This window comes from Vigna umbellata, chromosome 11 (assembly GCF_029865625.1).
Source record: "Vigna umbellata cultivar VRB3 chromosome 11, Vumbellata_1.0, whole genome shotgun sequence".
NCBI lineage: Eukaryota > Viridiplantae > Streptophyta > Magnoliopsida > Fabales > Fabaceae > Vigna > Vigna umbellata.
Genome location: NC_142175.1, coordinates 33,353,596 through 33,414,543, shown reverse-complemented (window position 1 = coordinate 33,414,543; position 60,948 = coordinate 33,353,596). Strand labels below are relative to the sequence as shown.

The 60,948-nt window shown below is 32.7% G+C and overlaps 9 protein-coding genes across 9 annotated transcripts; 5 read left to right on the top strand and 4 right to left on the bottom strand.

Annotated features, from left to right (window-relative positions):
• The first annotated feature begins 831 nt into the window (after positions 1–831).
• LOC124835896 (PPPDE putative thiol peptidase family protein) lies at positions 832–2,685 on the top strand. The gene is made up of 3 exons (XM_047310927.2): positions 832–1,445; positions 1,618–1,905; positions 2,312–2,685. The coding sequence occupies exons 1-3, from the start codon at positions 1,310–1,312 to the stop codon at positions 2,530–2,532; spliced, it is 645 nt and encodes a 214-aa protein (XP_047166883.1). The 5' UTR covers positions 832–1,309; the 3' UTR covers positions 2,533–2,685.
• Positions 2,686–5,387: 2,702 nt separating this feature from the next.
• LOC124835937 (defective in cullin neddylation protein (DUF298)) lies at positions 5,388–9,856 on the bottom strand. Its single transcript, XM_047310972.2, has 10 exons — positions 9,592–9,856; positions 8,820–8,904; positions 7,333–7,407; positions 7,218–7,254; positions 6,931–7,014; positions 6,743–6,803; positions 6,315–6,421; positions 6,144–6,209; positions 5,690–5,825; positions 5,388–5,605 (listed from the first exon to the last, which is right to left on the bottom strand). The coding sequence occupies exons 1-9, from the start codon at positions 9,665–9,667 to the stop codon at positions 5,724–5,726; spliced, it is 693 nt and encodes a 230-aa protein (XP_047166928.1). The 5' UTR covers positions 9,668–9,856; the 3' UTR covers positions 5,388–5,605; positions 5,690–5,723.
• Positions 9,857–18,910: 9,054 nt separating this feature from the next.
• LOC124835889 (plasma membrane ATPase-like) lies at positions 18,911–24,665 on the top strand. The gene is made up of 15 exons (XM_047310918.2): positions 18,911–19,025; positions 20,226–20,345; positions 20,467–20,565; positions 20,779–20,916; positions 21,107–21,421; positions 21,578–21,904; positions 21,985–22,104; positions 22,201–22,323; positions 22,392–22,496; positions 22,591–22,900; positions 23,002–23,516; positions 23,597–23,770; positions 23,858–24,040; positions 24,118–24,299; positions 24,395–24,665. Exons 1-15 carry the CDS (start codon positions 18,984–18,986, stop codon positions 24,489–24,491), a joined length of 2,850 nt encoding a protein of 949 aa, XP_047166874.1. The 5' UTR covers positions 18,911–18,983; the 3' UTR covers positions 24,492–24,665.
• A 3,053-nt stretch (positions 24,666–27,718) lies between these two features.
• LOC124835942 (F-box/LRR-repeat protein 16-like) lies at positions 27,719–30,043 on the top strand. Its single transcript, XM_047310981.2, has one exon. It carries the CDS (start codon positions 27,994–27,996, stop codon positions 29,725–29,727), a length of 1,734 nt encoding a protein of 577 aa, XP_047166937.1. The 5' UTR covers positions 27,719–27,993; the 3' UTR covers positions 29,728–30,043.
• A 1,553-nt stretch (positions 30,044–31,596) lies between these two features.
• Positions 31,597–34,080, top strand: LOC124835926 (F-box protein At-B-like). The gene has a single exon (XM_047310960.2). The coding sequence runs from the start codon at positions 32,057–32,059 to the stop codon at positions 33,725–33,727; it is 1,671 nt and encodes a 556-aa protein (XP_047166916.2). The 5' UTR covers positions 31,597–32,056; the 3' UTR covers positions 33,728–34,080.
• A 3,510-nt stretch (positions 34,081–37,590) lies between these two features.
• On the bottom strand, positions 37,591–41,229 carry LOC124835883 (cinnamoyl-CoA reductase 1-like). Its single transcript, XM_047310912.2, has 6 exons — positions 41,056–41,229; positions 40,817–40,986; positions 39,421–39,606; positions 39,064–39,229; positions 38,697–38,883; positions 37,591–37,903 (listed from the first exon to the last, which is right to left on the bottom strand). Exons 1-6 carry the CDS (start codon positions 41,165–41,167, stop codon positions 37,765–37,767), a joined length of 960 nt encoding a protein of 319 aa, XP_047166868.1. The 5' UTR covers positions 41,168–41,229; the 3' UTR covers positions 37,591–37,764.
• A 1,772-nt stretch (positions 41,230–43,001) lies between these two features.
• On the bottom strand, positions 43,002–45,521 carry LOC124835884 (uncharacterized). Its single transcript, XM_088101409.1, has 3 exons — positions 44,453–45,521; positions 44,341–44,356; positions 43,002–43,690 (listed from the first exon to the last, which is right to left on the bottom strand). Exons 1-3 carry the CDS (start codon positions 44,899–44,901, stop codon positions 43,523–43,525), a joined length of 633 nt encoding a protein of 210 aa, XP_087957535.1. The 5' UTR covers positions 44,902–45,521; the 3' UTR covers positions 43,002–43,522.
• Positions 45,522–50,398: 4,877 nt separating this feature from the next.
• On the top strand, positions 50,399–52,794 carry LOC124835862 (uncharacterized). Its single transcript, XM_088101408.1, has 5 exons — positions 50,399–50,686; positions 51,856–51,918; positions 52,098–52,160; positions 52,252–52,284; positions 52,402–52,794. The coding sequence occupies exons 1-5, from the start codon at positions 50,426–50,428 to the stop codon at positions 52,558–52,560; spliced, it is 579 nt and encodes a 192-aa protein (XP_087957534.1). The 5' UTR covers positions 50,399–50,425; the 3' UTR covers positions 52,561–52,794.
• Positions 52,795–57,587: 4,793 nt separating this feature from the next.
• LOC124835863 (ethylene-responsive transcription factor ERF084-like) lies at positions 57,588–58,416 on the bottom strand. Its single transcript, XM_047310873.2, has one exon. The coding sequence runs from the start codon at positions 58,355–58,357 to the stop codon at positions 57,767–57,769; it is 591 nt and encodes a 196-aa protein (XP_047166829.1). The 5' UTR covers positions 58,358–58,416; the 3' UTR covers positions 57,588–57,766.
• Between the last annotated feature and the right edge of the window lie 2,532 nt (positions 58,417–60,948).

Genomic DNA, 60,948 nt, shown 5'->3' with positions numbered 1-60,948 from the left:
AACTTAAAACGTACAATTATGTGATGTGTTACATATTCTTTTGTGTTGTAATTGTAAAAGGTGTGGATTTGGATCATTGTTTATGCAAAGATATCTTCACTTTAGTTTTTGCTTAAATATACTATAATTATGAAAGGACATCAACATTGTTTCTTTATCCTATCTTTTCATAAAGTTTTTGCGCAACTTATATAAAGATAATAATATTTTTAAAATATTTTTTTTGACAATATTTTAACACTATCTATGTGTCATTATGTGATTGGTCTAAGTATTTATGGTTATTATTATTGACTGTAAAGTAATTTTGGACAAATTACATAATAACACGTAGATGATACTAAAATGTTATCAAAAAATATTGTGAAAGTATCATTATTCTAATACTATATAAAAAAAATAAAAATTTACTTTTTATAATCATTTTATCTTTATATTATTTATCAAATGAACACGTAAAATCGTATCTATTTACTATTTACCACACCCACGTGATAACCCGTTAGACCATGATTGTTATCACCCATAAACAAAAAACAACCTAATTAACAACCAATTCTACCACTTTCTTAGGTCAAACTCACTTGATTTTTTCTATGTTGTTTTGACTGACTTAGGATAGAAGATAATTAGTGTGTGCCAAATACCTAATTAAATTCTTTAATGAAAAAAAAGTTGTTAATTAAATCCATTATCATATGTTGATACCCCACTCTCCTTTCCCGGAAATTCATCATCACGCTCTTCTTTTCTTTACTTTAAGATCAAAACTCCATAAAACACTAAAAACGAAGCACTCTTCGTAATACATTAATATATATACATGGAACCCCTCACCCATACGCCATAATTATGACCAAACGTTACTTTCTTTCTCTTTACAAATTCTTTTCAACACGATCAGATCCTACACCCAATCCCACACCAGCTCATGCTTCAGGCACAAACGTAATTTCACTCCAATTCCAAAACCTTCATTTATAAATACATTTTCATGCGTATGTAACACACTATATATTCTCCCAATTCACACACACACGCGCGCGCGCACCGCCACCGCCACCACCCACCGCCGTGGAACCCACTAGCTAACACAACCAGGCTTTTCTTCTTTCTCCTCATTCTCGACAACCCATTTTCCATTTCCTAGAAATTCGGATACCCAATTGGGAAAAGCAAACAGCTTTGCAGATACCATACTCTGTGGTGAGAAAAAGCCTCCACCTTCATTTCGTATTGGACTCTGCTTTTTCTTCCGCGTGGAACGGCGATGAAGTAGTTGGCGTTTTGAGCAAAACGCCGCCGCAGAATGCTGTGCAGGAAGAGCTCCAAAAACGGTGTCGCTTCGGGATCGGTCCCGGTGTACCTCAACGTCTACGATCTGACACCGATGAACGGTTACGCTTACTGGTTCGGCCTCGGAGTTTACCATTCCGGCGTGCAAGGTTCGTTTTTTTTTTCTCTCTCTCACTCACTCTCCACCCCTTTTGAATTTCCGCAAGAACCCACCTCAGATCTACGATCCGCAACGAAAAAAAGGTTTATGGGTCGCTCTCTCTCCTCTTTATTCTACCAAAAATTAATTTTTTTTTTTATTTGGTTGTTGCTGTGGTGCAGTTCACGGCGTTGAATTCGCCTTCGGGGCTCACGAGTATCCGTCGACGGGGATATTCGAGGGGGAACCAAGGAGGTGCGAAGGTTTCACTTTCAGAAAAACGATTCTTATCGGAAAAACCGACATGGGGCCCGGCGAGGTGAAGACGGTTATGGAAGAACTCGCCTCTGAATACAGAGGAAACGCTTACAATCTCATCACCAAAAATTGCAACCATTTCTGCAACGCTGCGTGTCTAAGACTCACCGGAAATCCGATTCCAAGTTGGGTCAATCGTCTTGCCAGAATCGGTAAGTGGTAACTCACTATTCACTGTTCACTGCTATTGTCACAACAGCAGCAACAACAACAACGTTAACCCAACAGAACCTGTTTGTTCTTTCTTTTTTTATCAATAAAAAACTTTTAAGTGCTGTCTATTAATCTATTAATCCATTAATCCGTCACCGGTCGTTTTCATCCCAGGTGTTATTGTTTGCTTGCATAAATTTGAAATTTGAAAATCGTTACAGTGTGGTTGTGCTGTTGTTTTTTTGGTGAAATTGTTGTATCTGCAATAAAAATATTCAATGATGTTGGAATTGATTACAAACACGACACCATTCCTAGAAAATTTTAAATATAGTTCTTGTTGACTTTGAAAAACCAAAAGTAGTTGAATTTACGTTGACATGGATGAATTGACGTGTTTTGCAGGTTTTTTGTGCAACTGTGTTCTTCCTGTGACACTGAACTCAACAAAAGTTAGGCATCACAGAATGGAAGAGAAGCCATGCGAGGGAGAGAAGGAAGCTTTGGCGAGTGAGGGAAAGAAACCAACTTCCACACCATCCCCTGCGAGAGGGCGCAGGGGAAGGAGTAGAACCCGACGCCCACTCCCTCCTCCTTCACCGTTGATTGTTGGGTCTTCTTCGTGATCTTCATCAACGCCCAAAATCTTTTCTTTTTCATTTTGATTTGGCCAATCACAGAGAAGTTGCTCGATCGAAGAAAAGCAACAGATTGGATTCTGAGTTTAAAATTGTTTTTCTTCATTCTTTACATCCAATAACATATAAAAATACCAGCCAGGAATCCCGCGTTCAAAATCTGCTTTTTTTTCTTTTATGCTTCTTTTTCTTTTAAAATTAAAGAAAGGTCCCACTTTATAGGAAAAATAAATAAATTTTGAAAGTAAAAATATAAACAAAAATAAAATACAAATATGATTTTTTAATATTAAATACCAAACATATTTAGCTTGTTTTTTTAGTAATTTTTTATTAGTGAAGTTAAATTCTCGTTTCTCTGTTGAAAGACTTGATAGAAAAAGTCGATGTGAGAAAACAATAATAAACAAAACCTAGTATTACTAAATCAATTTAATAAAAATAAAGTTTTGTAAGATGTAATATAGGTCACAATTTTTTTTATAAAGTGAAAGAACTTCCATTTAGTTTACTTTACTAACATGTGTTATTCACATCTATATCATCAACTATTTATTTTATTTTATAACAAAGAATAAAAAATCATATGCGTCAAAACTAACAAATTAATTTTATAATGAAAAATTGAATTGAAACACATTTTTCACTTTTAAACTTGAATTATTAAATTGAGAAATACGAATTTAATCATTTACCCTTTTCTACTGTTATACATGCATTATAATATGCAGTGGAAGCAACAGAGTGGAAGCAACAGACATTATGTTTCTCTTTTCTTTGTGTCGAACTCGTAAATGATAATGAACTAATGACAAATTAGAAGCTCCATGATTTATGTTATGTTACAGACATGGTGAGATATGCATAAATCACATAATGTAATTCTCATTGGTACGTGAGACATAAACTACACAAGAATTTGGTGCTGTCATTTTCTGTCAATCTCTGTCCCTATTCTTCATTTTCTTTTTTTAGGGTAATGACTTTTGCTATTTGGACTTTCCACTTTTTCTTCTAAAGGAGCTATTCGAGTCAACAAAGCTGCATCTTAGAACACCAACTTTTGACCACCAAACCAATAATGCTTTTCTTTTCTTTTTTTCCTTTTTTTTTCTCTCCAAACATTTTTTTTTCTTAGCTAAGAACAATAACACAACATGATTTCTCTTGAAATTTATTATTATTGGATTAAATATTTGGTTTAATCATCTCTACTTAGAGTAATAATCTCAAATTGGTTCTTTTTTATGTTTCATATCAATGAGATTTTTATTTTGTAAAAATTGTAACAATTACTATGCAATGGGTATGTTATTTTTCTATGATTCATAATTACACGACTGAGTATATCTTAGCTTCGTGTTTAAAATCTTGATACGGTTTTATTATTAAATTTTAGATATTAATAAATATTTTTGGACTTGTAAATGTTTAAATTATTTACTCTTTTTTATTCTTTTTAATTTAAATGTTAATTTGAATCATCATTTTGTACCAAAAAATATTTAACATGTTAGATTAAAGAAATATATCTATTTATTTTTAAAATTTAAAAATTAAAATATTAGATAAAAACAAGTTTAAATTTTGCATACTCACACACATATTTAAACTTTTGTTATTTTAACAGAACTTGGTGAACAAATCAGATCAAGTAACCACACGCTTTATATTGTTGTAACGTAAAATTTATAAGCGCTTTTTTATAGGGGATTTGGTAACCATAACATAACATGTTTAAATCCTTAATTGGTTAATCTATATTTTTTTAATTTTAATGATGTTACTAAATTTAAATTTAAATATGAAATGAACAATGTAGTAAAAGAAATAACCATCCTACCTGAGCTTGTAAGTTACCAAAATGCATGTTAATTGTTATTTTCAGTTAAAAAATATACATTAATTACTTTTTCATTTAAATTAGTTACCATTTTCAAGAAATTAATCTCCACAAAGCGGTTGAAGTTGGAGATAGAATGTCCGTTATACTTTTCATGGTTATTATAATATTATGATTTACTGTTTTGAATCATACTATCTGATGGTAATTTATGTCAGAAAATTAATTTCAAATTAATTTAAATGTCAGAAAAAATAATTATAAGGTTAAATTTTTGTAAAATAATTTCAAATTACACAATGTTCGTTATATTTGCTTCTCCTACTCTTTTTCACCAACTCTTAAAAAAAGATAGTGATGCATAACCAAATGTGAGCTTAATTTTACTCATCAATCATCAATTTCTATTATTATATGATATAATATAGTAGTTAAAGCATTGTATTAATTGTCAAAGTATCGTTTCCTAGTAAAAACTTAAGAAGTCATAAATTTAAATTATAAAATAAAAAGGAATTTTTTACAGAAAAACTAAAAGAATTAAAATATAACTTAGCCAACAAATTTGGTTATTAACTTGTTTCATTCCATTCTTTCATATAAATTTCATAAACTCAAGTGTAACTTACATTTTTGTTTACGAACTTATGGATAAGTTAAGTTGCTTAATGCATTCTTTCACTCTTTTTCGAATATTTTGATTGAAAAAGAAGAAAAAATATATTTTAATACAATATTTTTATAACATTTTAACATAATACGCATGGCATTTTTTTTATGGATTCATTATTTATTTATTACCATATTAACATATTCGATAAAATGATAAGTCTGATGTCAAAATATTAAAAAAAAATCTGTATTAACGTATTATTGTCTGAAAAGAAATTATTATGCTTTTTAGCTCAAAAACTAACCTTGATTAGTGTACATAGAACTAGGAGCAATAATATAAAAGAAAATAAAAATGGTGAATAAGGAGGAGAAAATGAGAGTAGTGTAGTGAATGAAGTCATATTACTATTACTATGAGAAAGGGTGTAAAGCTTGTATATAGCCTCAACTGCTCCTATATAGCATATAATGGAAAATTTAAAAAGTAACAATGGTTTGTGTTTAAAATGCCAAAAATAAGAAACAATAATTTAATAAGTACAATAAACCAGCCACAAAACGCATCACTATATATTGTCTGTCTGATTTAGCTGTCGCCAAGCGCTGTCAAGTGTTCACAAACCAATTTGCATCAGTTAGAATATAAACTTCAAAAATCACAAACACCACATTGATGAACACACATACCTATGATTGCAGATAGAGAGAATCAAATGGCTTATCAGATTATTTTTTCCTTTTCTCGCACCCATTCAACGAAATTGTCCAGGATCAAGGGCCAGGCAAGCTCAGGATCATAGTCATCAAGGGCTGGATAACTTATCTGTGAATATATTAGATTATGCAGATGAGTTATAATTTAACTGCTAGATATATTATCTTTATTTTATATTTATCTTTTATCTTTAGTTAGTTTGTTATTATTTCTTATTTGTATTTTGAACTTAGTCCATATTTCTTTCTATTATAAAGAGACGATCTTGTTCGTATATTCAATACAAGAGAGATTAATCCCATACATAGTTTTTCACCGTAGAAAAGGATCCAGAGAAAACACATGAAGCAAACAATCATGAATACTTTGGAGTCAAAAAGGCTAACAAATATCTTCTCCTCTAATTAACTAACATGCAAGTGCTACCTCATTGCAAAAGCGGAAAAATCCCATCCATTGATCCATGTTTATGACCTTGTAATCATTTTGAGTCTGCCATAAATAGTAAACAATTAAAAGTCATACCATAACCAAATATTCCACAAATAGTAAACAGTTAAAAGTCATGCCATAACCTTTGTAAAAGCCATTACTCACCTTCAAATATTCCACAAATGAGTTGACTTGGGGCGGAAATGTTGAACCCAAAACAAGAGTAAGTAACTCACAAATACTCTCTATATCAATGCTTTTCTGTTTCTCCTCTGGAAAAATTTGACAGATTAGATACAGGACGTATAATTAATAATAGTTTAGAGGAACAAATATGATAACTCTTTATTGAGTAATCTAAGTTACAAAAGATTGTATGAATAAGAAGAGTTTGTTAGAGATTTTCTAACCAATTCAAACTAGCAGATAAGGGGAAAATAAAATAAAAGGTTGAGATCAGATGAATGTAAGCTTACACTATCTCAACTTTCTAGAACAATCACTTGAAATGTGAAAAATAAACTCAAACAACTTCGACGTAAATGGACAAAAAGAAGTTAATATTAATAAACAGAAAATACATTAAAGCTTACCTGTTAAACAATATTGGAAAGCATATGAATAGAAATCTGCAAAGTTTGATGGCCTGCTGACCTTTACAGGAGATGTCAAATTAAAATTGTTAGCAACTGAAAATAATTCCATCATAAATAAAATACGATGGCCAGAAACTAATTTCTACATGAATAATCAAAAAAGTGTATCACTTCAATAATTGTACCTCCTTTTCTAGGTCTGAAAGTGCCTTCCTCAATTTACTAATTGTATCGGCCCTCAATGCTTTTAAGCCTCTCCTCCACTCGTCCTACGAAATTTTGGAATATGTACGTGATTTCAGTATAAAGATGGTTAAGAAAGATACTGCCAAAACTACATGATTATGCACCAACCATCAAAGAAACTTACATTATATTAGTGGTTTCAAATATCTATACGTGAGTTTGTATTTAAAAATTGACATAATTCCAAAATAAGTTTTATGAACAATGAACATGATAATATACATACCAATGTAAAATATCCTTGCTCCTCAGCTTTCATTTTCCTGTAAAATTTTAAGATAATGATATAAGAAATTAATACTATGGTGTCGATTGGCAATTAAGTGTAGCAAATAACTTACCATGCAAGCATCAAAACCCTCACATCTGTATGATTAACCTCCATAGCAGCACAAAGTGTTTCGATTCCCTCTGGGCTGTAAACAAATTTATTAAAATATAATAAACCTGCTTTTAAAATGCAAACACCAGAGTGCATAAAAAATAGCACTTATACACCAAAAATCACTCTCACAGTTTAAACACGTTATTTCTTCATTTGATGTTTTTGTTTCTTTCGTTTTCCCTTAATATGAAGGATTGATGTCGACATGTTATGATCCACGTGATCCAACCCAAGGCACCGTTGAAGAAGGACCTCGTAGTACTTAAGTTGATATTACCTTTGGTGCAACTATCTGCTAGTACAGTCAAATTGGATCAAACTTTTTAATCCTATTACAACCTGATAACCATATCCTCTACCTCACAAGTCACCATATGACTCATGCATTTCCCTGTGCCAAGACAACTGCGGATTGCAATCACTCAAACAAACTGGTATACTAAATTTCAAGCTTACGTACTGAAAGCTGAAACCTAAACAAACCATTTCTACTCGTTAAATGAAGCAACATAATCAACAAGAAATTTCCTTGAACAGAGCCAACAGAATTCCAAACCAAAATAAATATCAAATCACTACTAAATGTCCCCATCCAATTGAAGAAACCATCCATGAAATTAGAAGGAAAAAAAGGGAGCTGCCATCACTAAATTATGTGTGAAAAAACCAGAGAGCCAGCATTACTTGAGCTTCTGACTTCCACTGCCACACTTACATCACAAGCTAACCCGTACCACCACTGTTGAGGGCTTCATGACATCTAGTTAAATATTCATTGCCCAAATTGGGAAACAAGATGTACCTGACAAGAAGCACAATAAGGAGACCTTTTGTAGCTGGAAACAAATGTGGCAAGCAGTCCATCACTAACCCTACACAACATATTCATAACGGCAGGACAGGTAGTGGGTAGGAAGAAATGATGGGAATAAATTGCCAGAAGTGAGGGGCAAGTTTTTGTGAGGAATTAGGTGAGATACGAAAGAAAGATAACCAAAGCAGCTGAAGGGTTGTATAGTCAAAGCAGATAATCATATATGCAATTCCGTCACTTACTACCAAATGTCTGATAATACAAGAATTTATCGAATTCTTTATACTTTCAAGTCTTACCCTGTTACCTTACAATCATATTTGTACTTGGAAACAGAATGAGTACTTCGGTATAATAGGAATAGGGCATTACTGTCATTTGTCCATACATATACCCCCTAAGCTCATATCTACTTGTGTAAATTCTCCTAGCTATATTAAATGAGATATACGCCTATAGCAGTTCGTTCAATAAAGGCAACTAATCATTGATTAAATGCTATCTACCTCCAGCCGATCAACGTCCAAGGTGTGAATCTTGAATTAAGAAAATGACAAAAGGATAATGCAATTCGATATACACACATTGAATGGAAGAAAAAAAAACATTTTTAGATGAAGCACACTTACTCAATCATCCCGGTTGACCCATTAGCAAATGAATAGAATAAACTATCAATTCGTTCAGATTCCTTCGAGCTTGCTTTACTTGAAGCTGAAAAATCATGTTTGTATGATTAGAATACCGAACAATAAACTGCTCTATACAAAAACTCTTGCTAAATGCCAGTCCAATTATGTTTGACCAAAGGCATAAACATGATAAAATAACACAAACATACACATGGAAGACATCAATGACCAGGCACTAAAGAGTTTGATTCTTGGGCCTCGTTCGCTAAATTAAAGAGGACTGATTGAGGTGTACCGTCCATGCTCAAAGTACTTAACAGCTTCTATCAGTCTTTGCTTGAAAAAGTACTAAATTGACTTGATAAATACAGGGGAAATACCTTTTCCTTCTTAAGATCTAAACTCTCAAGTAAGAATTCTATTCCACTAGTCCATACCCAACTACCAAAATCCCCGAACCCCACTGAATTATAATAAAAAAAAGAAAATACTCAAAATGTGTTCGTACAGAAAAGACGAAGACAAGTTCGTGGTCACGAACAGACAAGCAGAGCGGACCACGAAATAGGAAAAAGAACAAACTTTAAAAAGACCACAAGATATGCACATAAATTTCAATTAAAAGAAACACCAAGAACTCATAACCCGAGCTTTAAGAAGTGGTGATTCGAATTATTACTATGAAAAGAGGGAAAATGTTATAGAAGAATCAAAGAAAGGGTTAATTATGAAATAAAGGGGTAAAATTGAGAAATTGGGAATGGCGTACCGGAGCGGAAGAGATCGGTGGCGGTGGGAGTGGAATAGGATTGACCCGTCTTTTTGGATGCAGAAGAGCGTCGCATCTTCAACCAAAAATCCAGAAATGAAGACTTTTGAAAGGATTGAACGCGCCAAATTCAAGAGAGAGAGATAACCCAAACACGCGTTTTTCTTCCTTTTGCGTTCTCAGTTTCTGGTTCTCTCTCGGAGAGGTTGAGGATGATGACATGGACAACCAGAAGTTGGCTTTTATAATTGTCGTGGTTTTGCTGTTTCACATTGCAATTGACTTGTCAAGTTTTTATAATAGTAACTATAAAGACTAAAAATATAATTTATTAAGTTTAAGGACTAAAAACAAAATAAAAAATTATCTTGTTAAACTGTAAGGGCCGAATGAGTAATATTTTACGTTATATAATCTCGTAAAATTTTCAATTTCTTGCCTCATTTACATTTTCATACCTCATTAAAATGCACTCCAAAATCCTTTTTAGTAGAAGCCAAGTGTCGAGACGAGAGTTAGAATTTCGGAGAATGAAAAACAGGTGGCTGCAAGGAATTGGACGTTCGGTTTTGGTTGATAGAAGAAAAATCTAAGTTTCAAAAGTTTACACCATTCTCTGCATGCAACCATTTTCCTCTCTGATTTCCGAAACTCCATTTTCTCCTCCTTCTCACTACATCTCCGTCATCTTCTCCCTAAAGAAACACTTACCTTTTCTTCTCCAATCTCCGTTCAGACACCGTAGAAGCACTTTCGGCGTCAAGAGCTTCAGTTTGAACCGATCGGTTTCGGGTTATGAACTGGTAAGTTCTTTTTCTCGTTAGTCGTTCGTTATCTGGTACATGCAAACCAAGTTCTGGTTGCACGAGTTCATAGTCTCATTCTGAACCATTTTGGTCTATTCTTTGATTTTGGTTTGAAGAATTGTTGAGCGTTAAGGGTAGAAGGAAATTGTAGTTCAATATTCCTAACAACGTAATCGTCGAACGTTAGCTCTGTGGTAGAGGAAGTTTATTCTGATTCGTTTGAGCGTTCGTCTACGTGTCGAGGTAAGGGAAGCTTATTTAATTTAATTTGTATGTTTGTTGTGCTGCATGAACGTTCGTGGAGTTGCTAAATTAAAGTGAAGCATGATTGTTGAGATGTTTGGCTATATGAAATATGATGGTTGTTATATTCTGATGTATGAAGTATATGAAATTTACTATGATATGAATGTATGAAATTATGAAGATATGTGATGAGAATTGAATTGAGATAAATGATTTCTAAGTATGAAATTTCCCCTATGAAAGTGTACGTTCGTCATTGAACGGTCCTTGACCGTTCGGTTTTCTAGTGAACTTGGTTAGAATTAGATTCTTTCATTTGGGAATGATCCTAGTTGAGAACGAGCGTCTTCACTTTGAAATACTGTGCATGAGCGTTCGGCCAAGCACAATTGGTTATTGACGTTCGGTTATAAACTTAAGTGTGTGTGTATATATATATATATATATATATATATATATATATATATATATATATATATATATATATATATATATATATATATATATATATATATATATATATGTATTTGTATATTTTACTTATTCTTAAACACTACTCAAATAGTATCTAATTATATTTATCAAGCCTATTCTCTATAGGTTTAGTAGCACTTAGTCTTATACCAAGTGTTCGTTCTAAGCAAGTGTTTGGTCTTACATCATGCACTCGTTCTAGTTCCTTAAGCCAACTTCATAATAAAAGCGTTCGTTCAAGCCCAATAGGGTTCGCTCACTATAGTGTTCAGTCTTTGACTGATATTCAGATGGTTATTAGTGTTTAGCTACTTCAAAGGCTAAGTATATTCATTAACGTTCAGTTTCATCATGTAAATTCTTATAAGTATTATTCTTTGAACAGTCTGTATTGATTGATTTCGGCCTAGAGTTTTAGCAATTGACATCATCTTTGAAGTGTTCATTTTGATCTTCTAAGAGTCAGTTCATTTAATTGACTTACCTCGTAAGTAACACTCGTTCTAGTAGTTCTTGTCATATATGATCTTACTCGGTTTCTTTCTCAACCCGAGGGTAACCCACTTTGATCTTAATCCGTTCTGGAACTAGAGACTCTCGGTCTCGCTCCAAGTGTTGGTCTCGTTCTGAGTTTAGCGGTTGAACTTTCGGTATTTCGTACCCTTAGTGATCCTTGTACAACTGGTCAACTTGAGATGAATGATAATGAAACATGAAGAGAATGTGATATGGATAAAATGTGTTGATTTATGGACGAGCGTTCCGGGGAGGAACGACTCATGGTTGAATATTGGAATTGGTAAAGTATGAATGTGGTCATGCTAAGCTGGCGGTTCATCTTGATGTTCCGTGAGCATTCATCCTCACATAGAGGAGGGTAGGTCATGTGTGGGAACGGCAGGAGGTCCTAGTCCTTAGGGTTACTTTGGACAGATAGGACTAACATCGGGTGGCAGCTGTTGAGGGTATCCCAGTTACTACATCACCCAGGAGCATGAACGTCGTAGCTACACAGATTTCATAAAGTCCGGACAGTCAGTCTAGTATTAGGCTTTGTATTAACTTATGATGATTTATCTTGTTTCTTTTATTGTGTGAAATGTATGTTTGGACATGAATTAAATTACATAAGCTTACCCTGTGTTTCTTGTCTTGTCTTGTTTTGTACGTTCGTCTTGTCATTGCAATGATCATCCGTGTGGATGTGAGCAGAAGGAGACGAGCTGTTGGAAGATGCGCTGGAAGAAGAGAACCTGATCAAGGTAGAAGTGAAGACCGAACAGTAGGATGTTCGGTCAGTAGTCTAGTTATAGTAAGGTGGTCATTCGATCACCTTCCCTTTTGTTAAGTATGACCGTTCGGTATTTTCTTTTGTAAACTGTTCGGTCATGTTTGTTTATCCTGTACGGTTTAAATTTGTAACTCTTTCTGTAAGGCCGCTCGGTCATGAGCTTACGCTCGACTCTAGTATAAGACTAATATGGATTATTATTTAATGTGATTATTCTATTATATAGTTTTAGCTGTATTTTTGGGATGTTACACTTATAAATTCATGTATTTATTTTGAAAATTTATTTTTAGGGTAGTGTCTATTTTTTCACGAGAGCGAAAATAGTAATTAAATACAAATTAATTTTAGTTGTTTTCAATAAAGAAATTTTTAATTATCCAAAATGAACGAAGTATACGCGTGTATAAGATTATTAATTAAATACCATAAAACTCTTCTATAATAATATATTTCAATTTTCTATCAAATTTCAAGTTAACTGAAAAAAGAAACGTGGGGAGAATCTTGCTAGTGTTATTTATTTAACTGAAAGCAATATATTTATTTTTATGTACTCTAAATTGGACCTTAGCCCAATTTGTTATAACATTACGACGGGTGCTTCTACTTGCACCTCCATATTTTCTTTATGCACCTTTATAAATTAAGTAAAATAATCATTTTATCTTTTTTTTTTCTTCCACCATAGATACTGAGGGGATAGAAGTTTGACCAAATCTTGCATGAAAAAAAAAAACCTTTGATTGCATAGGCCAAATCATTGAGTGTCAAATGGTCATATTGTTTTGTATTTTAGATTCTAAAAAAAATCCCAAGAGCTCTTATTTTGGATATATGTGAAGTATAAAAATTATTTGGAAAATCAATTGCGATGTCTTTAAATGACCATAAATTTTACTCTAGTTGACAGTTTTGACATTATTATACATCTTGGGTAGAACAAAAATTTTCTAAATCAGTGACAGCCTGCGTATCTGATAGTTCCTTCTAGATTTAAAAAAAATGTCGTTTTCTATTTTTTGTCAATTTTTTTTTCCAAACTTTGTAAACATATTTCACATACATATACTTTGAATTTTGGTCTAAACTTTTTTGTGGGAGCTTCTGTCAGAACCCATTAAAAACCCCAAGTAGTGGAAGTCAGGTGTCAATAAAAGGGTTCAGATTTTCAGAAAGTGGAAGACAAGTGGCTGCAGGAGAGTGGACCGATAGGTTTTAGTAGGAGGTATATAAGTTGAAATTTTGAAATTTGGTCCCACTTTCTGCATGCACCTTCTTCTCCAAGCTGCTGGATCCCATTTTCTCCTCCTTATCTCTAGATTTCCTCCACATTCTCTCTAAGAATCATCATCTTTTTCTTATTCTGATCACCAATCAGGCACCGTTTGAACTTTGCCGACGTCAAGGGCTTTCATTTAAATCGATCAAGTTGTGGTTTAAATGGGTGAGTTCTTCTCTTCTTATATCGTTCGTTTTTCTGTCACATGCAAATCCAAATTCTGGTTGCATGAGTTTATCATCTCATTCTGAGTATTTCTGGTCTTTTGTTGGTTAGTTTCATAAAGCGTGACTGTAGAATTCTAAGATTTTTGGTAGTGGTGAGCCACAACTGCATAGTTGAGCGTTCGACTACGTTTAGAGGTAAGGGAAGCTTATATAATTTGATTATGGTTCTTTATTATGAATGGTTGTATGTTTGTTTGATCATTTGATGAATATGAAGTACGAGTGTTATTGCATGTTTGTTTATATGAGTGAATGATTTATGAATAATATGAACTGGGTTGGTGTAGGGTTTGATTTTGAGTTTACAGTATTCTGTGTAATTCTGTGTTGTTACCGAGAGTCATTATTGACTGTTCGGTTTATCCTTGGTTATTCGGTCTGGACTGGATTTCTTCTTATGTGGAGAATTTCAGTTAAAGACCGATCAGTTTTCTCTTAGTGTGCTTGTAAGTAAGTGTTCAGTCTAAGTATAGTTTCTCTTTATGTTTCATAAACAGTTTAGATAATGTATTCTATAATACTTAAAGTCATAGATGTTATCTTTATCCTTCATTTTTAGTTAATCTCAGTAGTGCTCGGTCTTGAACCAAGCACTCGGTCTCAATAGTGCTCAGTCTTGAACCAAGCGCTCGGTCTCAGTAGTGCTCGGTCTTTATAGTGATTGGTCTTTAACCAAGCGCTCGGTATTTCTATTATACTCCATTGTTTACTATCTTTGAACTAAGAGTGTTCGGTTCAATTCAATAGTATTCGGTTTAAGCCTGTAGGGTTCGGTTTAAGATCTTAGGTTTCACAAATATTTATCACAATTTCCAGCTAAGTCTAAAATACACTTATTCTTTAGTATTCAATACATTCTTAAAAGTTCTGTCTAGTAAAATCATGTCCTGTAGTAACTGATGAGTATCCAGTAAACGTCCAAATATTACCACAAGCGTTCGACTTATAATGAGTCTTATCTATAATGAATCGTTCGGTTCTATTCTGTGTATAAGTGGAAGACCGCTCGGTCTTACACTAAGTGTTCAGCTGTGTTAGTCTAGAAAGTATTCAAAACGTTCAGTCTTGTCTCTGGGGTGAATGTTATTGTTCGGTTTGGTCCGGTTTGATTGTATTATGGTATATGAATGGAATGGTATGGAAATGAAAGAGTATTCCAGGGAGGAATATCTCATGAGTGGTTATTGAATGGTAGAGTATGAATGTGGGCAAAGCTTAGCTGGCGTTTATCTTGATATTCCGTTATTGCTCATTCTCACGTAGAGAAGAGTAACTCATGTGTGGGAATGACAGGAGGTCCTAGACCATAAGGTGAACTTGGGCGGAGCGGACTAACCTTGGGTGGTAGCTGTTGAGAGTATCCCAGCTATTACATCACCCGAGTGCAAAAACGTCGTAGCTACACATAATTCATACAATCCGGACAGTAAGAGTCAAGTGATCGGTCATTGCATGCTTTGGCGTATAATTTCGGTTGGAAATGTATGATTGAATGATTGTATGATTGCCTTATTGATGTATATCAGATTTATGTGAAATATATGTTTTATTGAATTAATTAAATTATATAAGCTTACCTTATTTCCGTCTTGTCTGTATTGTTCGTTTGGTTGGATTTGTCTTGTTGCAATGATCATCCCGTGGATGTGAGTAGAAGGGGAAGAGTTGATGGAAGAGGCTCTGGAAGCTGTAGAAGTGAAAGCTGAGCCATAGGACCGTTCGATCATTAGGATGGATTCTATTTTGTATAACCGTTCGGTGTAAGTTTAGTTTGAAACCGTTTGATCTGGTAGTTAGTTTTGTAAACGTTAAATCTTGTAGTATCTCTGTAAGGTCGTTCGGCCATCAGCGTACCCTTTTTGGTTTTCAGAACTGAACTGTAATATTGTTAATATGTGAATATTCTATGGTATGGTTTATACTGTATTTTTGGGATGTTACAACTTCTCATGATATTTTGATGTTTTTAATGTATTTTTAGGTCATTTGGAGTTGTTTTGAATATATTCTCATATTTACCCTAAGTTTGGATGTACAGTGTATGAACAACAAACAAGTTCAACAATACCAATGTCAACTATATCAACCGGTTCAATCAATTTATAGCTCATAAAAAACAAAAATGAAAATGAAAATATTCTTCTTGAAGGTGGGTTCGCTAGAATAAAGTTTGCCGCTAGTGAGGAAGAAAGAGTATCCGCATATATATGCTCCAAAGAGTATGCGCTTATGCTCCAAAGAGTACCTGTGCACGAAACCAATCGGTCAAAATGAAATAAAATCATACTTAAAGTATAATCAACGTGCATGTATATAAAATGAAAGAAAAATTATATGTGTTGGTCGCTGAAAGCCTCGTTTGATAAAAGTTTAAGTAGAGAAGAAAGTTGATAAAGTGAATCAATTTTTACCCTTCTGTCGACATTCAACGTCATACATGAGTACATTTTCAGCTTCACACCAAATATTTTTGTGAAATTTATCAATATGAAATGGAAAATTAATAATTTCAATATTTAATAATCAATTAATATCGAAAAAATCTAAATTCCAATATCTTTTATTAAAAAAAAAAATGACACGATCTTTTTAAAGTTGGTTTTTTATTTTCTGACGTTGAAAGCGAAAAGTTAAAGTCTTCGTCACTAGAAAAGAAAAACTACTTTATGTTTTGTGATTTCTTTTCTCAAACCATATATATTAATTCTCATTGAGTTAAGATTGGTAAAGTATAATGTAAATATTAATACTATATTAGTGAAACGATTTCAAACTATAGAAATATTAAATATTCATAACACATAATAAATATACATTTAAAATTATTAATTATAAAAAATATTTTAATAATAAAAATAGTGCTTTATTTAATTAAATTTACTTAAATTAATATACAATTATGCAGCAACTTTTAAAACTAGAATGCAATAATATTAAAATACAAGTTATATAAATAATTGTTATTATAGTCAAATAGTAGTTACAATTAATAAAAAATGTAGCAACATCTAAACTAGTTTAAAACTAGAAAGCAATAATATTAAAGAATAAGTTGTATATAAATAATTGTTATTATAGTCAAAGAGTAGTTATAACAATTACATTATAACTATACTATATATAAGATTTGAAACATATAGTTATAGTTTATAGACAAATAATTATTTTAAGGAATTATAAATTAAGTTATATTATAAATAATAATTTTTTTATCATAACAGTTGGATCTAATTAAATTTAATTAAATATAATTTCTGATATTAATGATACTTATTAATTATATATTAAAATTTAAACTTGATGTTATTGTTTAATACTTAAAATTTAAATAAATGATGTTAACTGAGTAATTAATGTTGAATATTATATTTAATATTTATAGTATATTTATTTTATATGTATTTTATTTGATAATATATACATTAAGGAAGACCATATTATTTCAAAATATATTATTCGTGTTAAAACAATTCAGGAATAAAAATAAAAAAAATAATTATTTTATTTATCTATTTAAGATAACATCCCGTTTAAAAGAATATATAATATTACCCACACAGTTAAACAAATAAGCTTTTATGAATATCAGAACGAATTAAACCACACCTGTAAGCAATCCTTAAAATAAATTATGATACATTTAATATTTATAAAGAAATATTATTATTTAAAAATATAGTTAACCTTTTTCCTTTAGTTTAAATAAGAATAATTTAATATATCACTAAATATTTTAGTTTAATTTGATTTATGCGTATATCTTTTAAATAAAATACGTAAATATACTTAGTTCTGGACATCTTACTCACAATTCAAACGTAAAATATCAATTAAATAAATTTATATAACCTTTAAACATTAGAGTTTTTTTATTTTTTATTGACAATACTATATAATATTATATTGATTGATTCCATGTATCGTTTTTTTTTTAAATATAAATATTTTAACTTTGCTTTAATATGATTCTATATTTGTTTTTAAATCAATTGAATTTAATTTTTGTTAATTAAAGTCACATTCCAAAATAAGTTATTTCCAATTTAATGAAAAGATTACATTAACTCTAATTAATAAAAATTTAATTTAAATAAGTAAAAAATAAATATAGGGATCAAAATAAATTAAATATAAATATAAGACAAAACTTTAACTTTTATATCTTTCATATTTTAACGAGAAGTCTTAATTATACAACTATGATATTTATATTAAATAAATAAATACTTTTTTGTATTTAAATTAAAGTAAAAATATGAAGATATAAAATAAATAAATTTGAATAAAACAAAGTACAAAATTACACATAAAATGTGTGTAAAATGTGAGTATCGGAAAAAACGAAAAGGCCTAACGAAAAGCGAAAGACCAGCAGCAACTCCAGTGGTAAGACCAGGAGCCTCGCCGGTTTAATTCGCCTATTTCGAATTATAACATTTATTTATTTTTATGAAAAATAAGAGAATTTTATTATTTTTAGTAATAATATTTTAAAAAGAGAAAATACCCCTCAAAATTCAACTCAACGAAGGGTGGTTAACTGTGCTTTTCGGTCATACGTTTATTTTGTTTTATTCATTTAAATTAAAGTCTGGTTCTGAAAAAGATAAAATAATTTTATTACAAATATTAGTAAAAAGACTAACAGACACATTATCATATAAATATTTTATTTTGTTCAATGAAACTATTTATTCAATTATTTAATTATTTTTGTGGACTTACTTGAACATTATAGAAGCCAATTTTGTTTATTAATAGAAATAAAAAAAAAAGCTAAGTCATATCATACATGCATCGTTTACGGTGAGAGATAGAGATTCATTACCAAGGCACATATTCTGTTAACGTGGTCTCGCATATGATGTATGTATGTGTATATATACATGTATATATATATATATATATTTATACATGTATGTATATATATGATGTATATATGTGTATATATATATAAACCACTGCCTGCAGTGCAGTTGAAGCCGCTCTGAAATCATAAACCTTTTTCTCAGTTTGTTCTGCACTCTCTCTCTCACTCACTCTTGCTTCGGCGTTTTCTCTCGGCAATGGACGCTCTCGAAAGACTGAAGAATGAGAATATCGATCTCGTTAGTTTCCTTTCGATTTTCGTTTTTCTTTCTTCTCTTTCATTTCATTTCTAGCATCATGCGCCTGTTAGTGACCAGCTCATTAACCATGAAGATGATAATGTGTATAAAGATTCCCTCGTTGTTTGTTATTGTGTGGAGTGAATTTGATGATTATATATCACTCATTCATGGATTAGAATCGAATTTCGTACGTGATTTCTGATCTTGATTTATCGATTGCTTTGTGTGATTATAATCCACTGCTGCATGCGTCGTAAAACTCATACCTATATAACATCTCGCCTTCGTCCTATTCTCATCTAATGTTTGATACACTAGAAAATAATAAAATTTTCTGTTTTGTGTGATTTTCGTTTGGATTATTTTCTGTTTGTGTTATCTAGCTTTTCTTGATTTCCCCCTTTTTGTAGCTAAACGAAATTTATGTTATTTTCTACTGGGATTGGGTATAAGACGTGTTTGGTTTATTTATTTATTTTTTAAAAATCAATCTTCGTTTTTATCAATGTTAAGAAAAATTATTCCAACAATTACTTGACGACTTGCATTTAGGCTTTTTTTTTTTGTAATTATAAAGAAAATAATAAAAAAAGAGAACAACATAGGGAATGTAAAGTGATAGTAAAGATTTGTCAGGATGGCAAAATATACATGACGTATGCCATTCTACCCTTGAAAACTGATTACATAAATTGTTATAAAGCCACTCTGTGATTCTTCGCATACTTTGATGTTGCGGAAAATTATAGAAAATACTATTACTGCCGATAAAAAAACAGAAACTACCATGAGAATTAACAAAACTTTGCCATCCGAGTTTGTGTAGCGTTACTACGTTTAACAAATAATGATTTTAACCATTACAACTTTTATAGTTTGCGAATTTTAATTTTTAATTATGGTAAAAGAAATTGAAAATATAATGATCAGAATTATTATTTTTAAAATATAAGACTAATATGACTTATGACTGAAAATTGAGTAGTTAGTCTGTGTTTTCTCTTTTATAGAAAATATCAATGTCTGAGAAAATAGTTATTTTTTAATTTCACTTGTCACTCTTCTTAATATAAGTGCTAAGATATTGCATTTTCTTATGTGTTCTTGCTATATTTTTGCTGTATTTTGAACAGGTATATTTTCTTACTTTGTCAAAATATTTAAGTCATTGCTAATAATTAGATGATTGTATTGCAGGAGCGGATTCCTTTGGACCAAGTCTTCCAACAATTGAACTGTTCGAAGGAGGGTCTCACGAATGAGGAAGGCCGAAAGAGGATGGAACTTTTTGGACCCAATAAGTTAGAAGAAAAGAAGGCAATGAATTCATCTTTACTAGCTACTTACTGTTTAAATTATTTTATAACATTATTTATTTTTAATGTCTTTAGAGAAGATGCTTTCATCAACTAATCTTGCTATATTATATTGTAAACAGGAAAGTAAGGTGTTGAAATTCTTGGGATTTATGTGGAATCCTCTGTCATGGGTCATGGAAGCTGCTGCTATCATGGCAATTGCACTGGCAAATGGAGGGGTAACGACTCTAGGACTATACATGTATTTGAAGATGTGATTTTAAAAAATAAAATCAGCTAAAAACTTGTAAACACGGTAAATGAATGTATAATAAAAAAATATAAATAGATGAGATAAGATTATTAACTTTAGCGTAGCATAAAATGTCTTTCTTATTAATTTTTGTTTTTTGTCTGTTAGATTTTATTCTCATTCCTGTCTAAACGTGTAGGGCAAACCCCCAGATTGGCAGGATTTTATAGGAATACTGGCACTGCTTGTAATCAACTCTACCATTAGTTTTATTGAAGAAAATAATGCAGGCAATGCGGCTGCAGCACTTATGGCAGGTCTTGCTCCCAAAACTAAGGTATAATTGCATGACGTTTAACTAAGGTCGTGTTTAGTCTAATTATTCCCATAAAATTCTTATATTACATTAATTTATTTGAATGATTTTTATTTTTTTTATATATAAACAAATGTCAGTGGCTAGTATTTTTTTTATAAACAAATGTTGGTACCAAACCGACCATATTAGTATATTTGAATGGATGCAGGTTCTAAGAGATGGGAAGTGGACTGAGGAAGAGGCTGCTATATTGGTACCCGGCGACATCATCAGCATCAAGTTAGGAGACATAGTGCCTGCTGATGCGCGTCTCTTAGACGGAGATCCTCTCAAGATTGATCAATCTGCGTTGACTGGTGAATCATTGCCTGTTTCAAAAAATCCAGGTGATGAAGTCTTCTCTGGTTCTACTGTTAAGCAAGGAGAGCTTGAGGCTGTTGTAATTGCTACTGGAGTACATACCTTTTTTGGTAAAGCTGCTCACTTGGTAGACAGCACGAACCAAGAAGGTCACTTTCAAAAGGTACAATTTTTAGTACTTTTACATTTTCTTTTGCTGTATTTATATCGTTGGCTCATATATAAAAGTTTATTTTATCAAATCCTACTGCAAAAGAATAAAAAAAATATGGAATATTCAATGTGTGTAAAAGCATTTCATGAATTTTAATTTGTTCAGGTGTTGACAGCCATTGGTAACTTTTGCATTTGTTCCATAGCTGTTGGTATGGTTGTAGAAGTTATTATTATGTATCCAATTCAGCACCGACCCTACAGGAATGGAATTGACAATCTATTGGTCCTTCTCATTGGAGGCATTCCGATTGCCATGCCAACTGTGTTGTCAGTAACTATGGCTATTGGTTCCCATAGACTCTCCCAGCAAGGTGCCATTACGAAGAGAATGACAGCCATTGAGGAAATGGCTGGAATGGATGTTTTATGCAGTGACAAGACTGGCACTTTAACTCTGAACAAACTCACTGTAGACAAGAGTTTAATTGAGGTTAGTAGATGCAGATCACGGAAAAATTATTTTTAAGTTCATTATTTATGTATGATGAAAGCGACTTGCCTATATTGCAGGTTTTCGGAAAAAATGCTGATAAGGATACTGTAATTTTACTTGGAGCTCGAGCTTCTAGGGTGGAGAATCAAGACGCTATTGATGCTTGCATTGTTGGAATGTTGGGTGACCCAAGAGAGGTTCGTAACTTTATCATTAAGAATATAGATTTTGCTTGTTTGAAATGGATGAATGAGTATTTGAATCTTACGTATTTTTTTCACCTCTTGTTGCAGGCAAGAGATGGTATCAAAGAGGTCCATTTCTTACCCTTCAATCCAGTAGACAAGCGCACCGCCATAACATATATCGATGACAACGGAAATTGGCATCGAGCAAGCAAAGGCGCACCGGAGCAGGTAAATATATACTTTTAATGGTACGAAATTCATCTTTCTTAATTTTTTTACTATATTTCTTTTTACAGATTATAGAGCTCTGTCGTCTTCGGGAAGATGTGAAGAAAAAAGTTCATGCCATTATCGGAAAATTTGCTGACAGAGGTCTCCGTTCCCTTGCTGTTGCCCAACAAGTAAGTTATTTGTAACAATGTTTCTTTCAATAATAATAATAATAATAATAATAATAATAATTTAAGTTAAAGCCTAATTATCTACTACTAACAGGAAGTTCCAGAGAAAAGCAAGGAGAGTAGTGGAGGACCGTGGCAATTTGTGGGTCTCTTGCCTTTGTTTGACCCACCTAGACACGATAGTGCAGAGACAATTAAACGTGCTCTTCATCTTGGGGTGAACGTCAAGATGATTACCGGCGATCAATTAGCTATCGGGAAGGAGACTGCTCGGAGACTTGGAATGGGAAGTAACATGTACCCGTCTTCCTCCCTTCTTGGCGATCACAAGGATGAATCTGTTGCTGCACTTCCCGTCGAAGAGCTTATTGAACAGGCCGATGGATTTGCTGGTGTTTTTCCTGGTAAATACTTGTCTAAACTTCTTTTCTATTCCTTAATCATATTTCCAGTTCAACATTTGATAATAATTTACTGCAATCTTTCTATATTAATGTATATGCAGAGCACAAATACGAGATTGTGAAAATACTTCAAGAGAGAAAACACATATGTGGAATGACAGGAGATGGTGTTAATGATGCTCCTGCCCTCAAAAAGGCAGATATTGGAATTGCAGTAGCTGATGCAACGGATGCAGCTAGAGGTGCATCCGACATAGTACTAACAGAGCCTGGCCTCAGTGTGATTGTGAGTGCAGTTTTGACCAGTAGATCCATTTTTCAGAGAATGAAGAACTACACCATTTACGCAGTTTCCATCACAATAAGGATTGTGTTTGGCTTTTTACTGATTGCACTTATATGGAAATTTGATTTCTCACCTTTCATGGTTTTAATTATTGCAATACTAAATGACGGAACAATCATGACCATCTCGAAGGACAGAGTAAAGCCATCCCCTTTGCCTGATTCATGGAAGTTGGATGAGATTTTTGCCACAGGCGTAGTTCTTGGTACTTACCTCGCTCTCATGACGGTTGTCTTCTTCTGGGCTGCTCACGGTTCTGATTTCTTCACCGTAAGCATGGATTTTATTTAAGACATGTTTTGTTTTAGAAGATTATTTCAGGTTTAACACAAGTACAACAATGTTTGCAGGAAAAATTTGGTGTTAGATCTATCAGATCAAACCCAGATGAGCTTACCGCGGCTGTTTACCTTCAAGTAAGCATTGTAAGTCAGGCTCTTATATTTGTAACTCGATCAAGGAGTTGGTCTTACTTTGAGCGCCCTGGCTTTTTGCTTATCACCGCATTTATAGTTGCACAACTGGTGAGTTGTTATATATGGTTCATTTATTTGCAAGCATGTTTCAACTGTAACAAATTACTAACCCAGCATCATCTTTTTTATAAGTAGATTGCGACAGTTATAGCCGTTTATGCAAATTGGGGTTTTGCAAGGATGAAAGGGATTGGATGGGGCTGGGCTGGTGTCATTTGGATCTATAGTATCATCTTCTACATCCCATTGGATATTTTGAAATTCGCAATTCGATATTACTTGAGTGGCAGGGCATGGAATAATATCACCGAAAATAGGGTAAAAAAAATGTTAATGTTATTTTCATTCCTTAAATATTGATTTGCTTGTTCTTACATATCCTGTGATTTATACAGACTGCATTCACTTCAAAGAAGGATTATGGAAAGGAAGAACGAGAAGCACAATGGGCTATTGCTCAACGCACATTACATGGGTTGGATCCTCCTCAAAACGAACACACTTTTTCAGAAAGAACTAACTACCGTGAATTATCTGAAATTGCAGAACAGGCAAGAAAACGAGCTGAAGTTGCAAGGTAATGTCATTTAATATTAATCTATACAATATTTATTCAATTAAGTAAACTAAGATTAGTTTATTCAATAACTTGTTTTTCTTTTTTCTCTTCAGATTGCGGGAACTTCACACATTGAAGGGACACGTGGAGTCGGTTGTGAAATTGAAAGGACTCGACATTGATACAATTCAACAGCACTACACTGTTTGAGTGAAAGACTAGTTTTTTTTTTCCATGTTTTCTTATTATTTTTCTTAAATTTAGCTCCATTCCAGAGATTCGACAAAAGAATCAAACTATGGGTAGATGTTCTTCTTAATTTTATTTTAAACCATTTTGAAATCGAAGGATATAGCATTATTAGTCATAATTTTTTAACCATTTGAAAGATATAATGTTGAATATGGTTGAAGTAGAATTTCATTTCATGTAGAATGCTTCGTACATTTAAATATCTTCAACTTTATTATCTAATTTAAATTTACAATTCTTCAATAAATTTAAATTGAGTTACAAAATATTAAATACGATTTATTTTAGGTGGTATTTTTTTTTCAAATTTAAATATATTTATTTGAAACTTAAATATATTTAGTAAGTCTTTAATAGTAACGATGATGGATAAATAATTTACATAAACAACAATTTTAACATAATGTTAATAGTTAATTGTTAATTGTAATCTAACCACACTTTTTTAAATATAAAATTTTTTATATTGTTATCACTCACATCAAGTTTTTATATATTGCCATTATAAACAAATATCTAAAATATATATTTAAATTATAGAAAAATCAAAATAATATACAAAAATTAGTAACAGACTTAATATATTTAAAATTTTACATAATACAAAACATATTTTACCCTCATTAAATTTTAATATACTTTTCAATTTTGATATAATAAAGAGAGTAATTGGTGTTTTTTTTTGTGAAATAAAATTCACTTAATAAGCCAATAGTTTTAATTTTCAAATGTCTGGTAGCAAATCGATTTAAATTGCCTATCCACTTTATTTGGTTTCTCAAAAACACAGCACAAATTAAAAAGAATAAAATGAGAATTACTTGACGAGTATCCCAAATAACTATGATCAAATTAGGTACGGATATGTTATAGGAATATACAAAAGTTATTAGAAGACTTCTTTCTACTTATTTAACTAAGAGTTAACAATAAACTATTATTTTTTAACTTTTCTTTTTATAAATCAAGCTTCTGATATAAGTAGGTAGGCTCAAGTCAAACAGACTAATTTAAAGTCTTTTTTTTTTGTTTTCTTTCTCACTGAAATCTAAAGTCAGAGTCAAAGTGTAACATCAGTTAATGTGCTATTAATGTTGAAGTCTACTTAGGAATCACAAATTTTTTTTCTGTTCATATTTGTTCTCAGATAGATAATTCTCATGCATCCATCACATTATAATCAAATCTATCATTTCCCATTCAATACAAATCAAACTTCACTTTACCAACCAACACAACGTTACATAAACATAATAATTCATCTTCTTTCTTCATTCAACATGAAAGTATATGGTATGAAACAATGCTCACCATCAAGCTAAGATTTCATATTCAAACCAAATAAAAAGAAGTTTGGTATGCATGCAAATGCTTGGGAATGAGGAATTCACAGCACTTGGGCCACCACTTAAAGCAAACACAGAAGCAATTAAGTTGGCACGTAAATCTATGAAACTTAATTACTTCCATTTTTACTTTCCTTGCTTCTGCAAGTCTTCTCTGTATATAAATTAAGAAGGAAGAAGGCTCAGCTTAATTTCAGTCGTTTAATCTGCGAATGTGTCACTTACAGAGAGCGCATGGTTAAACAGCTTGCAGAACCATTAAAGTCGGTAACTGTACCACCACCATCTTCTTTTCAACGTTATTTACTTCTCTTATGAATCTTCACGCTGCATTTAAACCCTCCACGCATATTCATACACGCACAATCATTGAACTTCCATCACTGTCACTCTCTCTATATATATATATGTCATGAACAAATCAAACCATTCCATAGCCATCAGAAATGAAACCAAATGCAGTGACTACAGCTCTATGTACATTTGTTTTCTTCATTCTCTGTTTTTCTGCAGAAACCAAAACCAGCACTTCTAGAACATACAGAAAAGGCAGACACAGTGGAGGAGGAGGAAGAAGAACAAGAGGATCAAACTGTGATCCTTTTTACTTGTATCTCTATGGAACATGCGGACATTGGCCTTTTCCTACGTGTTCTTCCCCTCAAAACCCTTTTGATCAAACACCAACTCCATCGTATTCTTTTCCTCCGCCGATAACTTACACACCGAGAATCCCTCCGCCGGTCACTTACACCCCGAGAATCCCTCCAAAGCTAAGATATTTTCCACCACCTTTCTTACCTCCACTGGTGCATTATTCTGCCCCACCGCTGCCGCCACCATCACCACCTCCTCCGTCCCCACCACCCCCTTCACCGCCACCGCCTTCCCCGCCTCCCCCGTCCCCGCCTCCACCGGCTTGTTCACCGCCGCCTCCACCGGCTTGTTCACCGCCGCCGGTTAAACCCTGCTGCCCTCTTCCACCTAATCCACCCTGCTGTCCTCTTCCACCTCTTCCACCGGCGCCGCCGTTAGTTCCGTCACCACCGCCACCTGCTCCTACCTTACCGCCATTGGTAATTCCACCTCCGATGTCTCAAATGCCAACATTCCCATGGCTGTCACCTCCGGACCCCTTCATCTTTGATCCACAACCAGCACCTCCACTTGTTCCGTTCACATCTTCGCCACCTTTTCTCATCAACCCAACTCTTCCGGACCCTTCTTTACCTCCTCCACTGCTACCCACGCCGTTTCTTTCAACTCCGCCGTTTTTTCCTATGCCGCAGACACCTGATAATGCTGTGTTTCCACCACCTTTGGCTGCAGAGGTGCCACCTACTTTTGTCACGCCGGGAACGCCGGTGATGCCGGATGACCCACCGTCCTTCACCACACCGGCTGATTCTCTGTCACCGCCGGAGCTGCCGGAGAATCCCCCGGATGTTTCACTGCCACCGCCGGAATTGCCGGAGGATCCGCCTGATACTTCCTTGGGGCCACCAGATACGACGGAGGAGCCACCGGAGAATTCTGCTCCCGACCCCGAAGAGCCACCGGAGAATTCTGCTCCTGACCCCGAAAACCCACCGTCGAAACTCATCAGCAGCAGCGAATGATTCTGATGTTTATGCCGCACTCAAGCTGAGTGTGTTTAAATTATGTTCCACTTTTGTTCTTTCCTTTCCTTGAAGTTTCAAAATCATGTCCCATGTATTATATCTTAAAATAAGGACAATTTAAGCTGTATTTAAGCTTCTTTTAAATATTACATGTCACAACATTAATGGAGTTAACCTTTTTCTTAAAATCTAATTATAATAGTTTGGCAAATAAAAAATAGTTTTTTTCCTTTAATTTACATTTAATTTTTAACCACAATTTCCTCTGGCAAACGGAGAGTCAGGGTGGATAGAATAAAAAAATGGAGATTTCAGATCTGAAAATTTGGATCTGTGACGCCTTTTTTCTGAATTCAAAGTTGAATTTAGTTTCAAACAAAACTCATATAAATACACAAGAACAAGTAGTTGGTATAGTTGGGTAGTTGAAATCGTTGTGATAGAAATCAGAAAAGCAGAAAAAGAATTGTATGAAGAAAGAATCATAAAACAATGTCAGAAGAAGAATTACAGTTACCTGCTGAATGCTGGGAATTGGTATTCAAATTCCTCAATCCCATTCCTCACTTCGAACCTCTCTCCCTTGTCTCAACCCAATTCCTCTCCATCACCAACCTCCTCCGAACCTCCCTCACCATATCCAATCCTACGCTTCCCTTTCTCCCCAACCTCTTCCGTAGGTTTTCCTCCATCACCTCCCTTAATATCACGGGCCTCCACCACTCCCACCTCCACACGCTCCTCCTCCAACTCTCACGCGCCGCCCTACCGCTCCAATCCCTCAACCTCTCCGGCCACCCCTCCCTCCCCTCAAATGGGTTGCGCGCGTTCGCCAGAAAGATCCCAACTTTAAAATCCCTCACCTGCTCCCACATGACTTGTCTCCGAAACGCCGATCTCCTTCTAATAGCTGACTGTTTCTCTTTTCTCGAACATCTCGACCTCAGTTTCCCTGAAAATAACGACAATTCAACCGACCCAGTTTCCGATTTCGGCGTAAAGGCTCTCTCTTTGGCCCTCCCCAAGCTCCGTAGAGTTAACCTATCCGGCAATTACTTCATCAGCGACACTTCCATTCTCAGTCTCTGCAAGAACTGCGAGCTTCTCGGAGAAATTATAATCCTCGAGTGCCACTTCATCACGCAGCGTGGCATCGCTTCTGCGATTCGTGAAAGACCGTGTTTGCGTTCTTTCTGCGTTAGCAATTTCGGGTATGGAACAAAGAAGGGTGACATTGCCAGACCCTATGTGACTTATGATTTCATCAGTGCGTTGGTGGGTTTGAAGGGCTTGACTTGTCTCGATTTATCATGTTCTTCTATCTCTGATGAGTTGCTATGCTGTGTTGCGGAGGAAGGGATTCCTTTGAAGAAGCTTGTTTTACAAGGTTGCTGTAACTACACTTACGTTGGAGTGTTGTGCTTGTTGTCCTCATGTCAGTCAATGGAGCATTTGGATCTTCAAAACACCGAGTTTCTTTGTGATCGGCGTGTGGAAGTGTTGTGTGAGTTTCTTGGGAATTTGGTGTCTATAAATGTCAGTGGTTGTAGGACGTTAACTGATTTAGCTTTGTTTGCACTCATTAAGAACTGTCCTCTGTTGAATGAGATCAAAATGGAGGCAACAGATGTTGGGAAGAAGGGGGTCGATGAGGAGTTGGTGAATGGTGTTGTGAATTATCGAGTGAAGTCTCTCTATTTGGGAAGAAATTCCTGGTTGAGGGATGAAAGCCTTGAAATGATTGCTTCTGTTTGCCCCAGTTTGGAGGTGCTCGATTTGAGCTCTTGCTGTGACATATCTGAAGGTGTTGTTGAGGTTTTAAGGAGGTGTAGCGAGGTTAGGAATTTGAGCTTGGCCTTTTGTTCAGGAGTGAAGTTAAAAGGGCTGGAATTTGAAGTTCCAAAACTAGAGGAGTTGAACTTGTCAGGATCAAGAGTTGATGATGAAACACTTTCTGTGATCTCAAAGTATTGTCGTTGGTTGCTGCATTTGGACTTGGAAAATTGCTATAAGGTGACAGCCAATGGAGTTAGGGAAGTGGTAGATAAGTGCAGGCGATTGAGGGAGATTAATTTGGTGTCATGTTGTGAAGTGGAAGCTAGTGTTGTAGCTTGGATGGTATTTTCAAGGCCATCATTGAGAAGGATAATGGCCCCCCCGAGTTTTGATCTTAGTGGTGGCCAGAGGGAACTTCTCTTGCGTCATGGTTGCATAGTTAGCTTGTAATGTGTGTATGTGTGTTATAGGTCTGCAATGAAGTCTGAAATGGAGAATGTTTTTGGTTCCTTGAGCTGGTTCTCTGAGAAATTGAAGTTGGATAAAGAAGGGAGAAATGGTTGTTTAATTCATTGTATTTGAGTGTTTGATCACAAGTTTAGGGATGATTATATGTAATTGTGTTTGGCTTTTTGTTTTTGTTCTGATAATGTTGTAACCATTATAAGGTGTGATGTGAATAGCATACGTTGTAAGTAGTTGGAGTTGAGTGTTACAAACCAACAGATCCAGATTGTATTAATTGTAAGCTTCTGGGTTATGCTGATCTGTCTTGCCTTGAATTCTATCATACTTTTACGACATACAGAATAAAGGTGAAATGGTAATAAAGAAATATTTTTTTGTAATTTTTAAAGAAATAAAAAAAGTAAAAAATAATATTAAATTAATGTAAAAAATTTATGTTTTTTAAAATATCATTTTTCTTTCTCATACTTCCTTTTATAAGAGAAAATTTCTTCTTTGTCCTTAACATTACTCATATTACATAATTCAGACCACACAAAAAGAGGTTATTCACTTAATTTTAAAAAAAAGTTGTAAACTTTTTGTTTTATATTTTTAATTTATCTATTTTTCTAATAAGAAAACTGACACTAAATTTTAAAATCATAATATGTACATATAATATTAAAATGATTATTTTAAATTTTCTATTAATGTGCATATTAAGCATAAAAAACTAAGGAAAAGGCGTGAATTGAGTGATATTGATTTTGAGAAGAAAAAAAAGTAAAAGAAAAGAAGAATGGAAATTGTGGGCTATGAGTTTGATTTCAGCCCATAATATTTGTGAATCTTAGTCTCTTCAAACTCATTGTGGGCTGAATTGGGTCATAGGTTTTGCCAATTTTCCGATAGTTTAAAATATTGTAAAAGTTAATTTTTGAATGTGAATAATAAAAAATATTAAAAGAATAAATTTCATTCCAATAATCTCTAATTTTTTCTACTTAAAAATAAATAAAATTAATCTATTATCCGAAAGTAAACTTGGTCATTTAATTAGAATGGTCTAAATTTGACCTAATAATAAAAAAGTTTTGAGAAAAATCAAGAATGGCATCATCAATATTCTCTCATTAAATAACTTGATTTTAAAGACATTAATGTAACTTACCGTAAACATTTTTAAGTGTGCAGTAAACTCAAAAAATTCCAAATTCGATTCCGAACAATTATAAATTTCCACGACTGAAATTAAGCAGTTGAATTTGCCCTATTTATGGGATGCTAAATTGAAATTGTAAAATATTATTGAAATTAAAATTATTTAAAATATTCAAATCCTTATATACATCTTTAGTGAAATTAATTTTAAACTTTCTGTTAAAAGAATATCTACAATTTACTCAAAAATAAATATTACAATTCATTTTATCACGAAAATCCAGATTTTCTATTGAGTTTTCTGTGTTTTTTTTTTCTGAATTCACTTTCAAGTTGGTATATTAATTTTTTTTAATGATATTATGAAATATTTTTATATTTCTTTTGACATAATAAAATAGTTATAAAATATAATTTTTTTGTATTTTTTAAAAAAGAAATAAAAAAATAAAAAAATAGTATGAAATAAATATAAAAAATTTATATGTATCAAAATATATTTTTCTATTTTCTAATATATTTTCCCAACTACAATTATTCAAATGGAGATCATATGTTATGACCAATATTATTAAATGGCATCAAGATGAACAAGAAGACCATAGACTGTGAATGCATTATGCATGAATCATTTGAGAAGTCATGGTGTGCTGAGTTGAATACCTTGTATTCAAGGAAGTAAGGCGCTGCACTTCCATATACAAATTTCATTGCCATCATAAGACGGTGATTTTTTTTATCTCTTCACACAACATAATGCAGTCTAAATGTTTGATGAATGGTTTTCATCTTTGTGGACTGTAAATCTTAGTCTAACAGTAAGACCAGACTGTTCCTATGAAAAATGTGAAGACTGACCCAAATGAAAATATATGTATGAAAAGTAAAAGCCTGAAAAGTGAAAGTTACAGATCACCATAACATGCCAGCCAAAGAAGCAAAAGACTTTTTGGAGCTTCATGATTAGGACCAGCACCAGTCAAATACAAAAAAGAAGGACCCTTCTTTTTGAATCAAGAGCTTCCTTTCGTCACCTTGATTACCAAATCCTCACCACTTTTTAACACCTCCAAAACTTGCTAAATAAATAGCCTCTGATTAATCATATCTGATTTCATGATCACTTGAATCCTTCCTCCATCTTAATCCTGTTGATAGAGTGCAAAACATGACTGTGAAAGATTTTCCTGAAGAATGTTGGGAATCAGTATTCAGATTCCTTGGCCTTGGTCATCATCATTTGGAGTCTCTATCTCTGGTTTGCAAGCAGTTTCTTGCCATTACAAATAGGCTTCAATTCTCTCTCACAGTGTATGATCCAACCATTCCACTTCTTTCTCGGTTGTTGCTTAGATTTCCAAGGCTCAAAATCTTAGACCTGAGTCTCTTGAATGGCCACCATGAAGGCTTGCTTCGTCAAATTTCACAATCTGGGTTGGAGCTTGATTTGATTAATCTATCCAACCAGAGAACACTTCCTGTTGATGGCTTGCGAGAACTTGGCTCAAACATGAAAAATTTGAGGGTTCTGATCTGCTCAAACATTGGCTCTCTTCGTGATAGTCATCTGGTAATCATAGCTTATTGTTTCCCATTGCTTGAAAAGCTTGACATAAGCTTCCCATTGAATTCCCAAGCATCTGATTTTGGGGTTCTAAGGCTTTCTTCTATGCTTGAGAATCTTCGCAAGATTAATATCTCTGGTAATCATTTGATCACTGATAAATCATTGTTCTCTCTTTGCCAAAACTGTTTGTCATTGGAAGAGATTTCATTCTTCATCTGTTTTAAGATCACTCAAACAGGCATTGCCTCTGCGATCCGCCTCAGACCCGGTTTGAGCTCCATTGCCTTTAACATTGAAAAGAAAAGAATACATGGACCTGGTTTAACACTCACCCCCATTGACTTGAATTTGATCGATTCATTCAGGACTTTGAAAAGGTTAACTGCTATTGATTTGTCGAATTCTGTTATCTCGGATGAGTTTCTCTTTGCGGTTGCAGAAGGTGCAGGTCTTCTGCTAAAGAAGCTTATCCTCCAAGACTGTTGCAATTGTACATTTGCAGGAATCTCTTATGTGTTATCCAAATGCCAATCTGTTCAATGCTTGGATCTTCGGAAAGTTGATTTCTTAACTGATCAATGTATCAGCAAGTTATCTGTATTTCTTCTTAGCCTAACCACTATAAACCTCAGTGGTTGTTGCCAGCTGACAAATTCAACATTTTTCATTCTCACAAGAAACTGTCCTTTGCTCAGTGAGATCAAAATGGAAAGGACATATCTTGGGGTGGAAGGGGAAGAAGATTCAATGGGGGATTTTGCTGTCAACCTTGAAGTGAAAAAGGTGTTTTTGGGTGATAATGTTTTGCTGAGTGATGCAAGTTTGGTAAAATTCGTTTCCATTTGCCCCAGTTTGCAGCTTCTTGACTTAATCGGTTGTGAGGGTGTTTCTGGTGAAGGTGTTGTTGAGGTTTTGAAGAGATGCAGTGAGATAAGGCATTTGAACCTGGCTAATACAGGAATGGAAGTGTTTGATATAGACTTTGAAGTTTCGAACCTGAAGGTGTTGAACTTGTCAGGGTCAAAAATTGAGGATGAAACTCTCTCAGTAATTTCAAGAAGGTGTGGTGGACTACTACTTCTGGACATTCAGAGTTGCTGGCATGTTACAGCAAAGGGTGTTAGAGAAGTAGTACAAAACTGCAAGACATTGAAGGAGTTGAATCTGAAGAATTGTAGGTTGGTGAGTGATGATTTTGTTGCTTGGTTGGAGTTTTCAAAACCATCATTGAGAATAATAGTCACACCTACTGATGTTGGTGCTTATTTCTGATATGAAGCTGAGGAAAATCATTGAGATGTGGACACCGTCTTGGTTGTTAGAGTGTTAAGAATCATGTGTGTTAAGGGTAGTGCTATTTTAACAACACATTCCACAACAAAGGAAAAGAAAAAGTAAAGTGAAGAGACCAAAATATGTAAAATAAGATGGATGATTTGATGAATTTTTTTTATGGGAATTTATTGTTAAAATAGCATTGCACTGATAATAGCATTTTTATGAAAGTTGGAAGTCGTAGCTGTGTTGTGTGTGAATTTTTTTTGTATGTTGATATTTCGTGTTTGAGGAAAAAGTTGAGGCATGTAACATTTGAATTTGTTGTTTTTGAGAAGAAGAAAATAATATTATATCACATTATATTATGTAATATTATGTAATATTATGTAACTACTTATAGCATGCAAACAACATAAATTATATTATTTTTTTTTGTTGAATTCTAAGTGTGAAAATAAATTTATTTCCATTCATAAGGTGGCCTAATACCATATGATTACAGCTTTGCGGTTGGACCATTTAATCACAATCTTTGTATCAGATCAATAGAGAACATAGACGAGCTGAGGCAGTGAGTTGTTGAATTTATACAAGTTGAAGAAACGAGACTTTCGACGAAAAATAATACAAAAAGTCTCAACGAGTGATAAGAAGGCAGAAAAGAAACCACATAGGAAAGAGAATGACACTCACCTCAAGGAGCTGCTAAGGGGGCACGATTTCACCACTATTGTGCTCCTAATGCACCCAAGACAAAGATACTTGAAAAAGCTCTAAGTGTCGAGTTGCTCGCCCCTTTGAAGAAGAAGTTCACCCCTCAAAATGATAACGTCAATAAGCATACATGTACTATAAGAATATGGGACACACAACGGAGGAATGCACCACCAATCATGAGAAAATAGATAAGTTGGTCCGAGTAAGCCACCTCAAGAAATGCATAAAAAACGAGCGAGAGGAGAGAAGCCCACCTTGCAGGTGTACTCTTCAGAGAAGTATTTGCCGCAGTTTGAGAACCGAGTATCGTAGAGAACCTTCCGATACACATATGTTGAATGTCTTCTAGGTCAATGGGCCTTGCTTTGAACATAGGTGAAGCGCCTTCATGGTTCAACACCTAGGTTGAATGTCTTCTAGGCTGATGAACTTTGTTTAGCACATAGGATAAACAACACAAGGTTAAAAGTCTTCTAGATTGATAGGCCTTCTTTAGCCCATATACTAGATGCCTTTATTGTTTAAAACAAGTTGAACATTTAGGCATATGAGCCTTGTTTAGTATATAGACTAAATGTCTTTATGACTCAATGATGAACGTTTGACAAGTATACCAATCGTTATTGTAGTAACAAAATATCGTCCTCTAGGATTGAATGAGTGGAGTACAAGATTATTAATTCACATAATTTTGAGCAACAAAAAATATCAAGTGAAATGATGAACATAAACAAGTGATGGAAATTCAAATAATATAAATAATGTTAGAGAATTGATTTCATACGTTTTCATATAAATTTCTCCCTTTCCAATTGATGTGTGAATTGTAATTATCCACTTGAGTTTATTAATTCCTTAGATAGGCAAACTTATCTATTGAGTTCTAACCCCCAATCCCTTAGGTCAGTTACAAAATTCAATAAAATCATGAAGAACAATTATTATCTCAATTGCAAACTAATTAGCTATGTCCAATTTTCCAATTGTGACAACATCTAATTTGTTATATTTCTAATAGCAAACAATCCCCAATTTCCCAATTGTGAAAATGCTCATAGAATAGACATTAGAACATAAATAAAACACTGAGATAATTAAAATTAACAAAGCATCAATTGAAAAGGTTCAAAATTATAATCCAAAGTATTACATCAATCCTCTAACAAAAAGGAAAATTAATTATGCATAATGTAAAATTCCAAAGAAAAACTAAAAGAAGAAGAAGAAGTGTAGAGTCGTTCCGTGCTTTCTTGATTTCCCCTCTTTCTCCCAATTGTTACATTTAAATTGTTATCTCCCTCACTTTTCCTCTAATTCCCTCTTTTTATGGGAGTGGTTACCCTCTTCTAGTAACTGTCTTTCATTTCTCTATTTTTTTAATCTCTTTAAATCCACATAATGAGATGTTAGTAACTGCTCTAAACAATTTCACTGCTCATGGAAAAATCCACAATCTGCTTGTGCTCTTCTCTGGTTTGCATTCTATTTCTCTCAAGACAAATCCACATGCTGTGTAAATTTTCATAGCTCAATTGTGAAACTCTCCAGTTTCAACTCTGCATTTTGGAGACAGTTCCACACATTGTGAAAATGTTCACAGCTAAGTTATGAAACTCTCTAGTTTTAACTCTGCATCTTGGACATCAATTCTTCCAAAGTTGTGATTTTAACACTAAGAAACACTTATCTACAAGAAAAACACAAAACTCAAATGTATGATTCGAAACAAAGATAATTCACAATGAAATCATTTAATTAATGCAATTATATATGCAAATGGCCTAAACTAAGATATGAATGCAATCACATTTTATTCACCCAACACATAGATTGATTGTCTTTTAGGCTAATGAGCCTGCTTTAGTACATAGGCTAAATGTATTTAAGGTTCAAAACATAGGTGGAATGTCTTCTAGATCCGCTAACATTGTTTAACACATAGGTCGAACATATTCACGATTCAACACAAAGTTAAGCTTATCTAAGGCGGATGAGCTTTGTTTACCTTGTAGACTAAATGTTTTTATGGTTCAACTTATAGATTAAACATAGTTTAGGTCAAAGGACAATGTTTAACACATATGCTAAATATCTTAATCGTTCATCATATAGATCCAACATCTTCTTGACCAATGAACCATTTTTGACACATAGATTGAACGTCTTCTAGGTCGATGGGCTTTGCTTAGAATATAGAGTAAACACCTTCTTGATTCAACACATTTGTTGTTTTTAGTTGCTAGAATAAGTGCATCATTGTCTATTTTAGTTTCATTTTCTGTTTTGGATTTGTTGTTTTTATAGGTTAAAAAACATTGCTTTCATTTTGAGATTAATTGTAGTATTCTTGATTGAAATAATTTGCTGTTGAGTTCTTGCTTCACTAACCAGTTTTTATTATAATAATTAGTGTTGTTGATCTAGTCAGTTTGGCTAACCCTTTTTGCTGAGTTGGTGAGTGTTAATGATTCCTTTTTATGATTCTAACTCTCGTCAAGGAGGAATGCTCCGACTCGCATTTAGGAAGAAGATGAATGAAGAAAATCATCCAAGAAACCGAAGACCAAACAACCAACACAAAGCAAAGAAAACAGAAATCAATAAGAACGGGAGGAAGGTTTTCGGAACGAGGGTTTCAAAAACTAGATTTTGGGAAGAAATAGTTTTGAAAAAACGAAATTTTCAAACCCGCGCTACTACCACTACAAATCCTAATTCCACGTCATAAAAAATTAATTGAAAAACAATTACATCTGGATCAATGTTTTGACACGTCACAGTGTAAAAAACAATGGTAAAAAACATGGTCAACATATCATTTTCCTTTTTATTTTCTATTAGTCTTTTTTTAAAAGATAAAAAAAGTATGTAAAGAAACAACTTTATATATAACATGTAATTTCAATTTGAGTGAGATTCCAAATTATATTAATCATTTACAACATATCGTGTGCTATAAAAATAAAAAGAAAAAATATATAAAAGTGAGGAAAAGTCATATATAAATCTTACTATCTATTACATCTGCGTAAATGCAATTGACAAGTCTATCTGTCCAATGTCCAAATCAAAATAATTTACAGTACCATTTTTCATTAGCTCATCAAAATATCCTTTTAAAATAAAACTGTGAAAGTTGCTGAACACAGAAAACAAACGATACTTATAATAGTGTTTGGCCATAAATTTTATATTTTGTTCATTTCACCTTTTCAAATATTAAAACTGATAGTTCCTCAGACTTGTCTCAGAAACTTGTGCAGTACAGTGATAATCCATAGCAATGGATATATAAAAAGAAAGAAAAGTGAAAATTATTCGAATTGCAGGAGTCCAGCCTCTCGATAGCTCTCAACAGAATCAATGAGTGTTTCCTCGAGCGACCTGTATTTCCAACCCAACCTTTCTAGTTTCTCTGAGCTGAACCTTAAGTAATCATCTAGCTCAGTGAAGCTGCCGGCAATGAAGCTTGTAGTTAAGCATGTAACAAAAAACTAGTACATGAAAACAGTTTTCTATCCTCTTACAATCACAATCCCCTAACCTAGGTAGTGAATTCTCCAAAACATGCACTACTTTCATTAATTGTTTGGAAATTTGGATTGATTTTCCTAACAATTTTTCTACAACAAGACTGCAAGTCCTCCAATTTTTTCAGGATAAAGTTGCAAACCTATAATAGTTGCAACATTACTAAAAATATTTCTCTGTCTTTCTCATTGCTCAAAACAATTTGACAGTATAAGTATTTATACTCACGACAACTGGCTTAACAAAGTAACCTACTTTACATGTACTCCTTAGTAATTAATGACTTTTTTTCAGTTGACGAATGTAAGCAAAACAACACAATCACTCTAGTGGGTGAGATTCTTGTAGGCATACTAAAGAAACAAACATCCATTTTGGATTCCATAAAAATTTAATCCAGTATCAGATCCTCTGATATAAATGTTCTGTTGCTACTATTTATCCTTTAGTTTTCTCTCAAAAATAAATCCCCCGTTTATATCTTGCATATCTCATGTTTGAATATTAGTTAAATGATTTGTGGGTACCAATAAAATAAGAAATTATCAATAATAAATTAATAATTCAGGTCAAACACAAGAATCAGCAGCCTGGATCAGAATAATAAGATTTCAATACAGGTACATCAAATCCAAAATAAGGGTGTTTAGGTTGATAATTGGCTTATTACTACAACTTTCCTTTGAATTATAAATCAAGAGAAAGTGAATCTTACTTGGAAGGGTACTTGTAGCTTGGATATATACTCTTCAGTTTCTCTACCAAATCCCGTGTCTTGATGGTGTGTGCAGTGCATATGTATCTCCGTTCTGCCTCAGGCTTCTCGTACACCAAAAGTATTGCATCAACTAAATCCCGTACATCGACTATCCAACGGGTCTTATTTTCAAATGAGTCACCACCTTAAATTTCAGACAAACCAGAAAAAAAAAGACCAATAACATGATTCTCTGTTATTGGACACGTTACACACATATCGGATCTCCAACATATGATTTGAACTAACATTGCACAGTAAGTGAATTGATGTAGTATAACGATAATTTGACAAGGCAATAATTTGACAAGGCAATAGTAGGCACCTTTCAAAAGTTTGGGGAGAACCAAGCTACTTGCATTGACAGTGGTTGACTGCAAAATTGGCCCCCACACAATGGAAGGGCAAATGCTTACCACATCAAGGCCAGTTCTTTTTCCAAAGTCCAGGGCCTGCTCCTCTGCCTCTGTCTTTGAATAACAGTACCAGTTCTATATCATACGTGAGATATTAGTTACATTACCATAACCATTCTCGATGACTGAAACTTGACATATTTTGCAACTTAACCAAAATAAAACAGTCTACTGCATACCCCAATCAAAGACAATGCTACTACCATCATAGAATAAAACGAATGACAAATCCACATCATCAGCACACTTGTAATAAGTTTACAGACCTGAGTTTTTTTGCAGTAATCTTTATCAGACCAATAGGACTCATCAATCACTTTATCTTTAGGCATATTTGGGCCAATGCTAATAGCAGATATCGATGACACATAGACAACTCGTTGTACTTTAGTTTCAAGACAAGCATGAAGTACGTTAATGGTTCCTTGCACAGCAGGTTCAATCACTTCTACCTGAAGAATCAATTGTCTGATACTATCAGCAATCAAAAGAGAAAAGTTATGGTTTCAATTATACGCCTTACATTATCCTAAATCATTATGAAGAAAATCAACCGAGATGTAATCCCAACCCAAGGATTGAAATCAGATAAGATCATGAACATGATATTAACTCCATGATAAAGCCTTCAATTTAAAGTGTTTTGGAAGATATTTCTACTCCCTTTGATCGAAACACACACACACACACATGTTTTCCATTTGTATTAGACAATAGCGTATTATTTAGAAGTTTAGTATTAAAATATATCAATTATTATATTTTAATACACTGTATAAATGAATATGAAAGTAACATGCCTATTTGCTAAACATTAAGATATTTTATTAGTTAGCTTAGACTAGCAGTAGTTTATTTTTTTGAAAATATTTTATGTTTATCAAGAGTTGAAAAAGAAAACATGAAACAAAAAGTATAGAATATTTTCATTTTACTATCGAAATAAACCAAATACATATAACATTATTTAAAAGTAAGTATATTAGATTATATTGGTATCAAACAATTTATCTTCATAGTGCTAGTAATTATAAAATTGAATTACATAAAAAAAAATTGTGTAGGTATCAAACAATTTATCTTCATAGTGCTAGTAATTATAAAATTGAATTACATAAAAAAAAATTGTGTATATATCTATAGAAAGAGTGTATTTTGTCAATTAATATTTTATACGATTCTAACTACATGATATTTAATTTTATTCACCTATATATAGAGATTTCATATAAAATATTTTACAATAAATTTTATTAAAGTTTCATATAAAGATATTTTATATTAAATTTTTTTTCTCATATCATACTTCTTCCTATCTTGTTGATTTTTTTTTCAAATGTTCACATACTTTATATATAATATCCTGAATTTTATATGTTATAAAACCAAATTATAAACATGAAAACTATTTTTTCTTAAAAGAAATATGGATTTGGATTAACATCCACAGGAATCCTATAAAATTCAGGATATTATATATTTATTCCCAATTAATCCGTTGATCTTGAATCCTTTCAACAATTTCACATGCATAAACAAAATCCTCAACCAGTTGATGTGTTGCGAGGACGAAAGCAAAATGAGAGCCACATAAAATATTGAAAACAACACGTTTGCATAAAAAAAACAATGGACGTTGACGAATGAGATGATTAGGCTTGCCTGAGGGTTGGGAACAACTGTTGAGGGTACAGGACTTGCGACATGAAAAACAGCAGTGCATCCAGCAATTGCTGAGAGGATAGATTCGTAATTCAAGAGATCTGCCTTGAAGAGTGTGAGGTTTTCAAAAGCTCCCTCCAGTTTCTTCAAGTGCTCATATTTCTCACTACCTGCTCATAACTGCTTCTCAAACTTCACTCCAATCCAAACAATTAGAAATCAAGTAAAACGTAACGCACCGGGTTGTCTCACTGTTCCATGGACATTGTAACCTTTGGAGAGAAGAAGCTGAACAAGCCATGACGCCACGAATCCTCCAGCACCAGTCACGCACACCATCTTTGCTGCCATCGATTTCTTCACCTTCTCCGACGTTCTAATTTCGTCCCCTTTTTTTTTTGCTGTTTTATGTTTATCTTAAGATTATGATACTTTCGAACCGGTTGTTATTGATGGAAAGCGACACGTCAATGCAATTTTTTTGTCTTCTTGCGTATCATATTCAGATCAGGTCCATATCCGTAGCCCATTAGGTTCGACTTGTCTGGACTGATTTCGTAGGCCTGGCCCAAATTTCTTAACGAATATATATTTTATGATTCGGTGTAGTATATGTAGTTATACTGAAATTCATCTATTTTACCTTTAATACATTTTATAAATTTCTAATAATGAATAATAATCTTAAATAAAAGTAGCAAATAACATAATATATTATTATAGTCAAATTTATCTTATTATTATTCAACTCTCAATATGAATATTGATTAAATCGAAAAATAATAAAATAGTTTAATAACCTATTCTTCTAGTGTAATTTACTAGATGTTGATTTGAGCATAAAAAATAAAACACGCTAAGCCCTTCAGAGATAAATAAAACATTGGATGTTACTCCCTCCACCACCACAACTTGCTTCCTCCACCACTCCATTCCCCTTTTACCCCTTTCTTTATTTTTTAATTCCTATTTTATCCTTATTAAAATTTTAGGGTTAATATTATTTAAAATCTCACGTACATTCATTCTCTTTATCATTCTTCCCTCTTACTCTTTATTATTTTTCCCAGGTTGTCTCTTACGTTTCACTATCTCTAGGTCGTCTCTCATGTTCCACTTCTTCTTCTCTTTTATAGAATTGTAACGTGAGAGTGTGGTGGACTTTGTGTTTAGTAAGATTGAAAGTGGGGAAAGCAATTCATCTTCAGCAGTGACTGTGGTGGTGCTTTAAGGTGTTGGTTCAAAGGCGTGAGAGGGCGTGAAGGTGCGTAATAAAACCCTAAAATATAAACCGTATAATCTTTAAACGGATGTTGACATCCGTTTTCCCCTGTTGACATCCGTTTTTCCTTAAACGGATGTTGACATCCGTTTTCCCTTAAACGGATGTTGATTTAAATAATATAATTTATATTTTTTGATATATTATTTTTTAATATATTTTGATGTATTTTAATAATGTATTTTTGAGGATCTTTATTCTTATTAATATATATTTAGATTTTTTTTATTTTACACGTTATATATAGTTAGGGTTTTTGTATATATATACTTTTATATATGACTTTTTGTATTCTTTAATAATTTTATAATTATATAAAAAGTTATTTATTAATTTAATTATAAAAGTAAATAATTAGGATTAAAAAGGAAAAAGGTTATTTTTGTAATTATAAAAGGTTAGTTTTGTAATTCAAAAAATATGTAATAGAATTGGGGAGGTGGAGGGAGAAAATGTGGTGGTGGAGGGAGTAACACCCTAAAACATTTTATATAATCTTGTTTGGGTCAAGCCCTTCAGTGATAAAAATGTAAAGATACGAAACTCGGCTCCAACACCTTGGACTCTTAACTGCATTTTTAAGTTTAAATAGATAGTACATAATGGAATAGAGAATAATGGGGTGAACCAAAACTGTTTTACTAATTTATATTGGTAAAAAAAATAATAAAATATAAAAAAGTAAATCATCATCTATTATATTTTATTATTCCACTCCATTCAAGATGCATTTGATGTAACTAATTTTTTAAATTATAGAATAATTATTCTGTCATTGTAAATTTAACTTATTATGGTTAATAAAAAAAATAATGTGAAAATTAAAAAGTTATAACTCACTTCATCACAATTCATTCAATAGAGTTCTAAATCGCTCTCTGGTGGTCATCACCAATGTAAACATAAGGAGACAAATCCAAAACGGATGAGATCGAGATAGTAAAGGCCTCCAAACGGGTTACATCTCAGAAAATGTAATAATGTTTCAAAGTTATGAAATTGCAAGTAAATAGAGACAAGTTGTGAGTGGTTTTAGCTTAAATTCACCCAAAGGGTCTAGGTTATGATAGGTGATTTTGAGTAGTGTGCACAAGATTATAGGTCCAAAGTTTATTGCCACTATTGTACAAAACAAAAATCCACCCAAGGCCGGTATAAAATAATTGAAGGAGCTGATCAGAATATTAATCTCCTCGTACACAAAAACTGGAATAACAAATTGCATCAGTAATTGATGTGAGGATTGTAGTTGTAAAAACCAGACCTGAAAGCCAGTGATTCAGCCACTTGAGCAGTTTGGTTCATACCTGATTGACCCCAATAAAAATGCACAACCCAGCCGACTTTTCATCGTGCGGCTGGTTTTCTTTCCAATATGTTCATGTTGGGGTTTCTTTCATCTAATCTGCCACCAGATATGCAACCTAAGTTGCCATACTAGTTCGAGATCTATAGCTATGATCAGGATTATCACGAAGACCCAGCTTAGAGATAACAAAGCAATAGGAATCCCAATCAGTTCTTCTGAGGTATTTCAGTAATCTTTTTCTCATCTGAACCATTGCTACCAATCCTTTACGAGAATGAACATCCTAAAGCACCATGGAATTAATAGAGTCAGAAAAGAGTAAATATATATGCTACTCTACATTTACATCGGATTAAATGGACCTTTTATTAAAATGACAGGGTCACATTGCATAGGATAAATCTGATTAGTTACGTTCACAAAGTAAATATGAACTGGTTATAAAGGGTAATAATAACTTCCATAATATATAGCATAGGCTGGTCAACTGACATAAAGAACAGCAAGATGAAACAAAAAACACAATGAGAGTACAGTCACCAATCCAAAATCCTGTCTACGGCCATATCCAAGATTTTATTAAGAAAAGTTATAACAACGTTCAGTATATTTGACATGCTCTAGAAATCAAATGAAGCTAAAATCAAATCGTCCCCCATGTTAAACAACTGAATATAAAAAAAAAATGGCAGGGAACCTAGCTAATCTCAGTCTTAAATCATCTGCTACTGAAATTATAATGCTCAAGGCCAGACAAACTAGAGTTAAATCACTTGCTAGTAAAAAATTATAATGCAAATCAAAGTTCTAAGTAAATAACAGAACAACCAACTAATGTCTTCAATGAATGGTGTGTTTTCCCTTGTAACAGTACTATAAGATTATATGGCTCTCTCATCGCATAGTAGAGTGTAATAAAATAAAAGTACTGACACTTTTCAAGAATCTGCTCCTTCCTAATAAAGAAAACATTCAATTAATCATATAGTTGGAATAAAATTTTAAATCAGTTTTTTTAAAATTAAAAAAAAAAAATCTTACATTCTATGAACACAGAACACTAACAAAAGAAATTGGAGGAGCCTGCGACACCGGGGTTTGGGCAACAGACAAGTTCCGCAGGCTCCCGAAAATGGATTCCATGCTGGGGGAGGACGATTCTCCCGATCTGGGGGGATTCCCCTGCACGGTCTGGCGCTGGTAGATTTGCTGGAACGAGAATTGCTGTTGCTGCTGCGACGGGTCGCCCGGCGGAGGTGGACCGGTCTTGGCGCCGAACTCGCTGAGGTTTTTTAGGATCTCGTTTGCGAAGGGTGGTTGGGAGCGAGGGTTTGAGGAAGGTGAAGAGGGTTGTTTGAGACTTTCCTTGACATCTATGAAAAGGGAAGAGAAGGGAGAGTTGGAGTCGGAGTTAGAATCGGAATTCGAAGTAGAGAAGAAGAGGGTGCGAGAGCTGGTTGCCCTCCGACGATTGAGACGGAGAAGAAGGGCCATGGCAGAAGAGTGCACTGGAGAGGGTTCGTTAGGGTTTTAGTATATGCTAATGACTCTGTGATTATGTTTTTTCTTGCAGGTTTCGAATGGTCTGATGGAGATTCGAAGGAGATTGGAGGTGATGCGAGGAAGACGAATATGGTGATATCCGCAGCGGTGGGTTTGTTCGCAGGTCTGACATGGTTTATGGCGGTTCGGGCACGAAGGTGGCGTGCTGGGAGTGTGGTTGACGAGAGGTTGATAGTGTATCGATGGAGATGAAGGCGGCTTTTGGTGGCTGACCCGTGAGGAAGACGAACTCCTGAGGAAGAAGAATTTCTAGCGGTGGCGGTGGATGATCCACCCGTGGAGGGAGATTGGCAGCTCCATTTGGCCCAGTTTTGCTTCAAAATAAAAAAAAAAAAAAAAAAAAAAAACATAACAAAACAAAATAAAGGATGGCTTCGGCCTCGAATCCAGTACATAGAAAACAAAACATATAAGAGAGTTCCTCCCTAAACCACTTCCTCCACCACCCCCATTCTCAATTGTCCTTCAATGGTTAAAAAATATCAAAGACCTTAATGGAAATTTGAGATCCTTTGGATCTTCAACGAATATCAACATCTTTTAAAGTCAAACGTATCTTTCATATGTATTTTGGCCTTCTCATTTTCTTCAATCATTTCATACAACAACATATCATTGTACAACACATATAACATATCAGTAGCAAATAAAATAGAAGCAACGACGCAACACAATGGAAGCAATGAAATAATAGAGGGAGGAAATATAAGTGAGAAGAATAAAAGAGAAAAAGAAGAGTAAGAAGAATAGAGTGAAAAGAGAGGCTCTTTGTGGAGGTGTAGGGCATGCTAGCCGCGACAATGGAAAAAAAGGAAGAGAATAGGATTAGGGTTTTATATTAAATAAGATAAAAGTAAAAAAAAAGTTACTTAAGATTAGTTTTGAAATAAAAAAAAACGTTGGGAAGGTGTAGGCTAAAAACCGTGGTGGTGGAGGGAGTAACTCCCAAAATATAAATGAAAACATTAAGAAGGTTTTGGGCCTTGAGCTCATTTGATTTCTCTGCCAGGGGAGTTACTCCCTCCACCAACACACATTGCTTCCTGCACCTCTCCATTCCTTTTGTACCCTTTAATAATATTTAAACGGATGTGAATATACGTTGGATTCTTAAATGAATTTCAACATCCGTACACGAATATTGACATCATTGAAAGACAAACGGATGTCAATATCCGTTTAAAAATATATATGCCAAAGCTTCCTCCTCCACCTCCTCTAATTGTCCAAAATAGGTCTTTCCTCGTGGCTTCCCTATTAAGGATTTAGCCATTTGCATCAACCAGTTTTGCATCAAGAACATTATCAGCTCCAAGACCATACTTTCTCACCATGGATCCATATGCACCTCTTGTGACCTCCAACACCTAGGCTTGTGCAGAGGATTATCTATTGATATAGAGTAGTGTAGAGAGTGTATTCTTCGGCACAAAATACATTGTGTTTGAAATGTTTAATTAATTAGACTAGTTTTGTATAAACAACAAAAACGAGTGCACATGTTTGATAGAAAAATAAGGCGAAACTATATGTATATTGGTATGAAAGTTTATTTCAATTCATTATTTTTTGCCACTAGTAGTCATTGCAGCTAAATCAACAGTAGCAACAAACCTGTTGAAGAGCGAAGTTCAACGACCGCAATAGAAGAGCGAAGTCGCAGTGGCAACGGAGATTCAACGGCGGAGCCAACACCAGCACGTCAATATGAGGCTATCACGATGCGACGAAACAGACCGCGCAACTACACTACAGTGGTTGTATCCTTCTAGCCCAAATGCTCTTTATCTGAGTGTTGCTCCCTCCACCACCACCAAATGCTCTCTGCACCACTCCATACCTAATTTACCCTTGCTATAAAATGGATGTCAACATGATGTTGACATCTGTTTACATATTTTATATTTTAGTTTATTGTTTTTATTTTAAAAAAGAAAACCTTAAAGGATGTAGTACATCCATTTTAATAATTTTATAAAAAGTATTTAAATAATTTATTAAATAATAATACATAAAATAAATTAATTATTATTATTTTATTAAATAAAATAAAATTAATTTATATATAATTACAAATAAATTTAAAAAAAACTAAATAATATTTATATGTTAATTTAAAATACAATAAATTAATAAACTAAAAACTGAAAAAAAACCTCAACGGACGTCCGAAGATTTATAAAAAATATTTAAATACTTATTTAAATAATACCACATAAATTAAATTAATAATAATTATTTTATTTAATAAAATAAATATTAATTATATGTAATTAAGTAATAAATTTAAAAAGTTAAATAATATTTATATATTTATTTAAAAATATAAATTAATAAATTAAAAACATTAAAAAAAACCTCAAAGGATTTTGCTACATCGATGTGGCGTAATTTATAAAAAATATTTAAATAGTTATTTAAATAATAATAAATAAATTAAATTAATAATAATTATTTTATTAAATAAAATAAAATTAATCTATATATTATTACGTAATAAATTTTTAAAAAATTAAATAATATTTATATATTAATTTAAAATACAATAAATTAATAAACTAAAAACTAAAAAAAAACCAACGCATGTGGTCACATCTAACGGATGTGACATTAACGAATGTGACACATTTATTTAAGTAGATTTATAAAAAATATTTAAATAATAATAAATAAATAAATAATAAGAATTATTTTATTAAATAAAATAAACATAATTTGTATATAATTACGTAATAAATTTAAAAAAATTAAAAAATATTTATTAATTAATTTAAAATACAATAAATTAATAAACTAAAAACTAAAAAAATTCTCAATAGATGTGGTCACATCCATTGAAGAATATTTTTTTCAATGAATGTCGACGTTGAAGAATATTCGTTGGAAAAAAAAAGTGGGAGTGTAGGATATTTTAAAATATAAAGAATAGTTTTGGAATTTTAAAAAATTGTGATAGTGTAGGGAGTAATGTGGGATGACCTAGGAAGTAACTGCCTCTATATTTTATTTTACCTTTATTTTTTTATTTAGTTCGATTATTAGGTTGTTTTTATTTTATTTTTTGTACATATCTTAACCCGAGCCCTCTATTATCTTGTTTGTTTGTTGTTCTTTAACACACTCACTCTGTTGTAATAAAAATAATCATAAAAATAAATAAATAAATAAATAAAATAATAATAATAAATAAGACGAAATTACAAAAATCACAAAAAAAAATATAAAAATAAAAAAGGATAAAATTACAAAATCACAAAAAAATAATTTGAGTTTCTAGCAATGTATTTTTTCTTCAATCATATGAATTAAGTTAAAAATCATAAAAAATACAAAACCTCAAAAATCACACAAAAATAATTTTATCTTCAATTTGTATTTTGTATCTAACTCTTGTTTTTGTTGCGATACTTTATTTTTTATAAAAAATCATAAAATTTCTAAAAACAAAAATATCAATTTGTTTTACAAATGGCAATCTAAGCAAGAACTACCTAATCCTTGATCCTCTATACATAAAAAATGAAGATACATAGCAAGGTGAATCCTTGTCACGTTCAACTGTTATTGACTGCTCGATCATGTACTATCTTGGTAGAATTCGATCTTAGACCAACCCTCGGCGATATAGTGCTCGATTTGTACTAGGATTTTTTATAGTGTTAGCGAATCGATATTATTGGGTTGAGTTGTCTCTTATGAACGGTCGTTCTTATACGAGTGCTCAATATCGTTTTTGTGCTAAGTTATTAGTGTTCGGCTTAAGCCAATAGTGTTTGGTCTAAGCCAATATTGTTCGACCCCTTGTTTGGATCTTACTCTTTAAATGACCATTCGGTCATGTTCACATATGGGGAGTGTTTTCCCGTCTGTTCCTGTTCATAGGTTAGTTTTATATTTTTCGTTTGATCGTACTAAGAGTTGTGTTAGTGACGTTCGGTTTTTCTTCTATGAATGAATATTGGTATTTAAATATTGTTATCATTATTTGACTATGATGGATTGAGATAATTGTATTGATCTACTTTGTATGGGAAATTGTATTGGTATTTCAATAAGGCATATGTTTCAAGTAATGTGGAAGAGAATTCCAAGGAGGAATGTCTCAGTGAAAAGTGTATCAAAGTGGTATTTTAGTATGAATATGGATACTGAAATTCACGGAGTTCATCTTGATATTCTGAGATTACCAATTCTCAAGTAGAGATGAGTAAGACATTGTGTGAGAATGACAGGAGGTTCTAGCGCACAGGTTCTTAGGTGAGTTATAATGGACTAACCTCGGGGAGGCAACGAATGGTTTCCAGCTACTACACCACCCGAGTGCATGAACGGCCTCAAGCTACATATTCATACAATCCGGATGGTCAAGTCAAGTGTTCGGTTTATGCATGAAGTATAGTGTTCGGTCGTGTATGTTTATCTGTATTTGTATTGGTTGTATTTGGATGAAATGTATGTATGATTGCACCATTAAATTACATTAATTTACCCTTATTTCCTGTTTTGTCCATGTTCCTCTTCGGTTTTCCCTATTGCGATGATCACCTATTGGGTGTGAGCAGAGGACGTGGAGTGTTCGTTGGAGCAGGAGTTGGAAGGCGAGAATCCTGTGGTTTAAAATATAATTCGGTCATATTATTGTTTTAATTTTTGGGTTGGACCGTTCGGTTAAATTTGTAATCACGAATTACCGATCGGTTAAGTTTATGGTTTTGGTTTGGTGTAGAACTTCTGTAAAGCTTTAAATTTTATGGTTATTTTAGGATAACTGTAATCTTATTATATATCTTTAACTGCCTTGTAATATTATTATATGATAACTCCTCAATATGGTTTATGCTATATATTTTAGGATGTTATATGAGTGAAAAGAATTTTTTTTTTATTATTTAAAATTATTTTAATTTGATGTAGAACTATTTTTATTAATTTAGTAATCAATAAAGTAATTAATCCTAAATTATTTCATGATATATTAATCTAATATAAAATTATCAACATAACTAATTACGGTGCTTTTATGTCTTTTCTTTTTTGAGAAAAATTAGAATATTGTTTTTTTAAATTTGTAATTTTCGCATTCATAATTGAAAACAATAGAAAATGGCATTTATTTTAATATCATTAATGAATAACTCAATTCTTGAATATAAAAGGTTGAGGAGTAAACACCAAATTACTCCAATAGAACTAATTTAACAATTATTTATTAAATTAAGAAAACTAATAAATAAATAGGAATAAAACAAAATCCTCCTAAAATAACTTGATTACTTTTATTATTAAATAAATTATTATCATTATGATTAATTAGTGCTAATTATGGTTTAAAAGGCCTAGGTTTGTCAACTCTGTGGACCAACCATGAACACTATATAAACCCATCCCTTCAGATTCTCCATTCACTCTCTTTCTTCCTTCATTCACTCCCTCTATCAACTCCTCCTCATCACCAATGTCCAAGCTCTACGACCAGTGGGTTTCCATGGCCATCGCCGACGACACCCTCGTCGCACACCAGCTCCTCCTTCTCCGGTGCCACCATCTCTCATCCGTCAATCCCTGGACCAGCCGTCAGCGCCGAACCACCAGGCTCCCCGTCGCCGCCGACCGTGCCAGTCCCACCACCCCCCTCACCTGGATCGCCGCCACCTCCCTTGACGGTTTCGAGGGTTCCACTCGCCCAATCGCACCAATGCGATCCTCAGAGCCTAAGGTGCATCTCCTCTTTCGCCTCCTTCTATGTTTCCGTTACTTTTACGGTTATTGCCGTGTCTCTCGCTTCTCACTCTCTTTTCTACTTTTCTCACTCCCAATCAAACAAAACAACCGCCATTCTCATCCTGTTTATATTTACAATTCTACCCCCACCCCTCAGATCGGTGCCTCCCTTCTCTGCCGGAAACGCCTTCAGTAAACTCCGTTCCCTTCTCCCGTTTTTCCGTCGCCATCAAAAGCGAAGGATCTTTTTGTCTTTTTCCCTTTTTCACTGTTTTTTTAACTATTATGTATTTTAGGTTATTAACAGGAAGAGGAAGTGGAATTTTTAAAATTATTTTTAATATCAAAAAATGGAATAATAAACACTATAGTTGCACGTGTCATAAATGTTTGTCTAAGCACTGGCTTAAATAATCAGGTCAGGGGTATATTCGTAATATCAAATCTTACACATCAGCCTTTTCTGGTAGCGTGTTCTATGGTGGTTTTGTGTTGCATAATTTATTAGTGGGTGTTAGTGCTCTGTGTGCTTCATGCAGAAGCACAGAGCCATAAATGATGAAAGTACAAAATCAAATCCACACAAAATTAAGTGCAATTAAATGCGTGTTTTTAATAATTATCATAATTAATTTAGACTTTTACTATTATATCTAAAATAAAAAATAATAATAATATATATATATATATATATGAGTAATTACTTACTCTTTTAGTTTTTAATATAAAATTATAATCTAACTGAAAGAATTAAATTTAATTCACCCAAGTGCTGATAAGTTCAATCAGACAGATCAAATTGAATGAATATTTTCCAAACTGTCAAAAACAAAAAACTAAAAGGCGTTGTTAATTTGATTATAAAATATAACCTTTATTTGTAATAATAATACAGCAGTAGTTAATTGGCATCATATTAAGCAAAAAGCAAAATTAGTTTAGTTTATAGTCAAATTCTTTCATCCGTGGTTTCTTTGAAAAGTTTTGAAATTAAGTAATGTGACACATACAAATTTGAAATTATACATACATCTAATTTTCAGCTTCATCTGGTTATTAATGTTTTCCATCTATAGATCAAATTATCAAGTTCTTTGAGTGCCCACATGTTTGCATAAGAGTTTGTTTTACTGTTTAAGCTCTTTTATGTTTGGTGTCTTGCAGACTTCGGATAAAACTGCAACTTTCGCTGATGAGACTGAAAGTTCTTCTTCAAAGAAGAAAAGAGTAAGTATAAACTTTACTAATCATCAATAGAAGGAGTCTTATATATATATATAGTAACAATGAGTAAAAAAATGAAACATTTCTCCTTGTTTGTGTATGAGATTTTGAGGTTGTGTTGTGTTGCATCTCTCAAACATACATGCTTTATTTTAATCTTTTAAATTTGTACCTTGATTCAGACTCTCTCTCACCTACGAAGGCTGGAACAAGAGAAGAAAGACGAAGGGAAGAATTTAAGAGACGTAAGATGGACTTGTATTAATTAATGTTTACACATGTATATAGAGACAGACATCTTTCTGATTGTTTGTTTTTCATTGAAATTTTAAACAGGAGCTAGAAGCCACATATCTCAAATATGATAAAGAATAGCAGAAGGCGAAAGGTTAAAGAAAACAAAGGCAAACTTTCTTGTTCTTTATCCCTCTTTTAAGAGCTATTGTTTTCATCAAATGAAGTTTTTGACAACTTGGTTCATTACAGAAGGAGTTGTGGTCTCGGAAACAAGATCATATTGTTGAGAACGAATCACCTGCTTCCGACGACGGAAAGAGCGGTGGCCAGCAACCTCGAATATTCTTACCCGATCTGAATGAAGCTCCGGTGGAGTATTTCACGGAATTTATTGGCTTTAACCAATAGGGAGTATTCGTGAAATTTATGGTCTTATCCAAACATTCTTCTGGGCTATCTCTTCTTTCCACCTTCATTACATAGATATTTACTGAGAAGTAGCAGTTACTTGTTGTATACACATAAGATAGTTCATGGAATTTTGTTCTTGTACCAAGTTTGTTTACCTCTTATATCATTCTTATGAGTTATTGTTCATTTCAACTTCATACATTGCATTCTGTACATAATTAATCCACTTTCACAAATTCCAGATAACGTTGCATGTGATATTAGAGTATGTTGTGAGATTTATGATTATCCTTTTTATGATGTTTATTCCTGATATTTAGAGATTTTAAATTTTTAAGTATTCGTTGCTATTTGATTTCAAATTGAAATTATGTTTTAGTATTGAATAGATTGAATCTCACTGTCATGTTTTGAATGCTCAAGCGAATCTATTAGGATGTTAATGTGGATTGAATGCAATAAAAGTTATGTTGGAAAAACAATTTTTCATTATGCAAATTGATTATGAAAATCTAAATGTCTTTATCAAAATGAACTGTGAATAAAAGATTTAGATTGGATAACAATCCTCTTATATGAATTAAAATTACTGTTTTAATTTTATTATGTAAATAATGTATCCTAATTTTATTATGTAAATTATGTATCCTTAATTTAAAAATCAAGGAAGATGCTATATAAATACGGTTTCTAGCAATTAAGGATATTTATTATTTATTTGAAATGAAGCCGATCAATTTTGTTAGTTACCAAATTGATATGTATTTTAATTATCATTAATATAATATGATTAACCTATGTTCGTGTATCAGTGGATGTCGCAAACGAGAACATGAGTATATAATAATTATTTATATTTGAATCTGTACTTATGATTAGTTTTATCACTCAAAGTGTTAGACATGTGAATTATAATCTTTATTCCAGTATTTTTACATTTGTTTATTAAGTTTGTTTTAATCTTTAATAGGTTGAATTTATGAGCAAGTTCAATTTCACTTGGTTTGACTTTTCAAGCCGAAAAGTCTCTTGCTATCATTGGTGCTAGTAATAATGAAGAGAAATTCCATAACAGCTTCAGAAAGATCAAACAAACATAGTTTGATGTTTATGAAAATGAGCAAGTAAAATTAAGTTTATTTTTTCCAAAAAACTAATAATGTAAAAGAGATTGTGAAATTTATAGAAGAAACACTTCCAAACTGTTGACAAATTTCTTGTTAGAACATTGATGAGTATATTGACTACTATAAAATTTTATGATTCTCGTCCTATATAAGAACATTTGATCAAGATGACAAAGATCATAGCAAAACTCAAATATCTAAGAAAGAATGACAGTGGATGAAAGTTTTTCATTACAATTTATTTTGAATTCATTACCATTTTCTTGTTCATTTTAAATTAACTAAAACGCCATGAAAATGAGATGAAATGAGCATGACACAATATGTCATTACTAATGACTATGAATATGAATAGTTTTACTTAATTAGTAATCTGAAATAAGATCTTATCTTCTATGGGTTCTCATGAATTTAATACAATGTGTTGTTCCTCTCTAGAATAATTGAAACTAATTTATTTCCAGTTCAGATTGTTTTCATCAAGATGCTTATGAGATATATAAATGTCAGTATTAAATGATTTTGCCTCGACTTATTTTCAAATTGTATTGATTCACTGGTCATTTTTTCTTTTATAATTTTTTTTATCGTTGCAACATTGAAAATAAGTAATAATTGAAAAACAAATTAAAAGTAATAATAATAAAATATAAGTGATAGCAGTAAAAGAAAATTAAATAAAATATAAGCTATTTAAAGTAGTATGCAACTTATGAATTAGAATGTCCTAAAATAAGTTAAATTGAAAAAAAAAAGCTTTAAACAATTTTCGATCTCATAGATAAAGTTCTCTATTTGCTAAGTATACCCATCTAGTTTATAAGTTCAGTACTCTTTCATTTTCAGTGTACAAGCCTATAAAGAAAAGACCAAACATGTTTTATGGTATATATTATATCCCTTATGCAATACTATTCTCATTATTCAACTTAAACACAATTATTCCCTTAACTTACACCCTTGACATATATAGAAAAAAAGAAGTTAAACATAAATTAAACTAAATTACAACTTCTCAATTTAGGGTTAAGTATGTTTTTAGTCCCTTAACTATCACGCAATTTTGGGTTTAGTCTCTATTCGAAAGTTTTGTTCATTTTAGTCGTCGTAGTTTTGAAACTCATAAATAGTTCCTAATTTTAGATAGTGTTAACTTTTGTTTGACGTGACTAATGGCTAGCCCACGTCTGATGCTAGGTCTGAGTTTATTCTCTATCACGTTTTCTTTTTTTCATATTCATGAGATTAAGTCATTGGCACGTGAGGTTTATGAAATCAGATTAGCAATTAGGGTTCATAACTTACTTTTTTTCAACTGGGGAAAACTAGGTTTACTCCAACCATTGTATTACAACCATTGTTTACGAAACACACTCGAGGGATTCAATACGTTATTGTCTTCAATAAACTTATGGCAATTTTAAGAACTCAAAATGTTTGAGGCGAAATATAAGAACTAGCGGAAGTTTCAGATCTGGGGAGGGGGAGAGAATAAATTTTCCAGGAAAAGAAACAGAGAAAGAAAGAAAAAAGAAAGAGTATGAACAAGTTGTTGTTTTGGGTGGGGTTTTGAATGTTGAAAGGGATAAGAAATAAGAAGATGCAATGAGGATGGAGAAATAAAAAATGGAGGAAACCCGCGTATGAGTTAGAGAGGAAAAGAAAGAAGGAGTGAATTTGCTAAGACTTTGTTGTGTGTTTTTTTTTTCTAATGCTTTTGATAGGAGCTGGAAAGTTTGAGAGAAGAAACAAACGAACGACTAAGGGCGACGGGGAAGGAGCCGAACGGTTAAAAGCAGCAGGGACGACCGATTAGTCACATGTAGGGAGAGCAGCAGGGAACGATCGATCACATGCAGTGGGAGCAGCAGGGACAAATCGGTCACATGCAGGGGGAGCAGCAGGGAACGATCGGTCACATGCAAGAGGAACAACAGGGAACGAGCGGTCAAATGAAGTGGGAGCATAAGGTGAATGTCGAACGGTTGAGGGAGAGGGTGAATCTGATTTCTAAAATGAAAAAACCAACGTGACAGAGAGTAAAAAGGGAACCTGACATCAGACGTGTGGGGTGACCATTAGCCACATCAAACAAAAGTTAACACCATCCAAAATTAGAAACTATTTATAACAGTTTCAAAGCTACGAGGACTAAAGTGAACAAAACTTTCGAATAGGAACTAAACCCAAAATCGCGTGATAGTTAAAGGACTAAAAACTTATTTAACCCCAATTTATTTCCCACACTTATCACACAACACAAATCCTTATAATTTGTTTATCATGGTTTATAAGATAATTTCTAATTTAAATATTTCTTTATTAATAAGTTGGGTCAAGAAAAAATAAATAAAAAAAATTAAATCAAATGAGTATGTCAATGAAAAATTTAAAGAAAAAAGAACTTTGGAAAAGATCACCAATTTTGGTAACTTTTAACCGTTTTTTTGGATAATTTATTTCAAAATTTATCTATTGAAGAAAGTACAAATTTCTTCAAAGGTGAAAAACGTCACACCAATTTGTTTATTTTTTCTTTCCTTATAACTTAAGCTTTGATACCACTTTTTAAAATTGCATAATACAAAAATAATTTCTTCAAATAAAAATACATCAAAAAATAAAATCACAACATAAATTTAGTGATTTGAGATCTCAAAAGCTTAGATAGATGAATATTCAACAAAGTATTATACAATTTTTTTGTTTACAAAAGTTACAAATTTTCTAGTAAAATTTATAAGCCCTCTAATTATACACAATTAAACAAGTTACAAAACAACTCTTTGTTTTTATAATCTCTTTATACTATTCCTTGATACAAGTGGACGAGACTTTGATGAAGACTCATTTTAAAAGAAAAAAATGTAATTTTATATTTTAAAATTTACATCCACAAACATCTAATAATATTATGTATTGTTTAATATAAAAGTTTTATAAAAAAATTATAAAATCATTATATATAAATACTATTTTAAATACTAATAATTTTAAATTTACAGAATAAAATACAACTTAATGAATATAATAGTTAATTAATTGTTATTCAATAATTTTGTTATAATATTGAATGTAATATAATTAAGTACAAAATCCAATATCAATTTAAACCGAACAACAAACAGTATGTTACATATGTAAATTAAAAGATATTTTATCAAGAAAAAAATCTAAGCCAAAAAAAAATCTAAATGGCTTCAAGAAAGATTTTTTATTTTTGGTAAGAATATATATATATTTTAACATTTATATATATATATTCTATTTCTTTTTCTGTAAGAATATCTTTAATTTTTTTTCTAAAGCTTAAAGAACTTATAAAATCATAAGAGTCTTCACTTTTTCTTTTGCCTATCTTCATTTCTTTTCTTTCATAAACCATAGATACCACGACATTTCCAAAAATATTGATTTAATTTGTTATATTTTTTGGAAAAAAAAGAAGAAAAAAAGGTGGCTACGTAGTTGTGTGTTGTTGTGGTAGACTGGCACCATATTTCTTGAATCTTCCTTCGATCTGACCTCAAGAAGTTTCTCTCTTCTGCAACTGCCACTGCCATTCACATCTCCAGGAATAGAACTCTCACTTGTACTCTTCTTTTTGCGACAAAATAGCAGATCTCCATCATTTCACATCCACTATATAAAGTACAATTATTATCACTTTAAAAAACTCAAACATTATAATAATAATAATAGTAATATGCAAACATCATCGTACACCCAACATCACACACCTTTTCTTCCAACCAAACCAGAACCAGAATATGATCATCCAAACCCAAAAAATCCTTGCATTCAAATAGAAAAAAATTACGCTTTTCATAAAAGGGTTAGACAATCATTAGTTTCTATAATAAGACATTCAAATCTGTGTAATAAAGATTGCGTGTATATAGCTAAGTCAGTTTAGATTCTTTTCCAACATTCATTCCTTAAAAAACAAAGTTCTTCTCATTCAACTGCATGTTTGCAACTGCATAATTGTTCAGCAGTTTCAGCCAACATTGATTACACAAAACAGAGAAACGAAAGAACGAGATTTGTACAACACAACCATTCAATTATTTAACCTAAATAACCATTCTACTGTTCCTCACATCCAGCTTCAAATTCACGTCTACGTTCAGATTCTCGCCACCGCCATCGTTTCTTCGAACTTGAGGTACACCGCTGAACAATTGTTCCACAGAGGAACACTTCCTGGCGTTATTCCGGGCAGCTTTCGGCTTCACAACACCACCTTCCGACGACGGAGAAAGAGGCAGCACCGAGGGTATCTTGAAGTTGGTCCTCGCCTTCGCGCCTCTAAGTCTTCTCGCCGCCGCGTCGTACGCACGCGCCGCTTCCTCCGCCGTGTCGAACGTCCCCAGCCAGTGGCGGCACCGCCCGATCCGGTCGCGTATCTCCGCCGACCACCTCCCCCACGGTCTCTTCCTCACTCCTCGGTAACTCTTGTTCACCGACACCCCAGCCGTTTTCTTCGGCGTCTCTGGAACATGCAACGTCGACGACGTTCCGAAAAGGACGTGTTCTCCAACAACCGCGGCAATCCCTTCGAGCCCCGTTTCGTGCGACGACACCGTTTCGGGCTTCGGAAGCAAAACGTTAGCGGCGGTGGCGGTGGCGGTGGTTGGCGCGTGTAAGTAGATTTCGTCGTTCATTGTCACAAGTATGAATGAAAGTTAGACTTTTTGGATCAAAGGTGGTCGTGGCCCCTACAGATGGGAAGGAGATATTTATATCGTGTTGAAGAAAATTAGTCGAAAAAATATTAAAAATGTAAACTTTATTAAATTTAAACAAACAGAAAAAAAGAAATTAGAGAAAATATTAGATAGATATTGGTGTGAAATCTGAAAAGACTGTAATCCCTCGTATCTACATGTTTGTCTTTCCTAGGCTGGCTGTAGGCTGTACTGTTGTAGGGATACACACCCTTTCAGAAGGTCCCTTAACACAACACACCTAATATAGCACGGGCCCCTTCATCCCTTTTTTATTCTTTACATTTTCACGTTTTCAAAATCAACTTGAATATATATAAATGAATAAATTTGAATGAATATATGATGAGAAAAACAGCATGTTATGTTGTATCAGAAAGAAAGAACTGAAAACACATGGTTGAAGATGAGATGAGATCTCCTTGTAAAAGAACGATGACAGTATTTACATGAGAATGAGAAAGAGAGATGAGTGGAAGAGCGTCACAGTGTCGTCAAGGAAAAGATTGTTTGACTGCAAAATTGCAAAACATGATTGACTGTACAAATCCTTTCTTTTTTATCAGTTTTATCAGTTCATCGAAATAACCACAGGGGAAACCAGAATCACCTCAGCAACCATTACCCTCATAACTTCAAACTTTCCATAATTTTTAACTTTCCTCCTGCTCATTAATTCAAACTTTGTCATAATTATTCTTCTTCTGGTACACTTTTCGTTGGCCTTATTTACATTATATTATGCAGGAAAAGGAATGAATAAAGTATAATAATAGCTTTACAAAAAAATGTTGAAAAACAGCATGCACGACACGATGCAAGGGAGGATGATGAGATTTTGCACTATGATCTGTGCATGATGTCATGAAGATGTCTTTCAAAGGTCAAGAAGCAATTATGCATAGGTGATGGAATAGATGGGAAGATGCAGATGATGCATTGCAAACAATTAATGCACCAAGATTTCGGATTTGATTTCCACTTTCATTTCAGATTCAGATTACCATTCATCATGCCTTTTCTTTGTTAAATTCAAATACCCTTCGCAAGATATCTTTTTTTATTATCTTTCTTCATATCTTAGTTGCATTTATGTGTAATGATGCATGCAGAATGCTACCCTAATTAGTCACATGCATAAAGCTTCCTAGTTCTATATATATATATATATATATATATATATATATATATATATATATATATATATATAGTGTTTATGAGATTTAACATAGGAAAAATAAAGAATGCACTGAGTTTTTCTTAACTTTAATGAAATATTTATAGAGGTTTTTATTTTATTTTATTCTTTTACTTTTATATAACAATGAATGTAAATTTTTAAATTAGGTGTAGAGAAAATATAAAAGGAAAGAAAAATTATTATTGTCTTCAAATTTAAAAATAATAATTAAATAATTTTTTCTTAAAAATGTGACACTTAAAAGGAACAAAGAATATTGTATGGATTGGACTGAGTTTAAGTTCAAGGATTCGATCTCATTTCTATCCATATTTTCTTTTGGTAATGTGAGAAATATATAAACTAGGTGATTCTAGTTAAATAAAAAACAGCAATGTTCTTAATTTGTATGAAAAGGTAAGAAAGAAAATAAATAATTAAGATGATCAATGATTATATTAACATTTATTCTAATAACTTTTTACGAACTAGTTTGCCAACTCATGGATATCCCTAATTGAGGAGAAGATAATTCCAACAAATTAAAATTAATAATTTTTTAATCGTTATAATGAAACTTTAATATAATTCATGCATGTACTAAATGATAAAATTATTAAGAGTCGATCATAGAAGTATATCTCGGATACTTTTTAAAAAGATCATTGTAATATTTATGAAAAAATAAATGTGTTTTTGATCTTTTATATTTTTAATAAAGTGAGATTAACAGTTTTTTATTTTAATTTAAAAAATATTTTTTTAACTTTAGAAATACGATAAATCCGTAAATAAACAAGATCTGCTTATCTTGTATATTTCTATTCCCGTTTGTAGTCAACGGTGTAGTCAAATTAGGCTAAACTGGAGAGAAAAATAAATCTGCAATCAGAAAATGATTTTTAAATTTCATTTTTTTGCTCTGAATTCTTTTAATAGATTAACGTGGTACTTTTAGTGCGAGGACATTCTGAAAAAACGGAAGAATAACCAATTACAATGTTATTTTCGTAAGCAATTTTCATAAAAGAAAATGATTTTTTTATGTAAGAGTCACTTAACAATATAGTTTCAAAGATAAAATAATCTTTAAAAAGGTGAATTTTTATATTTATAAGAAAATAAAAATTGAAAGATAAAATAATAAATATCAGGTGACTCTAAAACTTCTTTTGAGTTGTTGATAGATGAACAGTGATTTTGTTTTCCTATATAGTATAATCTTTGGGTTGGATCTATGCAATCTGCACAGTGCAAACACCGAGTTTCGCAAATTTCTCCTTAGTTCAATCTCAAATCACAAGTCAATATCTCTTTAAAAATGTGCCTTTCTCAACAATCCATGCAA

Bases quoted from the DNA above. Each gene is read 5' to 3' on its own strand.
- LOC124835889 (XM_047310918.2), top strand. From the start codon at position 18,984: ATGGACGCTCTCGAAAGACTGAAGAATGAGAATATCGATCTC. The intron at 19,026-20,225 runs GTTAGTTTCCTT...ATTGTATTGCAG, and splicing joins AGAATGAGAATATCGATCTC to GAGCGGATTCCTTTGGACCA. The intron at 23,771-23,857 runs GTGAGTTGTTAT...TTTTATAAGTAG, and splicing joins CATTTATAGTTGCACAACTG to ATTGCGACAGTTATAGCCGT.
- LOC124835937 (XM_047310972.2), bottom strand. From the start codon at position 9,667: ATGCGACGCTCTTCTGCATCCAAAAAGACGGGTCAATCCTATTCCACT. The intron at 7,015-7,217 runs GTATGTATATTA...AAAATTTCGTAG, and splicing joins AGCAAGGATATTTTACATTG to GACGAGTGGAGGAGAGGCTT. The intron at 6,422-6,742 runs GTAAGCTTTAAT...AAATTTTTCCAG, and splicing joins TTTCCAATATTGTTTAACAG to AGGAGAAACAGAAAAGCATT.
- LOC124835863 (XM_047310873.2), bottom strand. From the start codon at position 58,357: ATGAACGACGAAATCTACTTACACGCGCCAACCACCGCCACCGCCACC.
- LOC124835896 (XM_047310927.2), top strand. From the start codon at position 1,310: ATGCTGTGCAGGAAGAGCTCCAAAAACGGTGTCGCTTCGGGATCGGTC. The intron at 1,446-1,617 runs GTTCGTTTTTTT...GCTGTGGTGCAG, and splicing joins TTACCATTCCGGCGTGCAAG to TTCACGGCGTTGAATTCGCC. The intron at 1,906-2,311 runs GTAAGTGGTAAC...CGTGTTTTGCAG, and splicing joins CAATCGTCTTGCCAGAATCG to GTTTTTTGTGCAACTGTGTT.
- LOC124835926 (XM_047310960.2), top strand. From the start codon at position 32,057: ATGACTGTGAAAGATTTTCCTGAAGAATGTTGGGAATCAGTATTCAGA.
- LOC124835942 (XM_047310981.2), top strand. From the start codon at position 27,994: ATGTCAGAAGAAGAATTACAGTTACCTGCTGAATGCTGGGAATTGGTA.
- LOC124835884 (XM_088101409.1), bottom strand. From the start codon at position 44,901: ATGGCCCTTCTTCTCCGTCTCAATCGTCGGAGGGCAACCAGCTCTCGC.
- LOC124835883 (XM_047310912.2), bottom strand. From the start codon at position 41,167: ATGGCAGCAAAGATGGTGTGCGTGACTGGTGCTGGAGGATTCGTGGCG. The intron at 39,607-40,816 runs GCAAGCCTAATC...TTGATTCTTCAG, and splicing joins CAGTTGTTCCCAACCCTCAG to GTAGAAGTGATTGAACCTGC. The intron at 37,904-38,696 runs GTAAGATTCACT...CATTGCCGGCAG, and splicing joins AGCTACAAGTACCCTTCCAA to CTTCACTGAGCTAGATGATT.
- LOC124835862 (XM_088101408.1), top strand. From the start codon at position 50,426: ATGTCCAAGCTCTACGACCAGTGGGTTTCCATGGCCATCGCCGACGAC. The intron at 52,161-52,251 runs GTAAGATGGACT...AATTTTAAACAG, and splicing joins AAGGGAAGAATTTAAGAGAC to GAGCTAGAAGCCACATATCT. The intron at 52,285-52,401 runs GAATAGCAGAAG...GGTTCATTACAG, and splicing joins CATATCTCAAATATGATAAA to AAGGAGTTGTGGTCTCGGAA.